General features: G+C 48.2%; 5 protein-coding genes and 1 non-coding gene across 13 annotated transcripts; 5 read left to right on the top strand and 1 right to left on the bottom strand.

Annotated features, from left to right (window-relative positions):
• Window positions 1–3,406: 3,406 nt before the first annotated feature.
• On the top strand, window positions 3,407–15,678 carry HAUS5 (HAUS augmin like complex subunit 5). 3 transcript variants are annotated; one of them, XM_088830722.1, is made up of 19 exons: window positions 3,407–3,552; window positions 4,330–4,392; window positions 4,484–4,516; window positions 4,651–4,675; window positions 5,230–5,335; window positions 5,415–5,574; window positions 6,670–6,739; window positions 6,832–6,914; window positions 7,386–7,443; window positions 7,598–7,722; window positions 7,908–7,971; window positions 8,163–8,209; window positions 8,435–8,597; window positions 8,816–8,896; window positions 8,998–9,143; window positions 9,328–9,439; window positions 9,517–9,649; window positions 11,649–11,781; window positions 11,938–15,678. In XM_088830722.1, the coding sequence occupies exons 1-19, from the start codon at window positions 3,455–3,457 to the stop codon at window positions 12,053–12,055; spliced, it is 1,818 nt and encodes a 605-aa protein (XP_088686848.1). In that variant the 5' UTR covers window positions 3,407–3,454; the 3' UTR covers window positions 12,056–15,678. The 3 variants fall into 3 exon arrangements, with proteins under 3 accessions (XP_088686848.1, XP_055266766.2, XP_088686849.1); XM_055410791.2 differs by having other exon boundaries at window positions 8,079–8,209; window positions 11,938–15,677; XM_088830723.1 differs by having other exon boundaries at window positions 5,230–5,574; window positions 6,674–6,739; window positions 8,079–8,209.
• A 4,174-nt stretch (window positions 15,679–19,852) lies between these two features.
• On the top strand, window positions 19,853–27,354 carry RBM42 (RNA binding motif protein 42). Of its 3 annotated transcripts, none has more exons than XM_055410882.2 (10): window positions 19,853–20,076; window positions 20,318–20,462; window positions 21,739–21,823; window positions 21,925–21,999; window positions 23,543–23,608; window positions 23,708–23,862; window positions 24,326–24,658; window positions 24,968–25,085; window positions 26,836–27,030; window positions 27,111–27,354. In XM_055410882.2, the coding sequence occupies exons 1-10, from the start codon at window positions 19,949–19,951 to the stop codon at window positions 27,221–27,223; spliced, it is 1,413 nt and encodes a 470-aa protein (XP_055266857.1). In that variant the 5' UTR covers window positions 19,853–19,948; the 3' UTR covers window positions 27,224–27,354. The 3 variants fall into 3 exon arrangements, with proteins under 3 accessions (XP_055266857.1, XP_055266856.1, XP_055266858.1); XM_055410881.2 differs by having other exon boundaries at window positions 19,854–20,076; window positions 23,687–23,862; XM_055410883.2 differs by lacking the exon at window positions 23,543–23,608 and having other exon boundaries at window positions 19,855–20,076.
• A 3,843-nt stretch (window positions 27,355–31,197) lies between these two features.
• Window positions 31,198–33,549, top strand: ETV2 (ETS variant transcription factor 2). 3 transcript variants are annotated; one of them, XM_088830748.1, is made up of 6 exons: window positions 31,198–31,267; window positions 31,368–31,481; window positions 31,740–31,796; window positions 32,068–32,529; window positions 32,957–33,069; window positions 33,313–33,549. In XM_088830748.1, exons 1-6 carry the CDS (start codon window positions 31,198–31,200, stop codon window positions 33,511–33,513), a joined length of 1,017 nt encoding a protein of 338 aa, XP_088686874.1. In that variant the 3' UTR covers window positions 33,514–33,549. The 3 variants fall into 3 exon arrangements, with proteins under 3 accessions (XP_088686874.1, XP_055266914.2, XP_088686873.1); XM_055410939.2 differs by having other exon boundaries at window positions 31,365–31,442; window positions 31,719–31,796; XM_088830747.1 differs by having other exon boundaries at window positions 31,365–31,481.
• Window positions 33,550–40,882: 7,333 nt separating this feature from the next.
• On the top strand, window positions 40,883–48,074 carry COX6B1 (cytochrome c oxidase subunit 6B1). Its single transcript, XM_055410999.2, has 4 exons — window positions 40,883–41,026; window positions 42,639–42,755; window positions 44,043–44,143; window positions 47,886–48,074. Exons 2-4 carry the CDS (start codon window positions 42,650–42,652, stop codon window positions 47,937–47,939), a joined length of 261 nt encoding a protein of 86 aa, XP_055266974.1. The 5' UTR covers window positions 40,883–41,026; window positions 42,639–42,649; the 3' UTR covers window positions 47,940–48,074.
• A 404-nt stretch (window positions 48,075–48,478) lies between these two features.
• On the bottom strand, window positions 48,479–48,551 carry TRNAT-UGU (transfer RNA threonine (anticodon UGU)). The gene has a single exon. It is a non-coding gene; the product is annotated as a tRNA-Thr (tRNA).
• Window positions 48,552–57,589: 9,038 nt separating this feature from the next.
• Window positions 57,590–65,520, top strand: UPK1A (uroplakin 1A). 2 transcript variants are annotated; one of them, XM_088830750.1, is made up of 8 exons: window positions 57,667–57,754; window positions 59,203–59,403; window positions 60,370–60,444; window positions 62,024–62,098; window positions 62,235–62,342; window positions 63,301–63,480; window positions 64,775–64,858; window positions 64,937–65,520. In XM_088830750.1, the coding sequence occupies exons 1-8, from the start codon at window positions 57,671–57,673 to the stop codon at window positions 64,979–64,981; spliced, it is 852 nt and encodes a 283-aa protein (XP_088686876.1). In that variant the 5' UTR covers window positions 57,667–57,670; the 3' UTR covers window positions 64,982–65,520. The 2 variants fall into 2 exon arrangements, with proteins under 2 accessions (XP_055266928.2, XP_088686876.1); XM_055410953.2 differs by lacking the exon at window positions 60,370–60,444 and having other exon boundaries at window positions 57,590–57,754.
• Window positions 65,521–67,898: the final 2,378 nt, after the last annotated feature.

The following is a 67,898-nucleotide window of genomic DNA, read 5'->3' as shown; positions in this document are numbered from 1 at the left end:
TAGTTCAGTTCAGTCACTCAGTCATGTTCTGACTCTTTGCGACCCCATGGACTGCAGCACTCCAGGCCTCCCTGTCCATCACCAACTCTCAGAGTTTACTCAAACTCATGTCCATTGAGTCAGTGATGCCATCCAACCATCTCATCCTCTGTTATCCCCTTCTCTTCCCACCTTCAATCTTTCCCAGCATCAGGGTCTTTTCCAGTGAGCAGTTCTTCATATCAGGTGGCCAAAGTACTGGAGTATCAGCTTCAACTTCAGTCCTCCCAATGAATATTCAAGACTGATTTCCTTTCGGATGGACTGGTTGGATCTCCCTGCTGTCCAAGGGACTCTCAAGAGTCTTCTTCAACACCACAGTTCAAAAGTGGTGAACACAGTTCAAAAGTTCAACAGTTCAATTCTTCAGCGCTTTAGAATACCTAAGTTTCTTTAAAAGCCCACCTAATCTGCCTACCAATGCAAGAGACACAAGTTCGATCCCTGGTCTGGGAAGATTTCACAAGTTGCAGAGTGACTAAGCCCATGCATTACAACTATTGAAGCCCGAGTGCTCTAGAGCCCACACAGCTCAACTGCTGAGCCCACTAGCTCTAGAGCCTGTGCACTATAATAAAGAGTAGCCCCTGCTCGCTGCAACTAGAGAAAGCCTGCACAAAGCAACAAAGACCCAGCACAGCCAAAAGTAAAAATAATTAATTAAAGAATGAGGAGGAGGTAGCCTTTGAAGATAAGAAAGAAGGGTAATTGGGTTGGGGGCAGAACAGGAATAAAAGCTCAGATGTGAGCGGGAGGGAGTCTTGACAGGTACTATCCCAAAGAGAACACTGCTTTCCTCTCTGGAAAGGTCTTAATCTTAGAATCAGTTCCCTCCAGTTAGCCCTATCATCACTCTCACCAGTCCCTCACTATGCTTCAGTTCTACCATCCCCTGCCCTAGTTCCCTACCCTGGCCTCAGTCTCCTCCTGATATCAGGGTTCAATTAGAGAGACTGAACCAATAGATAGTCAAACAGACAGACAGGGATTTGACCTTATGCAAGTGGTGGAGACATAGCAGTCCCGAGAGTCCCTTGGACTGCAAGGAGATCCAACAAGTCCATTCTAAAGGAGATCAATCCTGGGTTTTCATTGGAAGGACTGACGCTAAAGCTGAAACTCCAATATTTTGGCCACCTTATGTGACGAGTTGACTCACTGGAAAAGACTCTGATGCTGGGAAGGATTGGGGGCGGGAGGAGAAGGGAACGACAGAGAATGAGATAGCTGGATGGCATCACCGACTCGATGGACATGAGTTTGAGTGAACTCCGGGAGTTGGTGATGGACAGGGAGGCCTGGCGTGCTGTGATTCATGGGGTCGCAAAGAGTCGGACACGACTGAGCGACTGAACTGAACTGAATATTATTGTCTTAGTGTCTGATGCTGCCACTCAAAGTGCAGAGGGCAGGCAGTTGTTAGGAAGGGAAGACAGATGTAAATGGAGGAAAGCTAGCACAAGCTGGAACAAACTTGCCTCTGCCCTTAGTGGTATGAATGCCCACAGGAGAAGCTGGAGCTAAACACACACATGGCCCAGCAGTTGCAGAAGTTGAAGGAAGAGCCAGGAGAAGGTGAAACAGTTGCTGACCTGGCTGCTGCCCTATGCAAACATGATGTTCCAGCAGCCAGCCAGGGACAACCTGCATGACTGGCAAAATGTCAGCTGCCTCACTTCTGGATTTTAGACATTCTAATAGATATGTAGAAGTATTCCATTATTGTTTCAATTTGCAACTCCCTGATGACATTGTGTTGAACAAGTTCTCATATGCTTACTTGCATTTATCTGTATATTTTCTTTGGTGAGAAATATGTTCATAATTTTTGTCCATTTTTAAACTGGATTATTTCCTCACGGTTGAGTTTTAAGAGTTCTTTGTATATTTTGGGTACAAGTCAATAATCAGATATGTGTTTTGCAAATATTTTCTCCCAATCTGTGATTTGTCTCTTTATTCCTTTAACAGTCAATACTTTCTAATACCCCTTGAAAGGCTCAGAGACCCATGGCAAACATGCTGTCTAATTGCTTTTTTTAATAGCAAAACAACCCACAAAAGTTGGAAGGGTGGAGATGTTTGAGAGAAATCAAAACTGTTGAGAAATCAAAATGGTGAAGTAGAAGCTGCTAATCTTTCCTCCAGGAAGCCCATCAGGATTTTACATCAGCCCCAGGCACCCTCTTCTGCATCTCAGCCCATAAGACGCATTTGAAGCTCAATTCAGCTTCTCCCTGAAATCTGCTATCTCAATGGAGACCTTGTAGTCCCCTTGTTCCCGGAGTAGAGACTCAGCTGACCCTTGGACACCTCCTTGACTCCTCACACCCATAGAGCATGTTGATAACATTGTTGTCAGCATCTCGTCCAAAGCTGTCCCTTCTCTCATCTCCCCATATCAAGGTCTGTTCCACCTAATCCCCAGCCTAGAGTGCTGTATTTCACCCCTCCACAGCCAGTCAACTTCACATGAGACCCACTCAGGTACCTCTCTACTCAACAAGCTCTGTCCTCAACACCCTCCTCTCCCTCACCCTGCTCCATTCTTTTCCCGGGGTTCCCAGCTTTTAGTCTCACCCCGCCATCTTTCTCCCCCATTTGTTTATTAAACAACTATTTAGAGATTCAGGCTCTGTATTGAACACTGGAGACAGTGATTAATGACACACTCATACTGAATGAGAGGTACCATTTCTCAGGACCATGTCTGAGGCTGAGTGGGCTCTCCAGGACTCCAGCCCTAGTATTAGCGCTTTCTGGGGGCACTCCACAGACCTCTCACGTTCCTTGACCCCAAAATGACCCGCCCCTGCTGCTTATGTCCTATCCATCCCTAGCTGGTGATGCTTCTACGTCCCTCACTGAACTGTGAGCTCCGTAGCATGGAGACTGGGGCTGTCTCAGCCACCGGGGTGTCCCCAGCACAAGGTCAGCTCACAAATGTTACAGATTGGTAAGGACGAACGAATACCTAGAAGAAAGCATGCCAGGGAAATATTAGGCTCATGCCAACTGCCCCCGTCTCTCACTCAGACCTGACACCCTGTTTCTGAAATCAAAGGGCAGTAATTTTGGCATCCCCTCGCCTGATTGTCATCCTCCTAGGATGTAAGTCCCATTTTGTCAAGAAAATGAAGGGAGGCCTTCGGGAACCTTTAGCCTCTTAGGGAACAGCTGGTAGTAGGAAAGAAGACGCAGAAGGCAAGCGGATCCCACCGTTTCTTCAAGTTCCTTTCATCTTCGCTATCAGGAATCCCGAGGTAAGAGAGTTGTGGGTCGGCTCTGAGACCCCGCAGAGCAGGAAAGCCCCCGTCTTCCTGGAGACCTTGGCGTCACTTCCGGCGCGCGCGTGACGTCATGGAAGGACGCCACTCTCGAAGAAGGGGCGGGAGGCAGCGGCCTGGTGACTGTCATGGAGTTAGCGCAGCAAGCGCGGGAACTGGGTTGCTGGGCGGCGGAAGAGATGGAGGTGCCCGTGGCGGCCCGGGTCCCGGAGTCGACTCTGCGCAGGTGAGAGCCTCTCTGGGCGTGAGGACTCCCCACCCTGGGGATGGAGTCTCCCGGGATCAGACCCACATCTTCATCCAAAACGCGCCGTCCTCCCCTTCCCCCTCTGCACGAGTGAAAATAACCTTTGAGGACGCTCCTGCCACAGTGCAATTAACCCTCGAGGGCGCTCCTGCCCTGCAGGTAGTAAATCCAGACAGAGGATCCTGAATTGAGTGAGGGCGTCCTGGTGGTGGCTCCCACACTCCCACCCCCATCCTCTGAGGCCACCCCCAGTGGGGTCCCTTGCACTAGTGGGGATCCTCCATGAGTTAGTAATAAAGCTCTCTTTTATCGGTGTGAAAATTGGATCTCCAGGATAAAGCTGTCCCTCAGTACATCACCGCCCACCCCAGCTAGTGAGGACACTCAAGTCAGCAAAGACCGCCCCATTCAAGACTGAATGTATAGGAGTAATGACCCACAGCTGGTCATGAGAGGGCCCTTTCTGGCAGTGTAGCCCTCACCCCACCTCTGGAAGTAACTGGAGATAATCCTTTGCCAGGAGAGAGGGAGCACTCCACCAGGGAATGAGAATACCCCTACCCCCAGTGAGACGCCCAACCTCTCAGTGGCTGAGAACTCCCCAGGAGGGAATACCTTACTCCCAAAAGTATGGACCCTTCCTCCCAAACAGATGAGAATTCCCTAGTAAAGGTCTTACCTCCTCACCACTCTGCTAGTGAGGATCCTCCATCCTGTGTGATGTCCCAGGCATACCTTTACATGCTGTTCCCACAGGCTGTGTCTGGGCCAGGGGGCCGACATCTGGGCCTATGTTTTGCGGCACGTGCACAGCCAGAGGTGAGCCTAGCCACAGAAGGGAAGCTGTGGCAGAGGAGGGGCCCCAGGAGAGCCCCACTGTAACTCCCCTTCCTCCTACCTCTCCATTTAGGAATGTCAGGAAGATCCGGGGAAACCTGCTCTGGTAACTGGTCCTCAAAGCTGTCCCTTTCTGCCTTCCCCAGCCCCATCCAGCCATGTCCCTGCCCCCAGCCTCACACCTCCCGTCTCTCCCCTGGAAGTCCCCATCATCCTCTCACTCTGGTCTCATATCCTCAGGTATGGCCACCAGGACAGTCCGGAGGTGAGAAGCATGTGCTGCAAGGTTTTATTTCATCCAAAAAAAGGATTTATAGATCTTCTGCTCTGGGCCCAGCCTTGTGCTGGGTGATGCCAAGGGTCACTGTGTCACAAGATAGCCCGATCCCTGTACTCACTTGCAGTCCGGGGGGAGGAGGCCTGAGCTGTGAGTGGGGGGACATGGATATGAGGCATCAAAGCCAGGGAGGTTGATGGGAGAAGAGACGGGCTTGGGAGAAATGCTGAGGCCAGTATGGGACCCAGCATGTGCATGATGCCCAGGTGATATCTTGGGGGAGGCTTCCAGGAGACCTCAGGACTCCAGGTATGGGACTCAATGGGAAGATGAGGACTGGAACAGAGACAGGAAACAGGTTGGGGGGACAGATGAGGCAATCCCAGAAGGAAGGAGGGGGATAGGATAGTACCCTGGTGCTCTTCTTCAGGCACTGAAACTGCCTAGGGAAAACCCTGTGCCACGTACCTGGCAGGTAAGAGACTGCTGCCCCACAGAGAGCAGTCAGGCCATGCATCTGATCCTGTATCTGATTCCACCAGGCCCGCCGGAAGTTGGAGTTGGAAGCCACTGTTGCCCGCCTGCGGGCAGAGATCCTGGAGTTAGACCAGAGCCTGGAGCTGATGGAGCAAGAGACTGAGGCTCAGGGTGACCCATGGGGCTGGAGAGATGGGCAGCAGAATGGGGTGAGGGAAAGCACTGATGGCCACCCCTGTTCCTCTCACAGACATGGCCATGGAGCAAAACCTACAGAGCATGCGAGACACCCAGCGCCGTGCTCTCCTCCTCCGGGCTCAAGCTGGGGCCATGCGAAGACAGCAGCGTGGGCTCCAGGATCCCATGCAGCGACTGCAGAATCAGCTCAAGCGCTTGCAGGACATAGAGAGGTGGGCCTCAGGTGTCCGGGGAGCATCCCTCACCAGGCTGGGCATACAGACATTCTTAGAGACCCAGTGCTCTGCCCGGACCCATTCTGGGTTCTAGAATTCTAAGCTCCACTCCTTAGGATTTAATGTCCATGGAGTCAGGAAGTTTTGCCCTCTCAGCCACCTGTTTTTTCAGTGCCTAGAATGGTGCCAGCTGTATATCTAGAACCCCAGTGCTGGGGGGAGAAAAAAAAACAGTAAACAGGGGACAGTCCTGCCCTCGTGGAGCTCACACTCTGATGCAAAGGAGACAAGTCGTAAACTAGGACACAGACAAACCCTATAATCATAGGTAGAGATGAGTGCTATGAAGAAAAGGTGATGTAGAAAAGGAGAGGGAGATGCTACTCCAGGTACAATGGTCAGCGAAAACCTCTCTGAGGATGTTAACCTTTGAGTTTGGGGAGAAATTTCCATGGAGAGGAACAGCAGGAGCAGAGCTCCCTGAGCCTGGCATTTGGAAAGAACAGCCAAGAAGCCAGTTCAGCTTAAATTTTGAAGGCAAGAGGCAGAGTAGTAAGGGAGTAGGTTGGAGAGGTGGACAGAGCGCTGTGGAGGCATTGGAGTTTATTCGGAGGCTGGGTTCATGCCCTGGCTCAGCCACTTACAGCTGTGTAACTTTGGGCAAAGTATTTAACTGCTTTGTGCCTCAGTTTCTAAGTTCTGTAGAAGGGGGATATCTACTGTAAAGGGTAGGTATGATAATTGAGGTATATCATGCAGAGTGCCTAGAAGCGTTCTAATTGAAAACCCATCATGTTTTCAAAGGTTTTGAGCAAAACAGGGATATGATCTGTCTGAGGTTTTAACAGGATGGTTGGCTACTGCTGGGTGGAGAACAGACTGCAGAGGGTAAGAGCAGGGAGATGGATGAGGAGATTAATGCAGTCATCCAGCTGGGAGATGACCGTGATCTCATTTGGGAGTCGGCTTCTGAGATCCAGGCTCAGTGATCCCTGTGACTAGCTTTGCTGGCAGCAGGAGGGAATACCAACCTCTGTGCTGCCAGCTGCCTCCTCCCAGGAACCCCAGCTCCAGCTGAACTTCTCCCTCCAGGAAGGCCAAAGTGGATATAAACTTTGGACCCTTGATATCAGCAGCCCTGGGCCTGGAGCCTGCGGTCCTGGTAAGAGTCCTGGGCCAAGGGGGAGGAAGGTGGAGTGTCCGGGGTTAGATGGACCTCTGGGCCCCCCTCATACTACACCCTCTTCTTCACAGCACGATGTCCGAACAGCCTGCAGCCTGCGGACCCAGTTCCTGCAGAGCCTCCTGAGTCCTCAGGCCCAGGAAGGCAGCGTTCCGTGAGTAGCCCTCGACCACCAGAGACCCTGTAAAGAACCTTGTTACAGACACTGTACCTCTGGACTTTGTCAGCCCCAGGCCCTGCCCTGAAGGGGCTCCCAGGCTGGGAAGAGAGGAAGCAGACCTTTACAGATAGTGATGACCCAGGCAGTTAGGGCTCTCAGAGGGTGGGCAAGCCTGGGAGGCTCTGGGTACCCAGGTAAGGAGGCAGAGAGGATGGGTGCTTTGGTGAGGAGGGATAAAAGGTTGAGAGGATGTTCCAGGTAAACAGCATACATGAAAGGGTCCAAGGCCAAGGCGTTGATAGGCTGTTAAGTGGGACACTCAAGTCTAGCTGGTATAGACGAACCTGGTTTCCAATCTTTAACATGGGGACAGTGACAGCCCCTACCTTACAGAGTGGCATTGATCATTAAAGGGTGAATTAATGGTTCTTGTAACATTCTCTGTCCTCTTCCCCAATTCCACAGAACCCTGCAAGATGACCACTTTGGAACTTCCTACCAGCAGTGGCTTAGCTCAGTGGAGGTGAGGGGCACTCTCAAGAAAGGCTATACCCACTGCCCCATGATTAAACCTCGGGGTGCCGGGACCTCACTCATGATCCCTACCACTTCTCCATGGAGTCCCAGCTCGTCGCCCTGCCCCCATCCTGCCCTGACTTCACCCCTCTCCCCACCAGAGCCTACTGACAAACCACCCACCAGGCCACGTCCTAGCTGCCTTGCAGCATCTGGCTGCAGAGCGGGAGGCAGAGATCCAGTCCCTGTGCAGTGTGGATGGGCTCCAGGATACGGAGAGAACCAGGTGGGATGTTGGTACTCCAAGTCAGCGCAGGGCGGGTGGCTGGGTAAGCTGGGACAGGTCAGGACCAGGCAGGGTGACCTGCCAATGGGAACTGAGGCCTAGTAACCAGTCTGGCAGGTAGGCTGACACTGGTTACCTACAAGGGAACAGGGCTCCTCCCACTACAGCTCAGCCCTTATTCTCAGGTCCCAGGCACCCGACCAGTCAGACTCCAGCCAGACCCTGCCATCCATGGCGCATCTCATCCAGGTGACCCTCCAGGACCCTTCCCAGGACTCCATCCCCTTCCCAACCCAAAACACCTCGGTCCCCTCCCTTCCAGGGACCATGTCACCCTGACTTTGTGCTCGCTCCAGGAGGGCTGGCGGTCTGTGGGTGAGCTGGTCACCCAGCGGGGCCCCCTCCTGAAGGAGCATCAAGTCCTGACCCTGCGCCTCCAGGGCCTGATGGAGAAGGCAGATAGATGTATCCTGGGATCCAGTGAGAGGTGAGGAGTCTCCAAAGGTCATGGTCTCTAGGCCATGTCTCTCCCAGGGGTCTCAGAATATGGACTTCTGCACCCTGGCTCCTGTTTCAGCCTCCCTGCTTGCTCTGCTGGGTCGTCTCCCTATGCTTACCGTTCCTTGTGCATCCTTGCACATCTGATCTCCCTCCTCCACTGAGAGTCTTAGTCACCTTCCTTCTCCTTTGCTCTTTTCTACTTGGGCCGCAGGCAGACTTTGGTGCTGGGGCTCCAGGTCTGTGCCCTGTGGGCCGAACTCAAGGCCCTGCATGCCCTGAGCCAGGAGCTGGAGGAGGCCACAGGGCGGCGGCAGATTCTGCTCCAGGAGCTACAGGCCAAACAGCAACGGATCCTGCGCTGGCGCCAGCTAGTGGTGAGAAGTGGGATTGCAGGAGAAGTGGCCGGTCCTGATGGAGGGCCTGACTCAGACTGGGAGCCCTAAGGAGCCAGAACTGGCCTCCTGGTGAGGGAAGGGGGCCTTGGTGAGATTCCCAAGAGGAGTCGGGGCCTGTGCACAGGGGTGAGCCAGGGGCAGAGGCTGGGAGGTAAAACGGAAAATCAGCCCATATCCATGGCCTCTTGGTTGCCTAGGAGGAGACACAGGAGCAGATCCGCCTGCTCATCAAGGGCAACTCAGCCAGCAAGACACGCCTGTGCCGGAGCCCCGGGGAGGTGAGATAGGAGTTGGGGCCAATTCTGGGGAGGGCTGGGCCTCCTCGGGAGGGGACTAAGCAGCCTCACACTGTCCTTCCAATCCCTTTCCTTCCCCACAGGTGCAAGCTTTGGTTCAGCGAAAAGTGGTCCCCACATCTGAGGCGGTGGCTCCACAGAGCCAGGAGCTGGTGCGGTGTCTAGAGCAGGAAGCCCAGCACCTGCCCCATCTTCCTCTGGGCCCCTTGCTGCAGCACAGCCCCGGAGGGTGAGATAGGGGTTGCCACATACCCTGTTGTAGATGACTGCTACTCCCTGGGCCCACTCCTAAAACACAATCCTAGGGTTCCCAGGCTGCCAGACCTCACCCTCAGCCCTACCTCTGAGTTCCTGGGCCTCTGGAAACCAGCTTCCCTCTCAGTGCCCCCCCCAACCTTTACTTCACTCTGCAGATTACAGCCCTTCCCTACGGTCCTGCCATCCATCCACCAGCTGCATCCTGCATCCCCAAGGGGCTCCAGCCTCATAGCACTGAGCCACACGCTGGGGCTGCCCGCAGGGAAGGTGAGTGCCTGTCCCCTCGGACCTGTCTTCCGACCCCAACCTCTGCCCCAGGTGACTGTCCTTCCTCCTCCCTCCAGGCTCCAGAGCTGCTTCTCCCGAAGGCTGCCTCTCTTCGCCAGGACCTTCTGTTCCTTCAGGACCAACAAAGTCTCCGACACTGGTATCTGCTCCACATGAAGACCAGCCTGCCACCAGGACCATCCACCCAGGGTAGGCCTGTCCCACTTCCTTATCCAACATCCCAGCCCCTTCCCAGCACCTTTAGCCTCCAGAAGAAATCACAAATACCCACTGCGTACACTGTGCCCACTGTGCATTGAGGTCTTTGCTTACTAGTGTCATCTGCACAGCATCCCCGGGGGTTCTCTCCATATTACAGAGGAGGGAACTGAGAAGCAGAGGGCCTGCAAGCTGCCCAGACAGCCGAGCTAGATTTGAACCCAGGCCGTCTGACATGGGTCTGTGCTTCTAACCACTCGGTGACACTGCTCATCAAACTGCCGAATATTCATCCATCATCAAACAGCAGTATACTTGAGTAGTTACAAACCAGCCTGTATAGTTAAACTACTGGATTCTTTTCTCAGCAATCCCTCTTCCTTGCTGCCTGGTCGCCCTCTGCCTCAGTTTCCCCTGCAGTGGAATAAGCATAATCATATTAATAATACCTTACAGAATGGCTGGGAAGACTCAGTCAGGTGACCTGAACAGGGTATTGAGCTGTGGCTGGCTGCAGTTAAGCATTCTGTGTCCCTCGAGTGATGCCAGTCCCTGCTGTCTGCACATGCAGTTTCTTCTAGTTCTTACCATGAGGGAAGGGAGTATAAGACTACAGTTTACAGAAAGGAAGCTAATACTCAGAAGTCCTTTATTCCTGGATTCACTAAGCAAGTACTCACTGCGTATATGCCATGTGCTAGCCCCCAAGAATTCAGTGGGGAGAGAGGTGAGAGCTGTCCAGCCCCAGGGTGTCCTAATTGTAGAAGCAAAGAATTCAAAAGAGAAATAGATGGAAGAGATGGCTTGAAGAGAAGTGAATCAGTGTACTATCAGCAAAGCAGGAAGAGACCATTTTCAGGCCTTTGAGTTTTGAGCTCATTACCACCCCCAGTCTTCAGTGGGCAAGGAGCAGTGTGAAGGAACAGCCAAAACAGCCCAAGATGTGGCACAGCATTGTCTTACTTCGTGGGCATCAAGGACTTTTAACATGTCTATAACTGGAACTCACTTCCCTTTAGTCCAGAAAGCAGTTCTGTTTTTTTCCTTCCTGGTTTCCTTCCCTCGATAAATGACCCCCCTGCCCTCATGCAGGTGCTAAAGCCAGAAACCCAGGAGTCATCCGTTATTTTTCCTAGTCCTCTGAACCCCTACCTTCAACCTGTCAGTAAGCCCTGTCGGTCCCCTCTCCAGAGTGCTCCCATCTGCCCCCTGCCTCACTAGCCTGTGGCTCAAATAATTCCATCTGTCCCTCAGAGTGCCCAAAGAAAGGGCACGTGTCATGCCTGAGGTTACAAGGCCAGGAAGTGGTTCAGGCCCGAAGGGTCTGACCACACTGTTGATCTGCACTTATTCTGAGCTGGGCTTATTCTGAGTCTGTGGAGAGAGACTAGACGAGTCACAGTCCCCAGGGAAGACACCAGGGGAATGAAGGACTGCAGCAGTCTGAGGAAGCAGCTGGGGTGAGGAATGCTGGGAAGAGCTGCCAGGAGGAAAGATGGTGTCTCCAGTGGGCCTGGGGGACAGGTGAGGCTTTTGCTCCAGAGTAGTGAGCAGAGGCCATATGGTGCATTCCTCAAATACTAGGCTTAGAGCTTGGGCTCGGTCTTGAGGCGCTGAGGAGCCTTGGAGAGTTCCAAGCAGGAGAGGGAAAGGATCAGGTTTAGGCCGTGAGATCACTCTGGCTGCCACGTGAAGGATGGACCAGTAAGAGGCCAAGGCTTGGAGCCCAGGAGGGAGGCTGGGGCACAAGCAGGGAAGCAGGTAGGACACTGAGGGATAGACCATGACGACTGAGGGGGAGGGAGGAAGGTATTCAGAAGGATACCTGGGGCATGGTGGGCTTGCTTCTGGTAAGGGGACCTGGGAGGAGAGAGGTTTAGGAGAGATGCTGAGGTGAAGACTAGATGATTGGAGACTTGGTGACTCATTAGCTGCAAGGCACCTGGGAGCCCGAGGATTCAGTGCTGCCCCCTGGGTTTCTAACCTCCAGAGCTGCTGCAGATCCAGGAGTCCCAGGAAAAGGAGCAGAAGGAGAGCCTGGGACAGGCTCTGAAGCGGCTGGAGAACCTGCTGAAACAAGCACTGAAGAGAGTCCCCGAGCTTCAGGGAGCTGTGGGGGACTGGTGAGAGGGGAACGCAACGAGTGGGGGCTGAACTGGGCGCAGCAGGCAGAACTTAGGCCGGGGGAGCTGATGACAAGCAGACCATGGTGTTGCGGGTTGGCTAGTGACGGTCTGGAGGTCCTAGACCTTCCCTCTTAACCCCGTCCCCTTCTGCAGGTGGGAGCAGCCAGGACAAGCTGCCCTCTCCAGGGAGCTCTGCCAAGGCCTGTCGCTGTCCCAGTGGCAGCTGCGCTGGGTGCAGGCCCAAGGTGCCCTGCAGCAGTTGTGCAGATGAAGAGGTAGCTCAAAAAGAAGTCCACAGCTTCGCACTTGTTCATCCCAGCACATCATTCCCTTAAGACCTCCGGCAGAAAGCATTGCCTGGACACATCGGCCTGTGGTCTCTGCCACACCTGCCGCCTGCATCCCCGGCTGTTCTCGGCTCTCTCAATTGCCTTGCCCCATCCTGTCATTGCACTAAAGCCAAAATGAACGAGATACTGTGGGCCCCACCCCAGCTGAAACTCTCCTCATCACTTTTACCCTCAGCAAGAAGTAATCAAGTGCCTGCTGTAAACACTGAGGATCCAGCACTGAAAAAATGGACAGAAGTCCCAGCTTTCGGGGAGTTGCCATTCTAGGACAGGAGAACAGACCACGGACGAAATAAGTAAGCAAAATACCTAGTTCATGGAAGAACTGCTATGAGAAAAAGCGAGTGCAGAGGTGCAAAGTTAAACAGAGGACTGCACAGCAAGGTGACACTCTGTAAAGGCAGAGAGAAGGAAGCACCTGGGCATGTGAGGAGGGCCTGCAGAGGGAAGACTGCAGCGCGTGCAGAGGCCCTAGTGCACACGTGCTGGTGTGAGTGCTGAGGAGGCAGCGTCGCTGTTGGAAGAAGGGAGGTTTAAGAGATGGGATTGTCTTTGAGTTTTTATACAGTTTTTTTTTTTTTTTTACATTTAAATCTTTGAGCCATTTGGAATTTATCCAAATGGATTCCATTTTGTCTTATTTTAAGCACTTACTAAAATTCTCATTCAGAGCAGTGGTCACCTCTAAGGGAGGGGTGGGTGGCAAGGAGGAGCCAAACTTTCTAAAGTTAAAAATATATTGTGTGTTGAAGGTGGCGAGGGTTACACAGGTGTATGGATTTGTCAGAACTAATCTGGCTGTACTCGTTAGGTCTGTGTATTTCACTGTGAACTATCTTCAATCTGTAAAGTAAAATTTTACCCACCTAAACTTTATAAAGTAGATTTAGATACTTTTCATACACTAAACTTCCATGGCTAATTGGGTTGTATGTGGGTTGTATCTGTTTTATCTGGCTGTATCCAAGACCACTGTCTGACTCTTGTGTGCCATCCCCACAGTGTTTTGATTTTAAAGGCTGTGTAATATGTCTTAACTGCAATGACTGGTTGCCATCTTGCCCTTACTTGTCAGTGTTTCCCTGTCTCTACTTGCTGTCTTTTTCTCTTAAATGAAGTTAACTTTATACCAAATTTGGCTGGTTCCAGAAGAAATACATAGATAGGAGTTTTACTGGGGTTGCAGTTAGTCTACCAATGAGGGATATTTGACGTCTTTGAGATTTTAAATCTGATTTTCCACCTCCCTTCCCATCGCTCCTCTCTTGACCTCCAGAGCACCCTCACTCCCAGTGCCCCTCCTGTCCCTAGCTGCTCTTTCTCAGTCTTCACACATCTGCTTTCCCATGTGCCTCCTTAGTGTTCCCCTCTCCTTCTTCTTCTCTTCGTCTCACTTCCCAGCCACCTCCCTACTGAACAAGGTGATCCTTACCCTGTCCTTGCTTAATTTTTTTCTTGTAACATAGCTTCTAACATATACTATTTTAGGTTTATCTTTTATTGTCCTCCTCACACAAAATGTGACCTCCACAAAGGCGAATTCCTCTGTAAACTAGAAGCTGGACAAACTTTCTTCAATTTGATTTGAAATCCATATGCAGTAAGGGGAAATAATACTGACAAAAACATAAAACAAATTTTTACCTGATTTTTTTAAAAAAGGCAACATTAATAAGAAATGACTAATTAGGGAGAAAATACAGTTTATACTATAAAAGGGTGTGTGTGTGTGTGTAGTGTCAAAATGGAAAAGTTTCAAGTCCATAGAAAAATGAACAAAATACATGAATGAATAGTTCTCAGAAAATGCTCAAACTCAATGAGAGAAAAGCTAATGAAAACCCCACTTTGATACATTTCCTACCTGTCAGACAGGGAAAAGGAAACCTGTGATTTTGGCATCTCCCTCTGTCGACAAGGCGGAGGGAAACAGCACTCTGATGTATCAGTGGGTGTGCCATATGGAACACCTGTGAGAGAATCTCCAGCAAAACTATATACTCTTTGCCAAAACAATGCTACCTATAGGAATCTACCCCGAAGACATACTAGGCGAAACATAAGTTGTGGGACGTTGTACAAAACTACTAGATGACATCTTCAGAAAGTCAGTGGGGGTACAGAGGGGACTGTTTTAGATTAAAGAGACATGACAGCCAAATGTAATGCAAGATATTGATTGAATCACAGGCTGTTGTGATTTTTAAGTGTTTGGGTTTGAAAGTACATTTTTAAATCAATGGAAATTTTCATAAGAGAAACGGAAAATTGGTATATTGGAAAATGTATCTTTATTACATTTCTTTGGTGTGATAATGGTATTGTGGTCAGGTGAGAGAATGTGTACGAAGTATTAAGGATGATGTCTGCAACTTACTTTCAAGTAGTCTTATTGTTCATAATACTGATTTTTTTATTTTGATAAGTTTAAAATTTTGAGACCCAACATCATATATTTTGAAATTATATATATTAGACTAAAGCATATAAGTATCTATGCTAACATTACTGGGGACCAAGTTTTTAATGCAAGTGAAAAGAAATACAAATATAAGAAGTAATAACCCTGTGATCTTTCATTTGAATTGGAAATACCAGGATGAATTCATGGGTTTTCCTCTTTCTTAAACAAACAACAACAACAACAAAAATATATATATATACATATATAGTTCCCGAGCTAAGTCCACAGAAAAACTCTACATACAACAACCCAGTAACCCTCATGCCCAGGTTGTGGTCTCTAAATACCACTTCTGACTCAGAGGAACCAAGGATCCTTGGGAAAATAACTGATTCTAGTCTGGGGCAAGAAATGTGCAAAATGAGTATGAAGCATTTTGCGCCAGCAGCGAGGAAGTATCTACTGGGATTGAGTCAAAGGACTCAGAAGTCAATATGAAGAGGTTGTTGATGCTTAGTCACTAAGTCATGTCCGACTCTGCGACCCCATGGACTGTAGCCCACCAGGCTCCTCTTGTTCATGGGATTTCCCAAGCAAGAGTACTCAAGTGGGTTGCCAGATCTTCCAGACCCAGGGATGAACCCAAGTCTCCTGCATTGCAGGTGTATTTTTTTACCTCCGAGCCATCAGGCAATCCCATTAACTTTAATAATACTCTATCTTAATAGCAACTTCACTTACCTTGAATCTAAAATTTGTAGTTGGGCCCACATACTCAATGCTGTGCTTTTACAGTACCCAGGAGGATGATAAATTTTGAAGCATTCATTGCAGTAGTTTGCACTACAGTCCATGCAACTTTTTGTGGATTCTTGAGGCGATGGTTTACAAAGGTCACACATACTGGCTGTGGCTGCCCTGGCTGCCTGCCATTATCTTTCAACAATAATTTCCCAAGTGAAATTTCAAAACAGACCACTGATTCCCCACTTTCCAAGATCCACATCATGCTCACAGCCAGGACAAGGAAAAGTAGTTGTCCTAGGGGTCAATGAATTGCACTTCCAGCCTGTGTATTTAGTAAATCTTTGTTTAGTTACATCAGTAGGAAATGAATAGAATGAAAAAGGAGGGGTCATGTTTTGGAAAGATATGTATCTAAATATATGTATTCCAAAACAATACTCAACATGGCTCCGTATTAATCAATTTGTGTACCAAAAAAAAAAAAATGGGTTTTCCTTGGCATATGAAAGATAAGCCAAAGCTGCTGCTGCTGCTGCTGCTAAGTCGCTTCAGTCGTGTCCGACTCTGTGCGACCCCATAGACGGCAGCCCACTAGGCTCCTCTGTCCCTGGGATTCTCCAGGCAGTTATTAAAAAGAAATTATTCTATAAAAAAAATCTCAGAAAAACATTAAATCAAACAGATATGTGAACTAAACATATAATGCAATAGTACACAGGGTCAAGATCTTTTGAAAGCACACAGCTAACCTTTATAGTTATTTTTATATATCATACCCACAGGAATTTGGCTTGCACTTAAATGAAAACATCCTTGACTGATTGATAGGAACTCAGTTTATACATAGAAGAGCAGAAGTCCTTACCCCAGCCATGGTCCATGGATTGACTCCAGGAAGATTCAAATAGTTTAGTAAACCATTTGAAATTGTATGGAAATTTTTGCATCTATGTGTCCATACATATTGGCTAAAGATGGGACATTTTGAGCAGCAATCAGAATGATTTGAAGCACATAAATATGTTAGAAAATGTAAGTTTATATTGATACTCATACACACGTACCGCATTGGTCCTTTGAAGGGTGCTAGTAACCAACTCATTTCTTCCCTCCCTCCCATAAAATAGGGAAAGAATCAGGCATTTTCTGTCTTCTGTTTGGCACTTTCTGTTTTCTGTTTGTGAAAAAGTAACCCAAGTTCTGAAAAGAGGAAGTTTATTAAAGTCACAAATGATTTTAGAGAGAATGATAAAATTTGAAAACCACTATCTTCAATACATTAATGAAGTAATAGATACAGGTGATGATGATCAAGTGCTGCTGAAACTTAATGGAAGGGCTGATTGAGCTTTTTAAAATGGATGAACAGGATGACACTGCTGATCAATCTTGGCATCACTGAGGCAGGACAACCAGACACCACCCGCTGCTGACAGGACAGTGGTGGTTTTAGTCACTAAGTCATGTCCAACTCTTGCGACCCCATGGACTGTAACCTGCCAGGTTCCTCCATGGGATTCTCCAGGCAAGAATACTGGAGTGCGTAGCTATTTCCTTCTCCAGGGGATTTTCCCAATCCAGGGATCGAACCTGCGTCTCCTGCATTGCAGGCAGATTCTTTACCGGACTGAGCTACATGTAGGATTCAATGGCTACTGTATAACAACACTACCTCTTAAGCATTCTTTTACAAAATTAAACCTAAATCTAATCAAGCTTCTGTCAAGAAAGGGAGAGGAGCCAGTGAGGAACAAGTGAAACAATATAATCAGTTAAATCCAAAATGTGAGAAATCCAATAGGACAAGTGATCAGTTTCTCCAACAAATAGGGAAAAAGAGAGAAGATCTGGGGGAGAAAGAAAAGAAAAAATGAGGAAGATACAGAGAAGGACATTTTTCAGGTTAAAAAAAAAAGACTTAAAAGCTGAAACAATTTGAGCAACAAAATAATTATTGAATAATAACCAAAAGTATAAGATATCCATCAGTTCATACTGATACAAATGATTTAATAGTTAAATGAAGGGGGTACACTAGACATCCCCTATGCAAGACAAAGAGCTTGAAAAGGTTTTTTGTTTTTAATTGAAGGAAACTGCTTTACAATTTGTGTTGGTTTCTGCCATACATCAACATGAATCATACACAGTTATACATATGTCCCCTTCCTCTTGAACTTCCCTCCCTCCTTTCACCCCATCCCACTGCTCTAGGTTGTCACAGAGCCCCGGGTTGAGTTCCCTGAGTCATTCAGCAAATTCCCACTGGCTGGCTCTTCTACATAAGGCAGTGTTTATGTTTCCATGCTACTCTCTCCATTCGTCACACTCTCTCCTTCCCCTCCCCCTGCATGTCAGCAAGTCTGTTCTCTAGGTCCAAGTCTATTCTTGCCCAGCAAATAGATTCATCAGTACCATTTTTTTAGATTTCATATATATATATATATGTTAATATATGATATTTGTTTTCCTCTTTTCTTACTTCCCTTTGCATAATAGGCACTGCTGCTGCTAAGTCGCTTCAGTCGTGTCTGACTCTGAGCGACCCCATAGACGGCAGCCCACCAGGCTCCGCCGTCCCTGGGATTCTCCAGGCAAGAACACTGGAGTGGGTTGCCATTTCCTTCTCCAATAATAGGCACTAGATTCATCCAACTCATAGAACTGACTCAAATGTGTTCATTTTTATGGCTGAATAATATTCCATTATATATATATATATACCACAGCTTCTTTATCCATTCATCTATTGCTGGACATCTCGGTTGCTTCCATGTCCTAGCTATTGTAAATAGTGCTACAATGAACATTGGGGTACATGTGTCTTTTTCAATTATGGTTTTCTCAGGATACATGCCAAGTAGTGGGATTGTTGGGTCATATGGTAGTTTTATTCCTAGTTTTCTTAAGGATTCTTCATACTGTCTTCCGTAGTGACTTTATCACCTTACATTGCCATCAGTGGTGCAAGAGGGCTGAAAAGGGAGGTTTCTTTTTTTTAAGTAACTTTACAGTAGAGACCTGACAAGTGCTACCTCAGGAGATTAAAGTTAACAATAATTAATCTTGACAGTATGTACCCTTGATATGATAAAAATTGCACTTTACCTCTGTGGTCTTCCCCCCACCTCAAAAAAATATAACCTCAGCCTAATAATGAGAAAAACATCAGAGAGGTCCCAAATGTGAAATATTCTACATAACACATGACCAGTATTCCTCAAAACTATCAAAGTCATGAAAAAAGAAACTGTCACTGGCAAGAAGAGCTTAAGGAAACATGACAACTATATGTTACGTGTTATCCTGGATGGAATGTTTGAACAGAAAACAGATAAGGTAAACACTAGGAAAACTGAATAAATTACAGACTCTAGTTAATAATTTTTAAGGTATCTTATTCTCTTATTATAATATCTCTGGCACAGAAGCAACCAAACTATTTTAACAAATCACTCATTTATGCTGATTCAAAATGGAACTTCAAGAAACCAAGGCAGGCAGTAAAATTAAGTTTTAAGGGGTGGGATGGGGGGTGAAGGAGACTGACCCACTGACCAAATGAAATGTGGGCCTTACTTGGATCCTGATTTTTACAATACTATTGTAATATAAAGACATTTTGAGGCAGGGAAAGTATAACGCAATCTAGGTGTACGATGATAGGACAGTTTCCTGGATGTGAACATGGTATTTTTTTCTTTTAAATACACCTTATTTAATAGACATCTGTTACACATTATGAAGCAAGTACAGGCGAATTGACAGATGTCTTCAATTTGCTATAATGTAAAGCAAAAAAAGTATAGACAAAACAAGAAGGGTAAAATTTTAGTAAATTCTTGAGAGGCACGTGGATGTTCGTTATATTATTCTCCCTACTACTGTGTAGTTTTGAAAATATCCATAAAACATCTTGAGGACTAAAAAAAGAGAGAGCTGTGTCTCAAGAAAGCACAAACACCAAAACTATACACGTGATCTTCTGAGGTGACATATTTGACTACTATCCCTTGGCCTTTGCATGAACTATTCATCCTACCCAGAGTCTCTATACTCATTTTATCTAGCAGAAGTCTTCAGGTGTCACCTCCTCCTCCAGGAAGCCTGGGTCAGGCGCCTTCTCTGAAATTCCCACATCATGGTCCTGGTTTTTCTGGAACTCACTGGTAGCGTGTCCGAAAGTGGGCGACCACGGCTTCCAGCTGTCTCCAGCCCCATCCTGCCCTGGGGTGACTGGGACGTCACTGTGTTTTAAAACTTCCGGAACGGGTCTCGCGGTGGCAAAGGAGGGACCTCCGAACTTCCCAGAGTTCTCAAAGGTCAAGTTTTCACTTTACGGGCGGGCTGTGTTTCCCCATGAAGGCGTGGCCGTCTCTCTGGGTTGCACGCCCCTAAACGCAGTTTCTTCCGTTGACTCCGACTCTCTGACTGGCTTATATTTCTCCTTGGGGGCGGGCCCTCTGGGTGTGGCCAGGTTTTCATTGGCCCTCACTCCAAAAGCCAGCACTGTTGACGCATGATGTCATGTATCGGCGCCCGTCGCTTTCGCTGATACGTCATCCGCGGGCGCCCACCCTGACGTAGCCAGAGAGTATACAGCGGAACCGGCGGAGGCGACTGAGCTGAGGTGGTAGTACCGGCGACAGAGAAGGCAGCAGCGATGGCCGGAGCGGGGCCAGCCCCGGGCCTCCCGGGAGCAGGAGGACCTGTGGTTCCGGGCCCTGGTGCCGGCATCCCGGGAAAGAGCGGCGAGGAACGCTTGAAGGAGATGGAGGCGGAGATGGCCCTGTAAGGCCCGCAATAGGGAGCGATAAAAGGCGTCCTAGAGTCAGAGTCTCCGAGCCCTGGAGCCTCCAGGCCACGATAGACTCGATATATAGTTCTGTCTTGGGGAAATGGGACTTTTGGAATTGTGGGGACGAGAGTTAAGGAGGAGAGGTTGGCAGGGGTGAAGGCGCTGTCGCGATATACCCACCGTTTCAGAATTGGTGCAAGGTCCTGAGCTGTGGTGTCTGTCCTGCCTTCCCAGGTTTGAGCAGGAAGTTCTGGGGGCTCCCGTAACAGGAATCCCAACTGCCGTGCCTGCGGTGCCCACAGTCCCCACGGTTGAAGCGATGCAAGTCCCAGCAGCTCCTGTGATCCGCCCAATTATCGCGACCAACACATACCAGCAGGTACGGCTGAAGTAAGGCATAGAAGAGAGCACAATGCCTCAGACACACGTTTGTATACAGAGAGCTGTCGACATGCTGGCTTGTTGATTAATTAGCATGACAAATATTTTAAGTGTCAGGCACTGAGGACTCAGTAACGACTGAGGCAGTAATTCTGCCCTTTGCTTGCTTTTATTCTAGATCATGGTGGCCAGTAGAACTTTCTGCAATGATGGAAATGTCCTGTATTTATTTAAAATTTGTATTAGAGTTGCATAGTTCCTCAGTCTCATTAATCACATTCAAGTTCTCCATATTTAACTATACGTGACTAGTGGAGAAAGAGATTACCAAAAAGTGAACAAGTAAATGAAACTTGTTCATTCTCTCCACAAATAATTTTCAGGTGCCTCTTCTGCGCCAGGTGCTAATCTAGGCCCTAGACATATAGCAGAGAATGAAACAGAAACATTCACTACCTTTTTGGAGTTTCTATTTTACTGTGGAGAGACAGATTAAAGTAGATTAAGAAGGGCAGAATTTCGTCAGCATGGTCAGGGAAGACCTTTCTGAGGAGGTGATATCTAAGCAAAGATATAAAGAGCATGATGGAGGGAACTATGCAGATATCTGGGGAAAGAGTATTCCCAGACAACTGTTGATCTGCAAAGGCCATGAGGTAGGTGCATACCTGACATGTTCAAGGACCAGCAGGGAGAACAGGGTGGCTGGAATGGAGTGAGCAAGGGCGAGGATAGGAGGAGACATGGGCAGAGCGGTGATAGAAACAGATCTAGTAGGACCTTGAGGGTCACCAGAAGGACCTTGGTTTTTACTCTGGGATGAGAAGCAGTTGAAGGATTTTGAGCAATGAGGTGATATGGTCCAACTTAGATGTCACCAGGGTCACTTTGGCTGTGTTTAGAAGACATTGTAAGGGTCAAGCAGTCTGAGGAAGAGGCTACCATCATACTCTAGGCAAGAGATAATGGTGGCTTGGAGCAGAGTGGTGGCATGGGAGATGAGGAGGACAAGCTGGACATAGTTTCAGGGAGTGCTGAGTGCTTTGGGGAAGATGAAGCAGGATGATGAAAGAAGTTGCACCAGGGAGGGACTGAGGACACCTTGAGCTAGTGTGATCCCAGAAGCCTCTCTGAAAAGTGATGTTTTAGCTGAGACCTAAAGTTTGAGAGAGAGCCACACAGTGCAAAGAACAAAACCCTTGGTTCCCAGGTGAGCCTGCCAGGCAGCTTGGGGGCACTGAGTCAGACCCCTCACCCCAACCCCCATCCAACAGGTCCAACAGACTCTGGAGGCCCGAGCAGCTGCTGCAGCCACAGTGGTTCCTCCCATGGTGGGTGGCCCACCTTTTGTGGGTCCAGGTAAGTAAGGAGTGGTGGGACGAGGGAAGCAGGGTGGTAAAAAGGGAAGCCTGGGACTCTCCTCCCCACCACCCCCATCCTCATCACTCCCCTCCCAACAGTTGGCTTTGGCCCTGGTGATCGGAGTCACCTGGACAGTCCAGAGGCTCGAGAAGCCATGTTCCTGCGGCGAGCAGGTAGGTCTGAGGCCAGAGAATCCCACATTTCACCAGGCACTCTTGTTTTGACTACTTCACCCTCTCCACTTCATCCCCAAGATATCATTGTCTTTCTAAAGCATAAACCTAATCATGTACCTCGTGATTTGGCCTTAATTACTGGGTCATTGCAAACCAGCCCCTTTATTGTGACTCCTAATCCGTATTCTTTGCTGTTTCATCATAGCATTTCATCATAGCACTTCATGTGCTATAAAGCTATATAGCTTTATAACAAGTTATACGACTTACTTGTTTATTATGATTATCATCTTTTGCTTCCTCTAAAATATAACATCTGTGAGGGTGCCTGCCATCTTGTAAGCATTACATGCTCTCTGTTGATGGAATGAACAAACCAGACCATCAAACAAGCACCTGTGGTCCTCACCTGATAGTCAAGACCTTATATCAGCCAGCCCCTTGCAGAGAGAGATCCCCATTTCCTTCCCTGGAGCCCCAAACATTGCTGGGATGTGCCAGCAAGGCTCTTGTTGAGATCCCTTCCCTCTCCTGCTCATTGTCACCCAACTTTTAACCTTCCAAACCTATCAACTAAACCAAAATCTAGCTAACCAAAATCAACTAAAATATATTGTCTCCACAGGACACTCTTACTTTGTATTGTTGAGATGACATTTATACACACAGCCAATTTTTGTGACATTAACTTCCTTACATGTAGGAAAAGGATATGTGTTCTGTAATGTTCTGATGTCATCTCATTAGATCAAACTTGTTAATTGTGTCGCTTAAATCCTGATAGCCTCTTTTACCTGATATCTGAGGTTTAATATCTCCTATACTTTCATATGGTTTTGATGAAAGTGCACATCTGACCTAGTCACCCTGCCCAGCTTCCAGCCCTGCTGTGGCACCCTAGTACCCTCCAGAGGACAACCACTGAAACAGTCTTTCATCCACCAAGACTATGCTTGGATGCCTACTGACCTCTTGACCATCCTCTTATGATGCTCTCCAACTCCTGACTTCCCCTTTTGGAATTACGCTAAACTAAAGAGGGAAAGATTTTGGTTTATAAGTGTTCTCCTTGCCAGTAATATTTCCAGACTTAACCTTTGCATTACCAGCTCTTCATTATCCTTTGGGTCTCAGCTCACAGGTCCCTTTCTTTCAGAAGCCTTCTCTAGTCCCCCTGGTGTCCCTCTTCTGAGCTCCCTACTGCCAGCCGCGGTCACTGGGTTTCCCCCATCCCAGCCCTGATCACTCTGGCTGTCACTCTGGTGATGAGTATGTTCTTTCCTGCTCTGGACCAGGAGCTCCCCTAGGGCCTATGGTCTTTAGGTGTGCCCCTAGCATTGCCCAGGACAGGGCCGGGCCCAGAGGAGATCATCAGTGGTAAGTGTTTTGCTGAATGAACAAATGAAAAGGACCCTGCATCTCACAGAGGGTTTCCCAGGCTCTTCGGCAGAATTACCTGGGTGCTCAGAGCACCCACAGGCGCATACCTTTCCCTGAGTGCCCCAGTCCCCCTTGACACACAGCCTCATCTCTCCCACAGCTGTGGCCCCCCAGAGTGCCACTATCCTGCGTCCAGCCTTCGTCCCTCACGTGCTGCAGAGAGCAGGTGAGGGGGCCAAGGCCATCATCCCTGCCACGTAACTCCTCCCCAGGTCCTCCAGCTCCCCCACTAACACCCTGACAGATTCTGCTCTTACCTCTGCAGCAGCTGGGCCCCGCCCTATGGCCCTGAGGCCCCCTCACCAGGCCCTCGTGGGCCCCCCACTACCTGGGCCCCCTGGACCACCTATGATGCTGCCACCAATGGCTCGGGCCCCCGGACCGCCCTTGGGCTCCATGGCTGCTCTGAGGCCTCCTCTGGTGAGTTGGTCAGGGAACTGAGGGTCAGGTGCAGTGGACAGAGAGACCCTCATCCTGGCCTGATGAGCTGTGTCCACCCCATCTGCCTTCCCCCGACTTTACATGTCTCTGCCTCTGTCTTTCCCTGTTTCTTCCTGTGGCCATATCATTCTGTTTTTTGCTTTGTTTGAGGGAAGTTTAGAGAGAAAACACAAAATTAGGTGTATTTCTCTTTGTATGTCTATTTTTCCTTTGTCCCTCTTTTTCTGTCTTTATTTATTTATTGGTCCCTGGGTTTGTCTGTCTCTCTGCCTGTTTCTCTGTCCCTGTGTTGGTCTGATAGGAACAGAGACACTGTTCCCTGTCTTGGTGTCTCTTGCCTGCTCTCTGGCTCCGGTGCCCTTGCTCTGCTGTACAGGATAGGGATGAGAGGGAGGTCTGAGCCTGTGATCTGGCCCCCCTCATGCCCTCCTTTTGCCCACAGGAAGAGCCAGCAACACCCCGAGAGCTGGGCCTGGGCCTCGGGTTGGGCCTGAAAGAGAAGGAAGAGGCTGTGGTGGCGGCAGCAGCCGGGCTGGAGGAGGCTAGCGCAGCAGTGGCAGTGGGAGCCGGGGGCGCCCCAGCTGGCCCTGCAGTCATTGGGCCCAGCCTGCCACTGGCCCTGGCCATGCCTCTGCCTGAGCCTGAACCCCTGCCCCTCCCACTGGAAGTTGTGCGAGGCCTACTGCCCCCACTGCGCATTCCTGAGCTCCTGTCCTTGCGTCCGAGACCCCGGCCACCTCGCCCTGAGCCACCCCCTGGCCTCATGGCTCTTGAGGTAAGCAGGGAGCAGAGTAATGGGGGACAGAAAGGGCTGGATGGGCAGACAGCAGCCGATTGTCTTCCCCACACAGAAACACGGGTCATCTGTCCGTGGAGGTAGGAGGGACCCAGGAAATTGGCAGGTTTGGGAGAACATGGGGAAGAGGGAGGCAGACACACACATACACCTGACACCCAGAAGCATATCCTGTGCTTTAACTGTGGAGACAGGAGAACTAGCAGGACCAAATGGGCGAGCCTGAAGGGGGCAGATGGGCCCAAGAGACTCAGATCTAGCCCTTGGCACCCTTCCTTTCCTCTGTAGGTGCCGGAACCTCTGAGTGAGGACAAGAAGAAAGGGAAACCAGAGAAACTGAAGCGCTGCATTCGCACGGCAGCCGGGAGCAGCTGGGAAGACCCCAGCCTGCTAGAGTGGGATGCAGGTGAGTGGGCTCGAGTGCAGGGTTCGTGCTGCTCAGCCAAGGAAGGTGAACCGGGTAGCTCCACACCTCACTGTAGGGCAGCAGTGTTAGCCCACCTCCTGGAGAGCCAGACTGTGGCTCAGGGGGCAGCCCTTACCCAGCCACTGAACAGAACTGGGGAAAGGCGATTGGTGCATAGGACCTCTGGCCCATTTCATTCATGAGGTGCCTGGCTTGTTAAAGGAGAAAGACCATTCTTTTTTTTTTTCCCTAACTTTTTGTCAGAAATTTTAAATTTCTCACAGTTGCACAGTTAACTATATATCAACCACCTAGATTCATCAATTAACATCTTGCTATCTTCACTGTAACCCTCCATGTGTATCTTTTTTTGGTTTTTGCTCAATCATGTGAAGTAATTTATAAATGAGGTTATCACTTCAGTCCTAAATACCTTAATATTCATCTCCTAAGAAAAGTAATATTTTCTTTCATATCATTACTTGGTTAACACATCTAAGAAAATTAACAGTAACTCTATGTTGTCTCATGTTCTGTTTATATTGTGATTTTCTCAGTTGTCTCCAAACTATCTTCTTATAGCTGTTTTTCCCCTAAACCAGGAGGCATGTAGTTTTGTGTCACTAGATTATCTTTTAAAGAGAATTGTCTCCCTCCCGCTGCTTTGTCTTAGGTATAATAGTTTTTTTGAAGTGTTCAGATCAATTGTTTCATGGACGGTCCTACTCTCTTAAGTTTGACATATTAATTCTGCCTTGGGTGACCTAACTTGTTCAAGAGTGCCCTCAGGCACCACCAAAGCTCTGAGGCAACCACAGTTGTAGCCAAGGAAAGGGGCCTAAGTCCCACCCAACTCCTTTACTTCTGCCTCTTTTCCTGGGACCATCTGCCCACCCCAGGCCAGAGCCATACAGCACTGGCCCAGAGGTGGCTAGGTGGTAGACTCTAATTCTGTGACCTTGGACAAGTCACTCAGCCTTTCAAGCCTCATTTTCCAGCAAGGGGATAGTAATAGTACATGCTCATGGGGGAAGGGATTCTTTGAGCTTGAGCACATTTGGTCAAGACCAGGCTCAGCCTAGGAGGTATATCCAAAAATGGCAGCTGAAGTTGACCTTGGAGAAGAATCAGGCAGTGTGTTCAGGTTTCAGGGACTCAAAGGGGATCAGCGTGGGCTTTGCAGAGGAGGCAGAGCTGAGGAATGAAGTCTGCGGTCCCGGGGTGCCATTATGGGAACCAGTGGGTGTCAGGGGCCCAGGGAGTGTCCATGGAGAGGTGTTCAGGAGACCAAAGGATGCTGGGGGCTCAGAGGACAGGCCAGGGGTGTAATGACAAAGGTAGGGGCTTCATCACAGGAGTGGGTGAGGTGGCCCTGGGGTGAGGCAGGGCAGTGCCATTAGTTGAAAGTGAAGGCTCTGGAGTCAGGTAGATGCCTGAGTTCTTGTCCCAGCTCTGCTGCTTGCTGATTAACTTTGGGCAGGTGACTTGACCTCTCTGTGCCTTGGCGTAAAGGGCTGTTGGGAATGCCAAGTATCTGAAAACTTTATGGGTGCTTTGCAGAGAGCCTAGCACAGGGTAAATACTATCCAAGTGTTGGCTGTTATAACTAACAGGACCTCGGGTCAAGACTGCTGGGATACAGAGGGAAAGAGAGCTTGGGGGATGCTCCCAGAGAAGGTGGGATCATTTCAGTAAGACGGACACTGGGCCACACATGTGTATCCTCTGATCTTTCCTCTCCCAACCCCAGATGACTTCCGGATCTTCTGTGGGGACCTAGGCAACGAGGTGAACGATGACATCTTGGCCCGAGCCTTCAGCCGCTTCCCATCCTTCCTTAAGGCTAAGGTGATCCGCGACAAGCGCACGGGCAAGACCAAGGGTTATGGCTTCGTCAGCTTTAAGGACCCCAGTGACTATGTGCGCGCCATGCGTGAGATGAATGGTGAGTGCGGTTTCCCCTAGGTTCAGTGGGCATGGCAGGCATTTGGGCTGAGCCTGACCTTGAGCTCTCTCTTCCCACAGGGAAATATGTGGGCTCACGCCCCATCAAGCTGCGCAAGAGCATGTGGAAGGACCGGAACCTGGACGTGGTGCGCAAGAAGCAGAAGGAGAAGAAGAAACTGGGCCTGAGATAGGGTCTGTGGCCAGGCACCCGCTCCCATCCGGCCGGGCGCTGGTTCCTCCCCACAGTTCTTTGGAAAACCCTCAACTGTCTACCCACCCATCCTCCCCAACACCAGTTTCAATAAATTTACGTTCATTTCCATCCTTGGCTAGGCTTAGAAGCACTCTTTGGAAAGCAGGGCTTAGCATCCCCCACTCTGGAGACAGTGGGGAGCCTTGGAAGTTTACATAAAGATGCAGATGGACGTTTTCAATGCTGCTACTTGCCCGTTAGATCTTCTTGAAACCTCTTTAAGTGTACACTGAGTGCAGCCCATTCCTCCGAGGAGGAAGTAGAGGCTTAGCGCAAGGTCAAAGCCAAGTGGAGGCTCAACACCAGTGGTCTTCTGACTCCACCTTGTGTTCTCAGCACCAAGGTAGTGGGTCTTCTGGGCCCTGCCCTTCTGGATCAGAGCTTTCCAGGCTTTCATTCATTCATCCACTTTCATCAAGGACCTGGACAGTGTGTGGATACAGTGGTAACAGTGTTCCTAGCTAATGGTTCAGTGGCAGAGATAGGGCCATTGCCAGACAATGACAGCCCAGAGTTATCAGGGTTGGGATGCGGAACCATCCCTAGGAGTCCAGGGATGACTGAAGGCACTGGCCATTTCTGAAACTATTTCATTCTCTTCCTATTAATATCATTCTCTCTCCTTGTCTGCCCTTCTTACCCTTTAGGTCTCTGAGACTTTTCCAGTTTCTTCACTCTGCCAAAACCTAGTCGACTTCTGCTGTCTCTTTGAGTGTTTATGCTTCCTTCTGTTTCTCTTGAGTCCCTCTCTGCTTCTTGTCTCTTTCTGAATGTCTCTGAGTTTCTCCTCTCTTTCCATCTGTAAGTCTCTCCCCAGCTCCTGTCTCCCAGCTCCAAGCTTGTCTCTGCCTGTCAGAAGTAAATGTGCATACAGGACCTTGAATGCCAGACTGAGAGCTTAGACTTTACCCTGAAGGCAGCAGCTAGCTGTGAGAAGCTGAGACAAAGCTCAGGCAGGGGACTGGCATCACAGATTTGCACTTTAGAGAAAACTGGGGTTCGGGAAAGAGGTTGGAGCAGTGACCAGCCAAAGGAGGGAGATGGCATGGGGAGGGAACAAGGGTCTCCCAGGGGCATAGCCATCAGAATCCCAGATTGGGAGGGGAGAAACAATACCAAGCCAGTCACCCAGGAGAGGTGTCAGATTTCCTCTGTTCCAGTCTGCCTCCCTTACTGCCCACTCTGACGTCACATTTTCCAGTCTGGTTAGAGGGGTGAGGGCCTCCTTTCAATGACAGGAAGTGCCCTTCAGCCTCCTGCCACCTGGCCGGACCACCCAGCTCCAGAACCCTTAAACCCCATCCCCACATCACTAGCCCTTCCCTTCTAAACTCCTTCTATTCACTGCAAGCAAGGGAGGAGATGCGAATGATTTCAGAAAGGAGGGTTTTAAACATGCATTTAAGTCCCAAGGAGAGAGAAGATCATCAATGGGGGTGAGCGACAGGTGGACAGAGATGGAGGGAATGTAGTGAGCAGAGACTGAGGGGTGGGGAGGGAGACAAAAAGAGGAAGAAAAGAGTGGTGGGTCAGAGGCAGTACAACAGGAAAGGGAGTTGGGGGAAAAGTCCAGAGAGGGAAAGAGATGGAAACACATAAGGAGGTAAGAAGAGAGAGAAGAACACTTAGATGGAGAGGGACTGAGACACCAGAAGAGACTTGGGGGACTTCCCTGGTGGTCCAGTGGTTAGGATTCCACACTTAACTGTCAAGAGCAAGGGTTCAATCCCTGGTTGGGGAACTAAGATCCCACAACCAAGAGTCAGGCCTGGTACAACAGAGGACACCAACCCAGGGCAGGAAGACGTGGAGAGAGACCAGCTTCAGGGAGAGGCGGCCCCAGGCCTGGTGGGGCACAGCAGATACGAGATTCCTTTCAGACCCCTGGGTTGGATGGATGGAAGGACCAATGACTCTTGCGGGCTCTGTGGTTCAACCAACACTGGGGCCAGTCCCAGCACCAGCCACCCACTGTGTGGCCTAGTGAGTAACTCTTCCTCTTGAGGCCCAGTTGCCTTTGTGTGACACAGGCAGTGCCCACACCCCCCAGAATGGCAAGTGGTTAATGATCAAACTGGGTGAATATTGGAAAAAGTCCATATTAAGGAGGTTATTTAAAAAAAAATTTTTTTAACACTCAAAAAAATTTTTGTATTGGAGTATAGTCGATAAACAATTTGTAGTTTCAGGTGAACGGCAAAGGGACTTGGCCATACACATACATATATTCATTTTTCCCCAAACCCCTCTCCCATCCAGGTTGGCACATAACATTGAGCAGAGTTCCATGTGCTGTACAATAGGTCTTTGTTGGTTATCCATTTTAAATACAGCAGTGTGCACATGACCTTTCCAAAGTCCCTAACTATCCCTTCCCCCCAGCAGCCATAGTTCGTTTTCTAAGTCTGTGAGTCTTTTTAAAGCGGTTATTTTTAACGATACATATCTAGTTATCAATATTGCAGGATGGAAACAAGCATAGGTTCTGAAGTCAAGCGACCAGGTTGTAGGGTTGCCAGATTTAGAAAATAAAAATACAAGACACTTAGCTAAATTTGAACTGAAGATAAACAACAAATAATTTTCTAATTGTATGTTCCAAATATTCCATGTGTGTGTGTATATGTTGCAAGTATACATGGTTTGATTTGGTTTTGCTGAATCATTGGAAAAGTTACAGACATAAAACTTCACCCCTAAACAGCTGCGTTCCTTAGAAATAGCATTTCATAATAGCATTATCACATAGAAGAAAATGATTCATTCTATATCTTATATTCAGTTCCTACTCAAATTTTCCCCATTTGTCCTAAACTATTATAGCATGAAAGGGCAGAGATTCTGGAGATGAAGAAAAGTGGAAGTAATCCTCCTCAATTTCCCCTCTCATAAAATCAGGATAAGACTAATACCTACCTCGTAAGGGGATTACACAAAGGCCCACAGTTTGGTGGTATGCAATGAGCCCCCAGTATTACTATCTATTACTAGCTATTACTATCACTGCTGTTATTGTTTACATTGTTGTTACTGTCCTTGGAAGCATCCAGAATGTCCTCTTCAAAGCCCTCGGAAGGGGAGAACTGGGCCTGGTGGAGGATCCCAGGTCTATCTAACCCCACCTATCCCCCACAGGGCCCCTGCTGATTGTGACGTATGTCGACCGAGGGTCTGGCCGGAAATCCCCCTTCCTGTTGTAGATAAGCCTGGCACAGCCCAGCTGACCCCTGGCCCGCTTCCCCCACCACCTCCCGTGTCGCAGGATCAAGTCCCCAATCCCCACCCCCCGCCCGGCTCTTGTCACCCCAGAAACACCCCTTGCACCCTGGTCTCAACCCAGCCTGCTGTTTCCCAAGCTCCCGTTCAAGTCCAGGCCAGCTATGCAGCAGGACAACCAAAGCTGCCTCCCAAAGCTACCCCGGAGGCCGGCGGTCATCCCCGGGGCCAGAGGGGAGTGGGGCGGGGGTGACACGGCTTGGCCACGCCTCAGCCCCTGCAACTCGACCCCTACTGCGACCCCCAGCTCTGACGTCTTGGAAAATCCTCTCCCCCTGCTCAGGCCCCCAGGGGAGGGGTGCATGGTATGAAATGGGGCTGAGACCCCCAGCTAGGGGCAGAAGGACCTGCCAGAGGTGAGCCATGAACTGGGGGCTGGAAGACCGGGTGTCTGGGGGCCTGGTTTCCTGGGTCTGGGTGTCTGGAGGCCCTCACTCCTGGGTCTGAGAGGAAAGGACACTGGAGGCCAAGATTTCAGGGCCCTGGGGAAGAAGGGAGCAGAGGCCTGGACTCCTTGTGAGGGAAGCAAGGGATGGGGCTCAGACTCCAGGGTCCCTAAGTGTCACCGGCTCACCCTGTGCACCACCCCCCCCCCCCCGCTTTTATTCCAACCCAGTACATTCACAACGGACATCCATGGACTTGTGGAACTGGGATGAAGTATCACCACAAGAAGTGCCTCTGGGGCACAGGATGTCAGGGCTGGGTAGGTCCCAGGGGTGTGACGATGTGTGTGGAGTGGGTGCACAGGTGGGGGCCTTCGCTGAACCTGATGGGGCTCTGTCTAACCTCACTGCCTGCAGAAGGAGCTGAACTCAACTTCTATATCCCTGAACTGGCACTCCAAGGGGACACGCTGACAGAGGACACATGCTGGAAAGGTGGCTGTGGGCTGGGACCTCTGGGTGCTGGGGAAGACGGTGAGGCTAGGCAGCTAGGTCTGAGGAAGGGGGCAGCTCGTCCTGCAGTTGAACCCTGAGAGGGGTGTGGGCTTGAACTGCAGAGGCTGAAGGAGGAGGGGGGGGGGGCCAGTGTCCTGAGTCCTAGGTCTAAGAGAGTAGGAGCTGGGGTTGAGAACGCTCAGTTCCTGACAAAGTCCACTGGGCGAGTGGCTAAGGGGAGTCTCCAGTCACTGTGCACACCCTTTCCTAAATCAGCTACATCCTTATTCCTCGCAGGGCTCCCACAGCCAGACTGGAGCTCTACTCCATACCCAGAAGCTCCATGGGGGGCGGGTGAGTGTGTGCGGAGAAGCGCGGGGCGGTGGTGGGGTGGGGAGGAGGGGACTGGGGTCCTCCACTGTGACTAGAGGTTTAGATTCTGCGGTCTATGAAGGGGAAGGGGGTTAGGACGAGGGACACTGTGTCCTTAAGGTGGTATGACCCAGATCCCGGAGCCTGGAGTCCCAGACGCCAGGGCTGAGAGCTTCGTCTCCCAGAACCCCAGAGGGGAGCGGGGATCGGAACACCTGGGCTCCTCTCACTTGGGGTCCATTTGTCCTCGCAGAGCCCGCCCCTCAAGCTCTTCCGTGGCCGAGAGACTATTGGACAGACCTGCCGTGCTCCAGCAACGTCTCTTGCAGCGGTGTTTCCCAGGCCCTGGGCCCCGCCCCCTGGACCGGCTCCGAAGGGGCTGCCGGCCAGAATTACACCACCTCCGCGGGAAGTGCCAACTCGTGGCCGCGCGCCCAGGTGGCCTCCGGCTCCACCAGCTGGGACTATTCTATCGGCCCCGACGGCGCCACCTGCTGGGGCAGGAGCCTCGGCGGGGAGCCCCGCGCCGACTCGACCCTTCCTTGGGCCGGGCCTGCGGCCTCGGACTGTACCACCTCCTGGGATTCAGGGCTGCATACGGATTGCACCACCTCTTCCAAGGAGTACCAGGGTTCAGATCTCACCACTTCCTCTGAACCCACCCAGCAGTCGGACCGCGTAACCTTGGCTCGTTACCCCAAAACTAACCACAGAGGTGAGGTCCGCGAGATTTTGTCCGGACGTCTAATGAGGCGCTAAGGGGGCGGGACCCAGGAAATTGGCGGGGCTCCAGAGAGGAGGGGGAGGGGTCCTCACTGCCGGGTACCTAGGGAGGAGAGGAGTAAGACACCAGTAGTTTCTAGTGTTTCTAGGGAGCAAGGGTCTAGGACCTAGGCTCCTGGGTGAGAAGAAAGAGATGAGGACCTGAATGCCTGGATCCCCGAGACGGGGCAGCCAAAATCCTAAATCCCCGACATGGGGGCTCCGGACGACTGGGTCCCCAGGCCAATTCTTAGGTCCCTTAGATGGAGGAATCTGGATTTGCTGGTCTCCGAGGAGAAGCAGATCCGGATTCCTGGGTCATTGAAGCGACATCATCTGGGGCCAGGAAACCTGAGTGTACACTTGTCCCCACCCCACAGGTCCCATTCAGCTGTGGCAGTTCCTCCTGGAGCTGCTCCACGACGGAGCTCGTAGAAGCTGCATCCGCTGGACCGGCAATAGCCGAGAGTTCCAACTGTGCGACCCCAAAGAGGTAAGGCAGTTTCCCAGACCCGCCAAGTTCCGCCCAGGTCTCCCAGTGTTCACCTTAGCCCCACCAGCACTTTGCCTAGAGCTAGGCCCCGCCCCCAGCCTCGCCTTCATCTTCCTGCTGCGCCCCGCCTAACCCCTCTGCAGACAGACCGGAACCCCGCCCCCGCCCCACCCATCCACCGTCTAGCCCCGCCCTCCCCAACCCTCTCCCGCCCTTTCGGACTAAGCCTGGACTCCTCCCTAGGTGGCGCGGCTGTGGGGCGAGCGCAAGAGGAAGCCAGGCATGAACTACGAGAAGCTGAGCCGAGGTCTGCGCTACTACTACCGCCGCGACATCGTGCGCAAGAGCGGGGGGCGCAAGTACACGTACCGCTTCGGGGGCCGCGTGCCTAGTCTAGTCTATCCCGACCTTGTGGGAAGCGGGCTAGAAGCAACGACCCAATAAAAATACCCCATTAAGCCTCGTTGTGCTGTTTGCATCCTTCCCACATAAAAACTATTTCTGCTTGGGAGCCTGTGCGCACCACCACATCCACATCCCCTCCCCCCGCCCCCAACAAACCCCATGTGATCCCAGGAAACACGATGACCAAAACAGACCCAGTACCCTGGGGAACTACTGTGTGCTCGCTGTGTAATGGGACATGCAGAGGTTTCAAACTCAGTCCCCACTGTGCCTGCCTTGTGCTGGGACCCGCACAGGAATCAGACCCTATCACTAACTTTCCAGTTTACCTAGTGTTCCCCTCTTGAAGAGAAGGCTTATATTCCAAAAAAGGGCCTCCTCTGTGCCTTCCCCGTGCTAGGGACCATCAAGGAATTGGACCTAGTGCTTGCCCCCTAAAAGCGTCTATTCCAACCCACGGGACACAGAACTCATACTCCAAGGAGAGCCTACCCAGATTGGGGAACTGCTGAGCCTGAAACAGAGCCTATTAAGTGGTCCTCCTGCGGGCCATGCTGGGGACTTAGCAGTGACAAAGGCAACTCTAGACCTTGCCCATAGGAGGTTCACAGTCCAGTGAGGAGACAGACCCCCCACTAGACAGGGACAGCCCAGTGTGGGCAGGACTGGGATGGGAGAACTCTGCAGGGGTAGAGGTGGCCCCCAAAGAGGGACCTGCCCTAGCCTGAGGCGGGAAGTTGGGAGTTGGTCAGGGAAAACTTACTGGAGGAGAAAAATAGCTGATTTAAGAAGTCAGGTAGGAAAAGAAAAAAAAACAAGTCAGGTAGGCAACGAATGTTCCTGTCAGAAGAAATCAAAGGCCTGGAGGCAGATCTCACAGCACTGCTCCATGAATTAAAATAATGTGACTGGAGAGGGGACCATGAGTCAGCTCACAAAGCTCCAAGACAAAGTGCCCATGTCGGCCGAGGCAAGGGGCCTGGACTATGTCCTGAGGGCACAGGGGAGCCAGGGAGTTTAAGCGGGGAAGGGATTTGGGCTTCAGGAAGATCTCATCGAAGGGGTAATGCAGGCACATAAACAGGCAGCTCCACAAAAAAATTACAGCATTGATGAACACAGAGCATAAGAAGCCGCCAACCCAGTTAGGCCTCAACACTGCACTCCGCACGCACATGAGAAGCTTTGGCGGCCAGACTGAGGCAAGAGGCAATAACAGTTCTCTTTTTTTTAAGGTCGAGCCACAGTCTTTCATGGGCTTCCCTGGTGGCTCAGAGGTTAAAGCGTCTGCCTCCAATGCGGGAGACCCGGGTTCGATCCCTGGGTCGGGAAGATCCCCTGGAGAAGGAAATGGTAACCCACTCCAGTATTCTTGCCTGGAGAATCCCATGGACGGAGAAGCCTGGTAGGCTACAGTCCACGGGGTCGCAAAGAGTCGGACACGACTGAGCGACTGAACGGAACGGAACGGACAGTCTTTCATGGCTTCCTCTTCCAGTCCCCAGAAGCCCACTTTATTCACACAAAAAATTCACTCATTCCACCAATATTTGTAGAGTAATCATACTATGTACCAGAAATTAAGTCATAGAGCTACAGCAGTGAGTAACAGACAAAAATTGCTCCTTTATGATGCTTCTATTATACTGAGGGAAACAAAGAGAGAGAGATAAACAATAAAAGGAAGGATATAGTATGTTAGAAGATAAGTGCTTTGGAGAAATAAAGTAGGGAAGAAACTGACAAGATAGCAATTTTAAATATTTGGACTGAGAAGAACTCACTGATAAGGTGACATTTTAACAAAGACCTGCAGGTCATGATGGAGGGAGCCAGCTGAAGGAAAAGCATTCCAGGCCAAGGGGACAGCAAGACCCTTGAGGGAAGCCAGCTTGCAGGTTAAAGGAACTGCTAGAAGGCCAGAGCAGCAGTTAAGAGGAGATAAGGGTCTGGTCCCATCACTTCATGGAAAATAGAAGGAGAAAAGTGGAAGCAGTGACAGATTTTATTTTCTTAGGCTTCAAAATCACTGCAGATAGTGACTTCAGCCATGAAATTAAAAGACACTTTCTCCTTGGAAGGAAAGCAATGACAAACCTAGACATCATATTAGAAAGTAGAGACTTGGCAGACAAAGGTCTGTATAGTCAAAATATGGTTTTTCTAGTAGTCATTTATGGATGTGAGTGTGTACGTGTTAGTTGCTCAGTTGTGTCTGACTCTTTGTGACCCTGTGAACTGTAGCCCACCAGGCTCCTCTGTCCATGGGATTCTTCAGGCAAGAATACTGGAGTGGGTTGCCATTCCCTTCTCCAGGGATCAAACCCAGGTCTCCCACATTGGAGGGAGATTCTTTACCATCTGAGTCACCAGATGGATGTGAGAGTTGGACCATAAAGAAGGCTGAGTGCCAAAGAATTGATGCTTTCAAGTTGTGGTGCTGGAGGTGACTCTCGAAGAGTCCCTTGGACAGCAAGATCAAACTAGCCAATCTTAAAGGAAATCAACTCTGAATATTCATTGGAAGGACTGATGTCGAAGCTGAAATTCCAATACTTTGGCCACCTGATGCAAAGAGCCGACTCACTGGAAAAGACCCTGATGCTGGAAAAGACTGAAGGCAAAAGAAGAAGAGGGGGCGGCAGAAGATGAGATGGTTAGATAGAATCACAGACTGAATGGACATGAATCTGAGCATACTCCCAGAGACAGTGAAGGAAAGGGGAGCCTGGCATGCTGCAGTCCATGGGGTTGCAAAGAGTCAGACATGACTTAGAGACTGAACAATAACAAGGGTATAAAGGGAGCCAAACTGTGTAGGTCATTTGTAAGGACTCTGGGTTTCGACTAAAAGAGTCAGACCAGACACATGGGGAGGTTTCCAGGCCAAAGAAGAGAAGTGATCTGACTGAGGAGTTCACAGGGTCCCTCTGGCTGAGTGACCTGATTGTGGAGGGCAGCATGGAAGCTTAGGGGTCAGGGAGAGGGCCACTGCAATAATCCAGGCTGGAAGTGCCTGTGACTTGAATCAGAATATTCTGGATATATTTTTAGGGCAAAGGCAACAGCATTTCTTGATTGATCAGCTATGGGGTGTGAGAGAAAGGAGTTAAGGACATGTCTGTGACCAGAAGTTGTCATTTGCAAAGATGGGTCAATTTCTGCCAGACCCTTCATGGACCCAAGCTTTAACTCTTAACCCCTCCTCTCTGTGAGGCAGGAATTTGGTTTCTGAGCTCTCAGTCACTCAAATCTTTGTTAATTTGTGCCTTCTAAGGTTTGGGGAAAGATGGTAATGAACAGGGAGGTGGGGTCTTGGATTCCTCATAGTGTGACAAACGACCTTGGGAGGAAAAAATGATTTGTTTTCAATCCCCTAACAATTCAGTTCAGTTCAGTCACTCAGTCATGTCCAAGTCTTGCAACCCAATGGACTGCAGCACACCAGGCCTCTCTGTCCATCACCAACTACCAGAGTTTACTCAAACTCATGTCCATGGAGTTGGTGATGCCATCCAACCATCTCATCCTCTGTCGTCCCCTTCTCCTCCTGCCTTTAGTCTTTCCCAGCATCAAGGTCTTTTCAAATGAGTCAATTCTTCGCATCAGGTGGCCAAAGTATTGGAGTTTCAGCTTCAACATCAGTCCTTCCAATGAATATTCAGGACTGAATTCCTATAGGATGGACTGGTTGGATCTCCTTACAGTCCAAGGGACTCTCAAGAGTCTTTTCCAACACCACAGTTCAAAAGCATCAATTCTTCAGCGCTCAGCTTTCTTTATAGTCCGACTCTCACATCCATAAAAGACTACTGGAAAAACCATAGCCTTGACTAGACAGACCTTTGTTGGCAATGTCCCTGCTTTTAAAATGCTGTCTAGGTTGTTCATAACTTTCCCTCCAAGCAATAAGTGTCTTTCAATTTCATGGCTGCAGTCATCATGTGCAGTGATTTTGGAGCCCCCAAAATAAAGTCTGTCACTGTTTCCACTGTTTCCCCATCTATTTGCCATGAAGTGATGGGACTGGATGCCATGATCTTCATTTTCTGAATGTTGAGCTTTAAGCCAACTTTTCCACTCTCCTCTTTCACTTTCATCAAGAGACTCTTTGTTTCTTCTTCACTTTCTGCCATAAGGGTAGTGTCATCTGCATATCTGAGGTTATTGATATTTCTCCTGGCAATCTTGATCCCAGCTTGTGCTTCATCCAGCCCATCGTTCCTCATGATGTACTCTGCATATAAGTTAAATAAGCAGGTTGGCAATATACAGCCTTGATGTACTCCTTTCCCAATTTGGAACCAGTCTGTTGTTCCATGTCCAGTTCTAACTGTTGCTTCTTGACCTGCATACAGATTTCTCAGGAGGCAGGTCAGACAGTCTGGTATTCCCATTTCTTGAAGAATTTTCCAGTTTGTTGTGATCCACACAGTCAAAGGCTTTGGCATAGTCAATAAAGCAGAAATAGATGTTTTTCTGGAACTCTCTTGCTATTTTGATAATCCAATGGATATTGGCAATTTGATCATTTGTTCCTCTGCCTTTTCTAAAACCAGCTTGAACATCTGGAAGTTCTCAGTTCACGTACTGTTGAAGCCTGGCTTGAAGAATTTTGAGCATCACTTTACTAGCATGTGAGATGAGTGCAATTGTGTGGTAGTTTGAGCATTCTTTGTCATTGCCTTTCTTTGAGATTGGAATGAAAACTAACATTTTCCAGTCCTGTGGCCACTGCTGAGTTTTCCAAATTTGCTGGCATATTGAGTGCAGCACTTTCACAGCATCATCTTTCAGGATTTGAAATAGCTCAACTGGAATTCCATCACCTTCACTAGCTTTGTTCATAGCGATTCTTCCTAAGGCCCACTTGACTTCGCATTCCAGAATGTCTGGCTCTAGGTGAGTAATCACACCATCGTGGTTATCTGGGTCGTGAAGATCATTTTATCATTCTTGCCACCTCTTCTTAATATCTTCTGCTTCTGTTAGGTCCATACCATTTCTGTCCTTTATTGTGTCCATCTTTGCATGAAATGGTCCCTTGGTATCTCTGATTTTCTTGAAGAGATCTCTAGTCTTTCCCATTCTATTGTTTCCCTCTATTTCTTTGCACTGATCACTGAGGAAGGCTTTCTTATCTCTCCTTGCTATTCTTTGGAACTCTGCATTCAAATGGGTATATCTTTCCTTTGCTCCTTTGCTTTTTGCTTCTCTTCTTTTCACAGCTATTTGTAAGGCCTCCTCAGACAGCCATTTTGCTTTTTTGCATTTTTTTTTTTCTTGTCGATGGTCTTGATGCCTGCCTCCTGTACAATGTCACAAACCTCTGCCCAAAGTTCTTCAGGCACTCGATATGATCTAATCCCTTGAATCTAGTTGTCACTTCCACTGTATAATCATAAGGTTTTGATTTAGGTCATACCTGAATGGTCTAGTGGTTTTCCCTACTTTCTTCAATTTAAGTCTGAATTTGGTGATAAAGAGTTCACGATCTGAGCCACAGTCAGCTCCCAGTCTTGTTTTTGCTGACTGTATAGAACTTCTCCATCTTTGGCTGCAAAGACTATAATCTATCTGATTTTGGTATTGACCATCTGGTGATGTCCACGTGTAGAGTCTTCTCTTGTGTTGTTGGAAGAGGGTGTTTGCTATGACCAGTGCATTCTCTTGGCAAAATTGTTAGCCTTTGCTCTGCTTCATTCTGTACTCCAAGGCCAAATTTGCCTGTTACTCCAGGTGTTTCTTGACTTCCTACTTTTGCATTGCAGTTCCTGTAATGAAAAGGACATCTTCTTTGGATGTTAGTTCTAGAAGGTCTTGTAGATCTTCATAGAACCGTTCAACTTCAGCTTCTTCACCATTACTGGTTGGGGTATAGACTTGAATTACCATGATATTGAATGGTTTGCTTTGGAAACGAAGAGAGATCATTCTGTCGTTTTTCAGATGGCATCCAAGTACTGCATTTCAGACTCTTTTGTTGACTATTATGGCTATTCCATTTCTTCTAAGGGATTCCTGCCCACAGTAGTAGATATAATGGTCATCTGAGTTAAATTAACCCATTCCAGTCCAGTTTAGTTCACTGATTCCTAAAATGTTGACGTTCACTCTTGCCATCTCCTGTTTGACCACTTCCAATTTGCCTTGATTCATGGACCTAACATTCCAGGTTCCTAGGCGATATTGCTCTTTACAGCATAGAACTTTGCTTTTGTCACCAGTCACATCCACAGCTGGGTGCTGTTTTTGCTTTGGCTCTGTCTCTTCATTGTTTCTGTTTATTTCTCCACTGATCTCCAATAGCATATTGGGCACCTACCAACCTGGGAGTTCATCTTTCAGTGTCTTATTGGTTTGCCTTTTCATACTGTTCATGGGGTTCTCAGGGCAAGAATACTGAAGTGGTTTGTCATACCCTTCTCCAGTGGACCACATTTTGTCAGAACTCTCCACCATGACCCGGCTGTCTTGGGTGGCCCTACACGGCATGGCTCATAGTTTCACTGAGTTAGACAAGGCTGTGGTCCATGTGATCAGATTGGTTAGTTTTCTGTGATTGTGGTTTTCAGTCTGTCTGCCCTCTGATGGAGGGTAAGAGGCTTGTGGAAGCTTCCTGATGGGAGGAGACTGATCAGGAAACTGGGTCTTGTTCTGATGGGCGGGGCCATGCTCAGTAATTCTAATCCAATTTTCTGTTGATGGGTGGAGCTGTGTTCTAGCCCTTCTATTTACTAACAATTGGCCAAACTAACAATTGGCCCCATAATCACAGAGATTTTTGTGTTTAGTTCAACTATGCTTCCTCAACCATTAAAAGAAGTACCTGCTTGCTGCTGCTGCTAAGTCACTTCAGTCATGTCCGACTCAGTGTGACCCCACAGACAGAAGCCCACCAGGCTCCCCCATCCCTGGGATTCTCCAGGCAAGAACACTGGAGTGGGTTGCCATTTCCTTCTCCAATGTGTGAAAGTGAAAAGTGAAAGTGAAGTCGCTCAGTCATGTCCGACCCTTAGCGACCCCACGGACTGCAGCATACCAGGCTCCTCCACCCATGGGATTTTCTAGGTAAGAGTACTGGAGTGGCTTGCTATTGCCTTCTCCGAAAGAAGTACCTGGCACTGAGTAAATATTCAATAAATAATTCTTGCACGAATAAAAGCATTTCTGCTGGAATATTTTCCGCAGGACCACTCTGCAGCCAACGCCAGGACCCAGAACCCCTTTCTCCTATTAAAGACAGAGAGCTGACCAGGCCGCGTTAATACCTTGGAACAGAGTCCACAGCTTGGACCAGCTCGGAAAGGTACCAACCAAAGTGCCACGCAAGCTTACGATTGGGCCGAGAATGAAGATGAACAGGCATTTGGCCCAATAGGAGGTTGAAATTCGCAAGTATGGGCGTGGCCCGAACTGCTGCCGTGCGGAAGACTCCTCTGTGCGCTGTTCCGTCCCGCTTCCGGCCGACCTTTTTTCCGCTTCCGGTCCGGTACTGGCGTCTTTGCTGAGGGTCACATTGAGCTTCCAGCGACTTCAGGGGCATCTTTAGGTGAGTGTTGTGGGCTCGGGACCCTGGAACCCCATCTTGGAGGACTGAGGATCCCAATTGGAAAATGAAATGAGGTTTCCAGCCTCATCGGTGGCCGACCTCCCGGAGCCCTGGGATCGTTTCAGTTATTAATCGTAGCTGACGATTATTTGGTTCTTCTCGGATGCCTAGAACGTTCAAAGCGATTTATATTGATTCATTTAAGCTTCCCTCCAACTCTATGAGATAGAGCCTGTGAGTATCTCTTTTAGTTAGGAGGCTTAGAGACTACGCAGTTTAGCTAGCGATCAGGATTTGAAAGCATTAGGACTGCATTGCTCTTAATCACCAGGCCGCAGGCTTTTCTCTGCCCGGCCCCTGACCCTCGAGGCTTTACTGGGCTGCAGCCTGGCTTCCTGGTGACTCTCCACCCCCACCCCCCCGCCCCTTGCACGTTCGAGGAGCTGCAGCGATCCCCAGTCCACCCTTACTCTGGAAATCAGGTGGAGATGGCTTTCAAAACAACTCTTCCGACCGTGTCTGTGTCACCGCGTCTAGTGTTCCACATTCTCTGCTCCCGGAAAGACACTACTCCGGTGCCCCAAATCCTTACCACTACCCTGGGTCACTTGAATTTGTTACTGGTCTGTTTAACTTCTATGTAATACCACGACTCCTCGAATAATCTGGAATAGAGGCAGTGTCAGATTCCCTAATGAAAACCGTGTGTCACCTCATAAAAAAATTATGGTACAGGTTTTTAACCCTAGGTCCACAGAATGGGTGGAACTCAAGGGATGCTGGTACGTGAATGGAGAGAAATTTACATGTCTTTTTTGCTAGTACGTGAATGGAGAGAAATTTACATCTGTCTTTATGCCAGTTTCTCATTGATATGTAGCATTTCCTTCGCTTGGGAATGGAGGCAGTAGCGGTAGTGTTTGGCATCACCTGTGACTTTATCAGCAGTGAAAATCACAGGTCATCATATCATATATCCCATTATGTTTGCAGATTTCACAGCATAACCCTTTTCAGGCATGATTAGTTTCCAATTGTGGTAGTTCATAAATCCTCAGCTACATGTAATTGGTTTTCTTTGTGATCCTGTGCAATTTTTAAGTGCACTGAAACATATTTGGAGAAAGTGTTCATTAGACTCCTGAGGACTTCATGGCACCAACAGAGATTAAGAACCTTTGCAGTGTAGGTTGTTAGTGATGGAGTGCACCTCCACCCCATGTGTGCTGTATGACCTTGGGAAGTTGCTTTAACACCCTGTCTCCTGTCTGTGAAGCAGTGATAGTAATAGTGCCTGTCTTTTAGAGTATCTTTAGAAGTAAAGCTTCCTTGCCTAAAGTAAGCACTCAGTGAATATCAACTACTGTTATTTTGGCCTGGTTTTTTTTTACCAAGGAGTTTTCTACCCCCACACATCCTGCTGTGACTTCCATACCTGATGTGTCCTTGTCCAGCCCTTCACCTTTATCTGTATGTTGAAAGGGAGAGGGTATTGCCTTGTTCACACCCAGCCCATTCTTCGCTGTCAGGCCTCCACTGGGCCTGGGTGGGCTGACAGCCCCCTGTCCAGGCCCCCAGGACCTCTGCCAGAATCCACTCTCTTTCCCTCCAGGAGTCAGCACTATGGCAGAAGACATCAAGACCAAAATCAAGAACTACCAAACTGCTCCTTTTGACAGCCGCTTCCCCAACCAGAACCAGACCAGGAACTGCTGGCAGAACTACCTAGGTGAGCAGGACTTGGGGAGGAGGGGGGCAGTGTTGACCTTCTTCTGATCCCACACCTCATATCACTTACATCTTGCCTCCTCATAGCCTCTTCTCTTTTGATTCTGAACATCCTACTTCACCAGGCCCATGCCACCCATCACCACCTGTGTTCAAGATCTGACCTAGGGTCACAAACTTTGGATCCCATAGTGATTTCTGCCCCCCAGGATGTGTATATGTCTGTCTGTAAGGAATGTAACATACTTATAGGAAGTACATAAACCATAATGTACAGCTAAATGAATAAATTGAATCTTCCATGTTATAATCTGGATAGAAAACTGGATACTGCCGGCCCTCTGAGCTCCCCTGCCTGCTGCATGCCGTCTCTTGAAAGCAACACTCTGCTCTCCCCACTAGAGTAGTAAGCCCACAGACTTAGGGTAGTTGTATTTTGGTTTTATCACCGCTTTCAGGTCTGCCTCTTTGTGAACTTAATAATAAATATTGTGTGTTGTCTTATGCTTGGATTTCTTCATTCAATAGTTATGAAAATTCTTTCATGCTGTGGCATATATTTTGCTTATTTTTATTGCATACAGTTTTCCAACATTTCAATTCATGAACACTGGTGTGAATTCCAGTTTGGGGCTCGTATGAATAATGCTGCTATAATTGATGTAATATGATGTCTTTGTGAATGCTTTCTCTCTTAGGGAGTGTGCCCAGGAGTGTAATACTTGGAGTAATCTTTGAATTAATTTTCTACTATTAAAAACCAGATTATCCCCCTCTCTCCTTTCCTGGATGCCAGCATCTTAGCATCAAGACCATCTTCCCCTTCCCTTGTCCTGGTTCTGGACTTCCATAATCCCCACACACATCTCTCAGGTTGCCCTGTTGTTCCTGACCCAGAAGTTCCAAGTTGAACAGTAGTTCTTTTTTCTTTTTTTTCTTGGCTACTCTGGGTCTCCTTTGTGGTGCACAGGCTACGCTTCGTTGCCCTGTGGGATCTTAGTTCCTCCAACAGGGCACGAACCCAGGTCCTCTGTAATGAATGGAAAGTGGATTCTTAACCCCAGGGAAGTCCCAGACAGTAGTTCTTTATGGATTGCAAAATAAGCTTAGTGTGGTATGTCTGGCCCTTTTCAGTACTACACTTGTAAGGATATACTTTCTTTGTGAAACTTGAGAGTGGGGGGGATTCGTGTAACTGGTTGTGAAGTATAAAGTATTTCTGTGAGTTTTGATCAGAAATGTGTTCCAGCCCTTGGTCTGGGCTGACTCTGATTCCTTTTCTTCACAGACTTCCACCGCTGTGAGAAGGCAATGACCGCTAAAGGGGGTGACATCTCTGTGTGCGAATGGTACCGGCGTGTGTACAAGTCCCTCTGCCCCATATCCTGGGTAGGTGCCGCCTCCTGGGGCCCTTGGGATGCTGGTGTGGGGTGGTTTTTTTGCCAAGGGGCGTATAGTGACTTGGTGGGAGCTTATCTGTGAGGGGCAGACGAGGACAAGGCTTCACACCAGCCATGGATGCACCTTTGCTTCTTCCTAGAATCGCCCGCCTTTCCTCCTTTCACCAGGACTCTCAGCCAAGGCAACCAGATCCATAATTAAGTGACCCCAAATATACCCATCACCCAAACTGAGTAGTTAGTTCAAGATTTCTCCACACCTCCTCCATCTCCCCACCCCCACCCTGCTTTCTCTGGGTCTATGTTGCAGCACATGGGCTTTTCGTTGTGGCATGCAAGGGGGCTTTTCTAGTTACAGGGCACAGGCTTAGTTGTCCAACCAAGGATTGAACCTGAGTCCCCTGCACTGGAAGGCAGATTTTCAACCACGGGACCACTAGGGAAGTCCCATCTGTCCTTTTTGTTTCTTTCCTTGGCTGGAGTATTCTGAGGCAAATCCCAGATATGTCATTTCACCCCTGCCTACTTCATTGTGCATCTCTAAAACTAGGGATGCAGGGAGGCAGTCTTCTAGGCCTGATCCAACCAGACCTGTTGTTGCTATTTGATACTTGAGATGTTAAAATGAAAAAATGTGTCTTAAAATCAGAATATGATATTATTACAAAAGTGACAGTGCTCATTTTTAAAAACAAAACAAATATGAGCAATACAGTAAAGTAAAAATTAGATCTACTTGCATTCCTCAGTCCCCCTGTCCCCTTAGGTAGCTACTGTTCGCAGATTCCTTTTTCTCTGTGTACATTTATCATTCATAAGCCTGTGGAACTTCTGTGTAAGGATGGGTCGTACTGTATAGTCTGTCCTATGTCTTGCTTTGACTTATCAACATGTTTTGAGCTTTTTTTTTTTATGACATTGCATTTTTGCACCTCATTTTTGTTTATTTCTTTCCTTTTTTAAAATTTTTTGGCCATGCTGCATGGCATGTGGAATTTTAGTTTCCCAACCAGGGATCGAACCCTCACCCCCTGTAGTAGAAGCACAGAGTCTTAACCACTTGACTGCCAAGGAAGTTCTTAATATACAGATGCTTTTATTCAATTGGTCCCCTTTGATTGAGACTATTTTCCCATTTCTGAGTATTTTAAACATCCTTGATGTGCATCTTTGGGGCCTGTTTGTTGAGAACAGATTGCCTTAATGCACTCTTCCTTAACTTGTTTGGTACCTCACACCTCTCCAGCCACACACTCTTAAGTGCCTTTGCATACCCACTCCCCTGTCAGAATTTCTCCTTGTCCCTACGTGATCTTGAGTAGCATCCATCCTCCAGCCTCTGGGCCTGCATTGGATGGGTGCACTCTGGCCCAGGTGCTAGGAAGTGTGCTCCTGGACCCAGTGCTGCCCCGTACCCCAGTCCCTGGCACCAGGGCCTACCCTTACCTGGGGATCATCAGATTATGTGGTCCCTCCCCTAAAGCACTCACTGTATCTGCCTTCTTAGCCCTTCTTAGGGCTGGATATGAACACATTTTTTTTTTTTTTTAACACACTCTTTATACCCAGCAACCCTGACTTCTTTGTTCCAGAAATTGGTGACACAAAAATAACTGTTTTGTTAATGCTGTTAGTTTTTGGTTTTTATAAGAATGAAACCACTTCATAAAAACTTTAAATAAATAGAAGTAGGGGAAAAAATTGTTGCTCATCTTCCTGATCTTGCCAATCATAATGTAACATCTTCCAGGTGTTTCCTGTGTGTTTTTAAAAATCAGTCTCTAACCCCAAAATGTGTATTTGGAGAAGAATGGGGGTGAGAGTCCAGCACTTTTCTTGTATGAGCATTTAAAACATTTTGCTAATCAGCTTTTCTCTTTTTCTTTTTTGCCACATCTTGAGGCTTTCAGGATCTTAGTTCCTCCATCAGGGATTGAACCTCGGCCCCCACAGCAGTGAAAGCCCGGAATCCTTACCACTAGGCCACCAGGGAACTGCCTTTTATTTTCCAGTGTTAAAACATCTGTAGTTTCTCCATGAAAAATTCAGTGGCTTTTTGAAAGCTTCGAAACAAGTTTTTATGGTGTAGAAAGTGGAAATCTCCTAAGTCATCCCCTTTCTGAATCCAAAGTTAACTTCCCTTCGAAATTTGGTATAAATTTTCCACTTCCTTTTCTGTGGCTAATGTTTGTATAGACGTGGGTGTATGTTTATGTGCTTTTAAAATACAGTTATGGGTCATACTTTAGATAGTGTTTTATCTTTGGTCTTTTTACTTTGTTTTATTTTCGTGTCAGTACAACCTGCTCAGTTATTGGGTAGCCATTGTCTTTCATAGTTAAAAAAATAGTTCCTTCCCCTTTAACTGGACTCAGTCTTTTTTCACTATTTTAAATGATACTGCGGTGTACAGTTCCACTACAGGAAATATTTTGCATCTCCTTTCCATGAAGTGAGATTATTGAGCAAAGACTAATTTGCCAAAGAATCAGATCAGCCTGGTCCTTCAATATAGAAGAAAATGGGCAATGGGCTCAGTGTTGGTGGTTCTGTAGACTGGTCCAGTCACTCGTAAGGTCCATCCTGAGGCAGGATCTTTCAAAATGAAAAAAGTCATACTGCAGATATGGTGTTTTCACCTCTACACATCCTGTAAAAATGTGTACGAGGACATCCACTGCAGAGTGGTTTGTAATGGGGAACATTCAGAAACACTCTAAATAAATGGATATTCATCTTGATCTATATGACAGAATACAGAAAGAGCTCTAAGACTCATGAAAAAAGCAAGTTGCAGGACAGTTTAAGTACAGAGTATTTGTGATGTACGGTGTATGTGTGTGTAAATAAAACAGGCACTTACTGAAGGCACTTAAATGTTGTAAGTATTTTCTGTCATAAAAGGGCAAACATGCTAAAAACAAAGAGGTCCTTTTATCAGGATCGTCATTTTACAGAATTGGAAACTGGAGCCCTGAAAGGTTGAGTGATTTGCCTGAGGAGATCACAGCTGGGAAGTGATGGAGTGGGGGTTCGGATTGTCTTCCTTGTCCATGCACGTATCCATTGCCTCTACTGCGTGCATGTGAGTGTGCATGTGTGTATAAAAATGTGCTTCTGCCTGCCTGTAGGAGGGTCCACACGTTGCAGAGCATTAGTTCTAGGTAGTGTTAACAGTTAGCCGTGGGCCTTTCTGTTAGGTTTCATAGGTGTGCGCACGTACATGAGCAATAGTGGGATCACGCTGTATATCCAGTTTGGACCTTTTTGCACTTGATTGTATATCTTGGAGATGCATTCCTGCTCAAGTATAGATAGCCTCTTTTTTTTTTTTTTCCCCCACAGCTGCCCAGTATTCCTTCTTTCCTCTGTTCTGTCAAATATCATTGAGTGTTGACTTTGGGGTTCCTGAAGCAGGGCACAGTCACACTCCTGAAGCTCTGTACACACGTCTCCCCAGGGACAGCTCTGCTATGCGTCTGCCTGATATTCCTCTCCACCCACCCTCCACCTCCTCTCCCCTCAGTGCGTCAGCTCATTCAGGGCATTGATTTTTGTCCTTCTGGTTCACTATTGGTCCCTGGCTCCTGGAACAGCTGCCAGTATTGGCACATAGCAGGTACTGGGGTTACTTGTTGACTGAACAGGTGGGCAGACTAAGGAAGGCAAAGAAGTCTGCCCATCTGGTTTCCCTGTGGAGGAAGGGAATAACACTGGCTGTCTATCTTCAGGTGTCAACTTGGGACGACCGCCGGGCTGAAGGCACGTTTCCTGGGAAGATCTGAACTGGCTCCATCCCACCTCCTCTGCCCTCCGTCCTCCCCAGGGTGGTGAAGGGGGACCTGGGTACATGGTGATCCCCACCCTGGGATCCTGAATCATGGTTTAACTAATAATAAATGCTCGTTGGAAACATGTAAGGCTGTGTATGTGTAAAAGAGCTGGACGATGGGGCCAGAAGCTGGGGCAGAATTAGTACCGTGATCAGTAAAGGGGACTGAATTCAGGGTGGGGTTTTTTGGTTTTTATTTCAGTTTTTCTTTGAATAAACTTTGACCACCTCTTCTTTACCAGACAATAGAGTGAATGATTATACAAAATAACTTCAAGTTCCTGTATGTGCTAAAATTTATCCATATGTTCTGCTTTGTTATCTGAACAATTTTTAAAAACTTACATTTTGAATCACATGAAAATTGTATAATAAAAACTATCACCTAGCTTCAACAGTGATCAGCAAATGACCAATTAGTTTTATCTCAGCTGCCCCTCTTTACTAGGTTATTTTAGTTATTCCCATCCCATCCAGGTTGTGGGATCTTAGTTCCCCAACCAGGGATTGAACCTAGACCCTTGGCAATACAAGTGCCAAGTCCTAACCACTAGACCACCAGGAAATTTCCTACCTAGATAATTTTAAAGCAAATACTGGAGATCATATTTTATCTAGAAATAAGTAAGGTACAGATTTATTTTAAACAATCATAATTACATCTAAAAACTAAGAAGTTCTTAATATTGTCTAATAAGCAGTCTAATGTGCAATGTGTAATTTCTCCCAGTTTTCTAGGCCTCCTCTATTGTGTTGATGATAGTGACGACTGGAAGTCATTTAAGTAGACCAAGTTAAGAAATGTCATTTCTTGACATCCCCAAAGGAATTGTCACACAACAGTACAAAATATCATCCACTGCAAACTTGTCAATAGGGAATTCTTCAGACAGCGTGACAACTAGCGTACCATGTTATGTTTAGACTGGTGTTTTCTCAGTCGGTCAGTTCAGTTGCTCAGTCGTGTGCAGCTCTTTACGACCCCACGGACTGCAGCATGCCAGGCTTCTCTGTCCCTCACCAACTTCCGGAGCTTGCTCAAACTCATGTCCATCGAATTGGTGATACCATCCAACCATCTCATCCTCTGTCGTCCCCTTCTCCTCCTGTCTTCAGTCTCCCAGCATCAGGGTCTTCTCCAATGAGTCAGTTCTTCACATCAGGTGGCTAAAGTATTGGAGTTTCAGCTTCAGCATCAGTCCTTCCAATTCAGGACTGATTTCCTTTAGGATGGACTGGTTGGATCTCTTTGCAGTCCAAGGGACTGAAGAGTCTTCTCCAATACTACAGTTCAAAAGCATCAATTCTTCCATGTTCACGTTTCTTTATAGTTCCAACTCTCACATCCATACATGACTACTGGAAAAACCATAGCTTTGACTAGATGGACCTTTGTCAGCAAAGTAATGTCTCTGCTTTTTAATATGCTGTCTAGGTTGGTCATAGCTTTTCTTCCAGAGAGCAAAAGTCTTAATTTCATGGCTGCAGTCACCATTTGCAGTGATTTTGGAGCCCAAGAAAAACTCTGTTTCCGTTGTTTCCCCATCTATTTGCCATGAAGTGATGGGACCAACTGCCATGATCTTAGTTTTTTTGAATGTTGAGTTTTAAGCCAACTTTTTAACTCTCCTCTTTCATCAAGAGCTTAGTTCTTCACTTTCTGCCATAAGGGTGGTGTCATCTGCACATCTGAGGTTATTGATATTTCTCCCAGCAGTCTTAATTCCAGCTTGTGCTTCATCCAGCCCAGCATTTTGTTTGATGTATTCTGAATGTAAGTTAAATAAGGAGGGTGACAATAAATGGTTGTTTTACAAACTTATGTTCAAAAAAGCAGAGAGATGATTCTCATATTGAGGAACAATGGCCCTGTGAGAGTGCTCCAGAAATGGCCACCCATGAGGAGGAGGGGCTGTAAACCAATGGGCCTAGTGCACACAGAGAAACTAGAAGCTTCTGGCATGTGTTGGGAATAGGAAAGAATGTAAACATGGTGAAATTTCAAATGAATACAGTCCAGTGAAAAACCAAGATATAGGACTTACCTTGACCCCACTCACCCAATTCTGCCCAGAGGCTGCCACCATGAGCAGTTTCAGAGATTGCCCAGAGAAGCATCTAGAAACATAAATACTGATTCTGTCTATAGTTGATTTGATAAGGATTGATACAGCTCTCCATTTCCTCTTTGATCTCCCACTGCTCATGTGCTCTTGCAGTTCCTACTGCATTGCTCTTCATTGTGACAACTGTGAGGTAATGAGAAGGTCAACGCACTAGGCTGGTTCCAACCTCAAGGTCTGTGCACCTGTCCCTTGCTCTTTCTGCAGTGCTTTCCCGTGAGCTATCCACTTGGCTTGCTCCCTCCTGCATTCAGCTCTTCCCCAAGTACCATGAAGTGAGCTCTTCCCTGAGCAGTCAACCTACCAATTCACCTCCACACACCTCCCTAGCAGTCCAGTGGTTAGGACTCCACACAAATTGCCAAGAGAATTGGGATCCCGCAAGAAGGGCCAAGAAAACCAAAACACACACTTTGTAGCCCTCACCCTTTTCGTTTCTTAAGCACTGAGCACTAATATTCCCTACATTTTACCCCTTGATAATCATCTCCCCACCACTAAAACATAATTTCCACAAAGGCAAGGAATATATATATTCCATCTTCATTTTATTGCCCTGTTAGTGGGGGCCACTATTTGTCTCCTCTGGAAAGATCTGGCAGGTGACCTGTGGGATGATACTATGGAGAACAGTTCCACCACAACAGCCTTGCACAGTACAGTATTGATAACTTGTAAGCACAGTGTTGGACAGCAGACCTTTAGAATTTATTCATCTTGTATAACTGAAACTTTATATCCATTGATTAGTAATTCCCCCATTTTCCTCATCACTCACCAGCCCCTGGCAACCACCATTCTACTTTCTGCTTTAATGAGTCTATTTTCCTCTTTTTTTAAAAAAATATTTTCATTTACTTGGCGGTGCCAGGTCTTAGTGATAGCATGTGGGATCTACTTCCCTGACCAGGAATCGAACCCAGGCCCCCTGCATTGGGAGCATGGAGTCTTAGCTGTTAGACCACCAGAGAAGTCCCTTCATTACCTGTGATAAGTGGAATTATGCACTATTTGTTGTTCTCTGACTGGTTTATTTCATGTAGCACCAGGTCCTCTAGGGTCATCCATGTTGTGTATTGCAGGATTTCCTGCCTTTCTAAGGCTGAAGGATATTCCATTGTATATATAGATCATGCTCCCTCTGTCAGGACTATTCTTTTCTGCCTTTTACCTGCCAGCCCCAGTCTCCTCCTCTAATGTCCCTTCCTCCAGGAAGCCTTCCTCTACACCCTCAGCTGGGTTGGACGCTTCCTTTGGGTTCACACATTCCCTTTTATTTTCCCCATGGCGGCCCTGACCTCTTGGCCTGAGCTTCCTCCCTTGGTCACTCCGGCATCCCCTTGACCATGCTGAGCTGTCACTCTCTGGTGACTGTCTGTCCACACAACTCCCTCCACCCCCCACCCTGCCGCCAGCCCCTTCTTCCATGAGCTTGTGAGGACAGGGACAGAGCCATCTTGATCACCACTGTGTTCCCAGCCTTGCCTCCCACAGAACTGGGAGAAAATTCAATATGTGCATCAGATTCTTAATGCTTAGTTCAGGCCTGATCACATACTTGGTGCTCAATAAACTTGAGGAATAAAGGTCTTCCCTGGTGGTCCAGTGGCTAAGACTCTGAGCTCCCAATGCAGAGGGCCTGGGTTTGATCCCTGATCAAGGAACTAGATCCCACATGCCGCAACTAAGACCTTGCACAGTCAAATAAATAAAATTTTTTTTTAAACAAAGGCCTTTTGACCACCCTGCCCTCCTGCTTTCCTCCTTGCTTCACTACATCACAGCATGTACTAGTCTTCCCTGACTCCTCTCTCTACCCTTGCTTCCCTTTCTCTCTGCCATCAAGCCACCCTTCACGCTGGCCCCATTCAGCTCTGAAACTTCACTTTCTTGGGCGTAATGCTCACCTTTCACACCCCTACCCATGAATTTCAGGACTTCCCTTGCTCAGCTGACCCAAAGGAGCACCTGAGATTTCAGCCTCTCTTTATCACCTTGGCACCCAAACTTCAGGTTTCAGAATGTTGCTAAGTCTGTGTACCTCTGTTCTGCCATTGATGGCGTTTTTCTATATCCTCTTTGATAAGCTCATTTGGAAAGGAAATTTTAACCTATGACATATTCTTGCAAAAAAATGGATGTAGAGTCACATAGGTGATGTATAAATCTCAAAAGCGTAATGCTGAGGTGCAAAAAAAAATCAATTGCCTGTAGCACAAGACACAATTTATGTAAAGTTTGCCCCCAAATCTAAAACTGTTCTATACACAGACATAGAGAACACAAGCATGGACACCAAAGGGGGGAAGGGGGTTGGGGTGAATTGGCCGATTGGTATTGATTTATATACACTTAAATACACTACTTGGAGAAGAAAGTGGCAACCCACTCCAGTACTCTTGTCTGGAAAATTCCATGGATGAAGGAGCCTGGTAGGCTATATAGTCCATGGGGTCGCAAAGAGTTGGACACGACTGAGAAACTTCACTCACTCATATATACTACTGTGTATAAAATAACTAATGAGGAACTACTGTATAGCTCAGACAACTCTACTCAAGAGATCTGTGGTAAGCTAAATGGGAAGGAAATCCAAAACAGAGGGGATATATGCATACATATAGCTGATTCACTTTGCTCTACAGCAGAAACTAACACATTGTAAAGTAACTATACTCCCATAAAAATAAAGCTATTCTATACATCGTTGATGAATATATGCCTATATATTAAAAATGTGAAAGCATGTATAGGCGTAGAAACCCCAAACACTAACAAACATTTGAAAAGATGCTCAAAATCCTCAGTCATAAAATGGAGTGAGAATGGAAATAACGGCATGTATCACTTTATACCAAATTACTCTTGTCAAAAACTAGAAAGCCGAGTAATGTCAAGCGTGGATGATGAAGGAAGGATACAAGAACCCTCATGAACTGTTGGTTGGAGTGTTAAAGGGGACAGCCATTGTGGAAAGCAAACTGCCACATACATACCCAAGAGCCAGAAATTCTGCTCCCTAAGAAGGAGACGCAAGCATCTGTCTACAGGGCCACACATGAGGGTGCTCATTGCAGCATTATTTACAGTGGGAATGGTGGAGGTGGCGGAGTTGGAAGTAGCCTGACTGTCCTCTCTGGGGAGGAGACAGTAAACTGTGAGAGATGCACCAGAGGTGTCCCAAACAACCATCGGAAGCCACGGACTCAATGAGCCCAGAGTAACAATGATGGACCTTAATAAAACTAGTGCTCAGCAAGAAAAATAAGACTCAGATAAGCTATTAACATGATCATGGGGAGAGAAATTAGAACAGACATGCGCGGGACACAATGGTACTCATTTTACAAGAACTCACTCAATAACAACAAAAAATACTATATGAACATATTAAAATGTTTTTCAGTAGCAGGTGGGGCACCAAAAGAGACTGGGATATGGAGACTGAGGGAATACATACAAATTTTTTGAACTTTTGTCATTGGTCAGTTACATGTGTGGTCCGTTCATGTAGCCTGTTCTTAGTTCAGCTGAAGTGGTAGTGGTGGTTTAGTCAGTAAGTCATGTCCAACTCTTTGTGAACCCATGGGCTGTAGCCCACCAGGCTCCTCTGTCAATGGGATTCTCCAGGCAAGAATACTGGAGTGGGTTGACTTTCCTCCTCCAAGGGATCTTCTTGACCCAGGGATGGAACCCCCATCTGCTGCAGAGCAGACAGATTCTTTACCATCTGAGCCACTGGTGAAGGCCAGAATACATTAAATTTAAATCAATAGATGTCTTGTGGGGGATAATGAACGATAAACTGAGGGTGTGGGATTAACACAATCCATGACACCTGCGATCTAAAAAGGAAGACAAGGGAAGGGATGTCAAGGAGGAGGAGTCCCAAATTTAGTAGTGAAGTTGTCTCTGGGCAGGAGGTGACTTCAAATGCCATCTGCGATGTGAGTACCTTAAAAAACCATTTGCAGTGAATACAGTAAAATAGACTTGATGAAGCTGGGAGGTGAGGATGTTGGTGTCAGTTACATGATCTCTACATTTTCTTGTATACTGAAATATTTTATAATTATTTTATAATAAATTTGAGAAAGCTTTCCTTTCACTACTGACCAGGGAAAACAAAACACATCAGAAAGACTGGTTAGAAGTGGCTCATATTCATATGACTTTTATGTCATTTCATGCCATTTCATTTTCTGTTCAGGGAACACCTAAAACTATCTTGTGTGCCTTCTTTGGAAAACACCACTTTTAACACATCAAATATGTTTCTTTTGAAAGAATCTACCCTCTTTTATTTATTTATTTTTGTCTGTGTTGAGTCTTCATTGCTACGAGTGGGTTTTCTCTAGTTGTGGCGAGCAGGGGCTGCTCTTCACTGCGGTGTAGGGGCTTCTCATTGTAGGTGGCTCCTCTTGCTCCAGAGCACAGGATCGAGGCACACAGGCTTCAGTAGTTGTGTCTCGCGGGCTCTAGAGCACAGGCTCTAACAGGCTCTGGAGCACTAGCTTCGTTGCCTCAAGGCATGTGGAATCTTCCCAGAACAGGTATCAAACCTGTGTCCCCTGCATTGGCAGGCAGATTCTTAACCACTGGACCACTAGGGAATTCTTGATCTACCCTCTTTCAAAGACATTGGAATTAAAAAAAAAAAAAAAACAGAAAAGTGCACGTATCTTGAGGGTACTGCTTGATGAATTTTCAGTCTGAACACACTTGTGTAACTGGTGTCCAGATTCAGAAAGAGAAGTCCCTGTCCTGTCCCCTACAGTCACATCCCAAGGGTAGCCACTCCCTGACTTTTATCACTCTATTGCTTTTGTCTGTTCTAGAACTTCCAATCTAGAATCATATAGTGGTGTCTTTCCAGTGTGGCTTCTTTCATTTAGAGTAATGCTTTTGAGATTTATCCCTGTGGTGGCATGTATCGATAATTCATTCCCTCTTGCTGTTAAATAATATCTGGTGTATGCATGTACCATCGTGGACTTATCCAGCCTCCTGTTAAGGGGCATTTGGGTGGTTTCTATTATTATTATTTTTTTTTTTGGGTGGTTTCTAATGTGGAATACATTCACAGCATCCAGTAGATGGAAGTGGGGGAATTCCCACGGACAAATGGCTGGATCATGTGTAGGTGTATGTCATCTTAAGAAGATCTTGGCATTGTGGTTTTTATCATCAGCATTCTGAACATCTGAGTCATTAGCACTTTAAATCTTGCTTTGAAGACTAGCTTATATAAGAATAAGAAAGAATAGTGAAAATTCAAGCTTGACATCAAAATACACTGGGTTCTTGTTTCAGAAGAAAATAGATCCCTTTTATGACAGGTGACATATTAATGCCCCCACTGACAGCAACTTTTTGCTTTTATTAGACTTTTTATATAACATCCAATTACTTATAGTTATGAACTATTTGAAAATAAAATATTTCATATTATCAGTATGGCCCTATTATTTTGCAAGTTATTTTAGCTAAAACTTATAAAATGTATTTGACAGGTTATATACATTATTATTTTAATGTTCTCCTTAGTTCTTAATATAGATGTAAGTCATCAGAGAAAAACCATTTAAAATGTGAAGTGGATTGACTAAAAATCACGTTATCCATTTTAGCTGGAAAACATCTCTTGTGTCTTATTACCAAGCTAGTATCTTTTTTTTGGCCGCCACGCTTGTGGGATCTTAGTTCCGTGCGCACGCGTGCTAAGTCGCTTCAGTCCTTTCCGACTTTGCGACCTCATGGACTGTAGACCGCCAGGTTCCTCTGTCCATGGCATGCATTTTCCAGGCAAGAACACTGGAATAGGTTACCATGACCTCCTGCGGGGGGGGGTCTTCCTAACGCAGGAATCGAACCAGCGTTTCTTACATCTCCTGCATTGGCAGGCGGATTCTTTACCACTAGCGCCACCCCGAGATGCAAGCTGAACCCCCTGCATTGGAAGCCGTGGATTCTTAACCACCAGGGCAGCCCCACCAAGCCAGTATCTATCTTGACGATGGAATTTTAAATCGCGTTTGTTTGCCCATTTCTCACACACTGGGGGAGCCAAAACCCAGAGAGAAAATCCAGCAAACGCGCCTGCTCTCGGGGTTGAGAAGTTCTGGGGGACAGAGTCCAGGCCACCATTTTCGCCTGCGGAATGGGCCCGTGTGCCACTGGAGGGCGCCATCGGAGGGCCCGCGGGCCTCTCTGGAACGCGGCTGGGGAGGCGCCTTCGCCCGCTGCACACCTGGCGGGAAGACTTCCTTTGCAGACATCCCAGCCCTCAGTTCCCAGAGCCGCCCAGGAAAGCGATATGATGGTACCCATTCTGCAGATGGGCAAATGCACGCGCCAGGTCGCGCGGCACGGAGCAGGCGGAACCTGGATCAGAACCTAGGTCTTTGATTCCGCAGACTGAAGACATTTCCAACCATGGCTCCTCCTCGCTGTGACCTTGCTTTGTCAGCGCGTGTGTGATGATGGGGCGTGGGGGCGGGGGGGGGGGGGAGTGCTCCGACGAAGTCCATTCAGTATGCCTTCCCTTTTTCTTGCACACTCCTCTCCCCGCCTGCTCGTGGAACACTCATCTCAAAATCCCGTCACACACACACATCTTCCAAACTCTCCCTCGGCCCCAGAGGGGAGCATCCCTCCCACTTGCCTCATCTCCTCCCTCCTCCCGGCCTCGTCCAGCGGCCCTGGCAGGCCGGGGTCCCTGCCCTGGAGAGGTGGAGCCAACAGCCGCGGAGTCTGTTCTGGGATTCCGGACTCGCGTGTGGATTTCATTTGACTCTCTTCCCCTCCCAGGGAGGCTCTAGTCCCGCGGAGAGAAGTCGGGCGGTATACTCGCTCTCCCCACCCTGTCCCCATCCCCACCCCCACAACGGACTGAGAACCGGAGGCCACCACATGTCACCCTGCCCATGTGGCCAGCATAATCTGGAATTTCAGGTCTATAAATCACTAGCAGGGGGCGGCGTGGGGGAGGGGGTTCATAAAGCTCCTTCTCCCATACTGGTCTGCCCGCTTGACTTCTTGTCCCCTCCTCCAGATACCCTCCCCCCTCCAGGAAACTGGCCTAAGGAGAGGCCTGGGCGTATATAGGGAGCCACTGTGGGAGGGGCTGACCAGAGAGGCTACAGGCAGAGAAGGTGAGGAGGGGGCCCTGGGGGTCTGGATGGGGAGAGGGAGCTGCCAAGGCCAGCCCTGAGCTCTGATCAGTGAATGCCCCATCCCAGCCTTGGTTTCTTTTTTTTGGGGGGGGTGGCCACGCTCCACGGCTTGCAGAATCTTAGATCCCCAACCAGGGATTGAACCCACATCGCCTGTAGTGGGGGTGCAGAGTCCTCACCACTGGACTACCAAGGAAGTCCCTCTTCTTCTGTAAAACGGCCCACTGCCAGGGTTGTGGGCACACTGGATACCATCCTGGGCCCAGCAGAGAGGTGGGAGCAGAACCTGACAGCTGGGGTGTGGAATGGAGGCAGTGGGTCCTGTCCAGCAAGGTCCGCCCGCCTCTACCAGGCCTTATCCCTGCTCGTGTGTCCCAGGCAGGACTATGGCTTCTGCAGCAGCAGCAGCGACAGAGAAGGGCTCTCCAGTCGTGGCGGGTCTGCTGGTCGTGGGCAACATCATTATTCTGGTAAGACATCCACTGGGAGCCCAGTGGGCAGGTGAGGAGGAGGGAGTCGTCCTGAACCTGGGAGCAGGGCGGCTGAGAGCCCAGGACCCACTTAATGGCCCATGTCACCTGGCTTCTCAAGTCAGAATGGTCCCCATTTGGATCCCAGCTCTGCCTCTCCCCAGCTGTGTGAACTTAGGCAAACAACTTGACTTCTCTGTGCCTGTTTCCCCATCTATAGATTACGTCTTCACTCTGGGCACTGTTGAGTGGATTAATCCTTAGATTAATGGTCCTCAGATCAGAAAAAGTGCTTGACAAGAGCCAGCTGTCATCATTAACATGATTATGGACATAAAGTGCCTGCTGGGTGCACGAGAGGCCCAGAGTAATGAATAATAGCAATGTCTTTTAGTTATCTGATACCTTTACTTGGAGCCAGACAGCCTGGGTTCAAACCTCCGCTTGCTCACCTTCTACTCTGGGACCTGGGGCCAGTGATGTAATCTCTCCAGGCCTCAGTGTTCTCATCTGTAAGATGGAGATAAAATAGGAATGCTGAGAGGATCAAATGAGTTACTGGATCTATGCTCAGGCCAGAGCCTGGTACACATGTTGCGATCAGTACGGGCCATCACAACAGTAGTACAGGACAGCTGGTAACGATGATTATCACATGGGAAGCAGTTTTGGGGATCAGTTCACACAGTAAATACTCTGTGAACCTTGGTCTGATTGTTGGCAAAGGTACCACCGAGCAGTCTTCCTCTTGCCTGTTTCCCCATCCCAAGAGGTAACCAGATTTGTATTTCTGCCAGTATTTCTTGAAGCAGATACAGGCAGATAGGAAACTCTGTACCTGTTTTCTCCCTTTCTTGCTCATTCCGCACCCTGCCCTGTGCCTCCCCCATCCTCCTGCTCCCATTGTGTGTGGGCCCCTCCACACCAGGCCTCAGCCAGCCGCCCCACCCCTTCCCACAGCTGCAGAGCCCTCCGCTGTGTGGCACGCTGGCTCCTGTATTCCCTACAGTGCTGCAGGGAATAACCTGGTGGGTGTGTGATTTTCCTGCGTGGGCAGGTATATCCCGAGGATCGATTCCTGTGAGTGGAACGGCTGGACCGAAGGGTCTATGCCTTTGTCATTTGTTCTGGCCACAGCCAGGCTCCTCTCCTCAGGAAACAGCAACTCTCTCCAGGAGACCCAGCATCTCCTTGAGGGCCAGTCATGAGCTCCAGGCTTTGCATGTAGTGTATCCTTGAAGTCTTTAGCAGCTGGGGTGGGTCCTCCCTTCCCTCTCGGTCCCCTGCCCAGCTTCATCCCTGCTCGTGGAAGGGGACATCTTTGTCACTCTTACTACTTTTCCAAGAGGGCAGTAGAGGCTCAGAGTGGGGAAGGCGCTTGCTCAGAGACTCATGCGGGTGAGCCAACTGCCCCCACCCAGCCCCTGCCGACCGGCTGTTCTGTCCAGCTGTCAGGCCTGGCCCTGTTTGCTGAAACGGTATGGGTGACCGCCGACCAGTACCGCGTGTACCCGCTGATGGGCATCTCAGGCAAGGATGATGTCTTCGCCGGCGCCTGGATTGCCATCTTCTGCGGCTTCTCCTTCTTCGTGGTGGCCAGCTTTGGTGTGGGCGCAGCACTCTGCCGCCGCCGCTCCATGATCCTTACGGTGAGGCCCTGGAGGAAGGGATGGGCATGGCTGGCCATAGAGGTCATCCTCGCAGAGCCATAATACCAACTGCACAGAAGCCACTAGTGTGCCTTCCCTGTGGCACCACAATGGGGCCTCCTGGCAATCATGTCATCTCATCTGTCCATAGAGAATAACCTAGGCTCAGCTGTTACTCTCATCTTACTGGGGAAACTAGGGCCCAGGGGAGGCAAGGAAAAAGGCGCTTCACAGGAAGATGGCTCTTGAGTAGCAGGCCTGGGACTTGAACCTCAGCTAGTTGGTCTCCAGGGTCTGCGCTTGTGAGCTCTGTTGATAACAATGACAGTAAGAATAGCACAGCTACCATTTAATGAGTGCTCACTGTAGTCTCCATATTTCACATGGATTCATAGTTCATTTGTGCCTCACCACCCATCCTGAGGTACCATAATCATCTCTATCTTCCTCCTCATGAGCCCATTTGACAGAGTTGATACTGAGGCTCAGAGAAGTGAATCCACTTCTCCAGGGTGGCACAGCAAGTGAGTGCCAGAGCCAGATTTAAACCTGAGCCCATCAGCGCTTGAGCCTAGGCTCTTAGTCTCTGCCCACAGCAATAACCCACACTCTCCCAAGTACCTCTCATGTGCCTGACATGAGGCTAAGCAGTTTAGAAAATGAACGCCTTCAAGCCAACCAGCAGCCCTCTGAAGTGAGTGCTTCTCTACCCATTTACAGATGAAGAAACTGAGATTCAAAGAGGCCCACAGACCAGATAATAGGGGAAGCAGGAATTCCAATCCCAGCCCCACTGACCGAGAGCCAACATGGGGCTTCCTCCCCATCTGAGGGCTTTTTGGGTTCCCAGGAGCAGCTACTTACCTAATCCACAAATGTGTATTGAGCAAGAACCATGTGCCAAGCCCTGTGCTAGGCCCTGGGTTATTTAGTGAGCAAACCATAAAAGCCCTGGCTATGGAGCAGGATACTGTGATGGGGGAGACAGTGACCAGCGAAGGAAGAGCTGGAGCTGCGGAAGGGAGAGTGAAGAACTTGCAGGTAAAGCAAAGCAGAGGTGAGGTTGTGGGGTGTGGGGTGGGGTGCAGTGAAGGGGGCTGTGAACCACGTGTGTGTTGGCTGGAGCCAATTGTGGGGAGGTTGTGAGGGGAACTGAGGCGGACAGGGGAAGAGAACACTGGGGGATGGGCATGGCAAAAAGGGGAGAGAGGGGAGGTGGGCCTGGCAGGTGGACCTGCAGGCCTTGGTAAGGACTTTGGCTTCGCTATGTGGAAGATGGAGCCATGGAAAACACTCTTTTCCGTGCCTTTCCTTTTATTCTTTTTTCTTTCCTGCATTTAGTTCTCCGGCACAACAATTTTCCAGTCCTAAAAGTCCACCCAACTAGTAAAAAGTCTGTGTCTATCTCTCCTGTGAGTTTGTCATTAATTGAGACACAGAATTTTTCTTTAATTATTACGAGAAATTTCAAACAGACTAGAGTGAATGGCACCATGAACCTTGTGGACCCGTCACCTGGTTTCAACAATATCACCCACACATCATCCCCCCTACCCCACCCTCTGCCTGCCCGCATTTTTCTTTCCTGGGGTATTTTGAAGCGCTTTCCAGACACAAAGCCATTTCCCTGTAAATACTTGAGTGCACATTTCTCTGAGCTATAAGGATACGGTTTTAAAGCAGCCAGGTGTGCTGGGCCACAGCATCTCGTCTGGGCAGTGAAGTTGGCATGACCACACCCCACCCTCTGTTGCTTTAACGGTAAGGGGAGGGGACAGCTGAGGGTCAGAGAAATAATTTTCATTAAACACCAAAGGGTTTTTTTTGGGGGGGTTGTTTTTTTGCACAACCACTGTACCGTGGGCTCACCCTGTAAATTTACCCCACTCCCTTCCTATCTATCTTCCATTAACCAGTCTGTGTTCAGATGTCCCTGCTTGTCTCAGGAATGTCTTTATTTTTTTCTTTTCTATAGTAGACATTCATTTGACTTCATCCAAGCTAACAGTTAACTTCAGGGAATACCTTACATACTTTTAAATTTCATTTTCTCCTAACATTTTATTATAAAAAATTTTCAAACACGGAAAGGGTGAAAGATTTGCACAGACAGCACCTATGATTCCATCATGTAGATGTTTCCATTCACATTGTGCATGCTTAGTCAGTCATGTCAGACTCTGGGACCCCTGTGGATGTAGCCCCCCAGGCTCCACTGTCCATGAGGATTCTCCAGGTGAGAATACTGGAGTGGGTTGCCATGGCCTTCTCCAGGGGATCTTCCCAACCCAGGGATTGAACCCAGGTCTCCCACATTGCAGGTATTTTCTTTACCATCTGAGCCACCAGGAAAGACCTCATTTCACATTGTCCTATACTCTTTTAAACAACTGCATTTCTGGGAATTCCCTGGCAGTCCAGTGGTTAGGAAGTGGTGCTTTCACTGCTGGCCCCTGGTTCGATCCCTGGTCAGGGAACTAACATCCTGCAAGCTGTCGGACTCAGCCAAAAAAAAAAAAAATTGCATTTCTATCCATGGACCCATCCCGTGAGGGGTGTGACCTCACAGGCCTTGCCCTGATGGCACTGGCCCTCCGTCCCTCCCTCCGTCTCTCCGCAGTACCTGGTACTCATGCTCATCATCTACATCTTTGAGTGCGCCTCCTGCATCACGTCCTACACCCACCGAGACTACGTGAGTCCAGCAGAGGCCAGGGGAGGGATGTGACTTCCGGTTGGGGGGAGTTTGGTGAGGGTCTCCGGTAGAAGTGGAGGTCGAGCTCTCTCCCCACCCAGCCTGGCTGGACCCTGTTCTTCCCGGCCCTCTGCAGATGGTGTCCAACCCGTCCCTGATCACCAAGCAGATGCTGACCTTCTACAGCGCAAACTCGGACCAGGGCCGGGAACTGACCCGCCTCTGGGATCGCATCATGATTGAGGTGGGCAAGGGTCCACAGTGTTGAGGGGTTGGGGGGGATCTGAGGCTCTGACCACGGAGGTAGTTAGGGCTCCCATGATGCCCACTGGTGGATGATATCTACTCAGGTGGTTTTTATGAGGAAGGGACTCTGGTCGTTGCCATTTTCCAGATGAAAAACCGCCAAAAAGAGAGAACAGCACTTGCCAATATGGTTGGTAAGGGACAGAGTTGGGACTCAAACCTGGCAGCCCAGATCCACAGCCCCTGCTCTGAACCATCGCACGCACCATCTTAATAATAACAATAGTCATAATAATAACAGCAAACATCAACCAGCACTACCTTTTGTTTAGCACTGTTCAAAGCACTTTCAAGCTTCTTTAATCCTCACAGCCAGCCCATAAGGGAGATCAGCTCTTAGCGATGAGGAAAGGGAGGCAGGAGGTTGAGGGTTTACACAAGGTCACAGAACCAGATGGACTCAAACCCGGGCTGCCAGGTTCTTAAAAATACATGTTAATTAAACTCAGTGTGATACAGGAGCACAAAGAGAGAATGTTGAGGACCTCTCGGAAACTGAGGTCCCCGTTTGCTTCAAGCTAGCCAGGACTGGAGGCCACATTTGAAGGAGCCTATGTTTTCATCATTTGGGAGCCACAAATTAAACACCCACAAGGACCAGGAGAAGCCAGAAATCAGCCCTTTGGTGCCATTTAACTCTTTTTGTTGACAGCTAATTTAAAAAAATTTTTTTTCCAATGAATTTTTTTTCAAAAAATTTAAAAAATAAACCATGAGTGTGGGTTTGATCCAAATCCCCCGTCAGCCTCGGGGTGCTGGGACAAATATTGCCTGCTCCTTGCTCACACACAGACACTGGAATGCAGGCCCACCTCGGCCTTCCTTGCTGTGTGACTGCAGGGGAGCGTCTGTCCTCTCTGAGTTGGAGCCCGCCTGACCCCAGCCTATCCCTCCAGCAAGAGTGCTGTGGCACGTCAGGCCCCATGGACTGGGTGAACTTCACATCTGCCTTCCGGGCCACCACCCCAGAGGTGGTGTTCCCCTGGCCCCCGCTATGCTGTCGACGGACTGGGAACTTCATCCCAGTCAATGAAGAAGGCTGCCGCCTGGGCCACCTGGACTACCTGTTCACCAAGGTGTGTCTCCTCCTGCTGTGTCTGTCAGTCTGTCTGGTCCCCTCTGGTTCTTCCGTCTCTTTCTCCCTCCCATTGTCTCTCTGTCATCTCCTCCCCAACCTCCATCTGATTTTCTCAACTCTCCATCTGTCCGCCCCCCACCTCCCCCAACCCCGCCACCTCCCTGTGCAAGTCAGTGGGATGCATACCGCAGGTTTGGTCTGATCCAGACGTGGCGACACCTGAAACTTTTCTCAGGTTGTCTGGGGATCAGAGCAACAAGAACAATACTGACAGCACACCACCAATAACCACTAACATTTCTTGAGCCTTTACTTTGTACCAGGCATCCTTTTAGGTGCTTTACATTTTCCTTTTTTACTTATTTAATTCTCACAGCAGCTTAATGAGGTAAGGTTGTAATGTTTTCATTTTACAGATGATGAACCTCGCTAGTGAGGGATGGAGCTGGGATGTGATTTCAGGCAGTGAGGCCCCAACCAGGTGCTTTAACTCCCGCAAGGGGAGTGCAGAGGCAGAGAGAGAAGCCAGAGGAGGGGAACCAGTCCCAGTGGGCTAGGGGGGCCCTTCAGCAGCATCAAGTATCGTGGAGAGAGGAGCCTGATACAAACCCCTCTAGAGTCAGACAGCTGTTCCTTGAGCCTTGGCTCTGTGCAGAGCACTTACACACCTCATCTCACAGAATCATCACAGCTGCTTTTTGGAGGGTAGTGCTGTCAATATTGCTATTTCCCAGATGGGAAAACTGAGGCTCAGAGGTTCAGAATTGTAGCTAGGCCCCATAGCCAACAAACGACAGAGCTGGCCCTCAGCTCTGTCTTGCTGACTCCAGGGCACACACCCTGAACCTTTGTTCTTGGCCACTTCTAAGTCAGATCGAGCAGGGGTCTACATGAAGGCAAGTGGTGTGGGGCTCTGGCCCTGCTCAGCCTCACCTCTAAACGAGAAGCTTTTAGAACTGGTCTAATCCTAAAGATACATTTCAAACCTTTGGAACTTGGGGGCAGCATGGAAAGCCAGCTCCATACAGAATCGCCCTCAGACTGCACCATCGGAGGCAGCACCTGCTTGTGCAGTCTGGGTTACTGTCACAGCCCTGACTCCCTAAAATCACCCTGGGAGGGAGACACTGCTGTGATCCCCAGGGTGAGAAACCCCCACCCTCGGTGAGCCCACAGGTAAGAAAAGCAAGACTGGAAACAGGAAGTGACTCTCCCAAGGGTGCCCAGTGACTCCTGCTTTCAGCAGCCAGCCTCCCTGGGCATTCTCACACTCCCACTTTCCCCTTGCCCAGGGCTGTTTTGAACATATCGGCCACGCCATCGACAGCTACACATGGGGCATCTCGTGGTTTGGGTTTGCCATCCTGATGTGGACGGTGAGAGGCGGAGCCTTTGAGCTGGGTGGGATGGGGGTGTGAGGCTGGAGTGCCCCTCACCTGACGCCTCCTCTTCAGCTCCCTGTGATGCTGATAGCCATGTATTTCTACACCACATTGTGAGAATGAGAAGTGAAGGCCACGTGCACACCCAGCTTCCTCCTCCTCCTGCTCTGGCTTCCTCCGGCTGATTTGGCTGACTCGCCTCTCCCTGTTCCACCTCCCTGGCCCAGCCCTCCCTCCACTCCAAAGATGTTTTACCAGGTTTCTGAGTCCTGCTGAGAGGTGGGGTGCCATGAAGCCCCTGGACATCCTCCTACTAAGGACTAAGCTTCCAGCAAATTCTCTAAGGGGTGTGTAGCATGTGTGTACAGACCCTTAGTCCGTAACCTCCTTTCACTAGACTGATTCTTGGCCCATCTTTCAGGGTCAACTTCAAGTCCTGTCCTCGGGGAGCCCTTTCCTGATCTCACCACCCCATTCACAGATGCCTTTCTTATAGTTCCCAGAGCTCCTCCTCCATGGTGGATGTTGTCATCATCACTGAATAGTTTGTGATTGTCTGTTTAAATTCTGGTAGAACTGGAACTGCCATGAGAAGAGGGACAAGTTCTGTTATGGTAACTTTAACATCCCCCACATCACCTGGCATGGCACTGAGCATGGATATTCAATAAATACTACTTGAATGAGTTTGTTTGTTTTCTTCTAAAGCGAAGGTAAATGAATAAGAACTATTCAAGTGGAAGTAGCAGAAACCCAACCAGCACTGACCGAAACAAAAAATGGAATGTACAGGCTCATGTAATGAAGTCAGTAGTGCTGGCTTCAGGCATGTCTGGATCCAGGGGCTCAATCTAGGTTTCCAGGAAACCTGCTTCATTCTCTGGCAGGATTTCTCTGGTAACACCAGACTGACATCCTTATAGCTAAGCAACACAGCAATGAGAAAAGGCCTCTTTCCCAAAAGCTTTCACCAAGGTCAGGAATTAAATCTCACTGCCTTGGTTTAGGTTTTAGCCCCACTCTTCAGTCTGGGAAGGGAGAGCAATGTGGATTAACATTCCTGCTAAGGATGCATCCAGGGGTGGTGTTAGGAAGGGGACTGGTTATCAAAAGAAAATCAGAGTGCAGGGCTGCTGGGCCAGTACAGGTGACAGACATTCTCCTTTATTGTCATTATCTAGTCGCCAAGTCCTGTCCAACTCTTTGCAACCCCATGGACTGTAGCCAACCAGGCTCCTCTGTCCATGGAATTTCCCAGGCAAGAATACTAGAGTGGGTTGTCATTTCCTTCTCCAGGGGATCTTCCCTGACACCAAGATTGAACCTGTGTCTCCTGCATTGGCAGGAGTATTCTTTACCACTGAACCACCTGGGAAGCCTCAGACATCCTCCTACTAGGGACTAAAGCTTCCAGTAAGTTCTCTAAGGGGTGCGTGAGAGCAAACAGTTTAAGAATCGCATCATTGTTCTTTTGCTGTCTCTGAAGTAGGCCCATGCTCTGGCCATTTGACAATGGTTAGGCCGTATGAGGAGAGCTCTTCCTTATCCATTAAATGAGGTTTGTCAGGGTCCTCGTTTCCTCCACTGGTCTGCAAATGGCCTGCAAATGCTGGAATCAGATGTCAGCTTTTGAAAACATACTTTAATGGTCAAATCTATTACAGTGAAAAATTGGAAACAACAGAACATCCATCAGCAGAGGGTGGGTTGTACAACTCATGTTATATCCTTGGACTGGGATTTTCCGTGGCTGTCATAAAGAAGGTAAATCTATGTAAGCTGATATTAAAAGATGCCATAATGGTATAAATAATTGAAAAGCATATATAAGGGTGTTCATTATAGTAACGTAAATGAACATCAGTGGTGGACTGGTTAAATTAGCTATGTTTTGTCTGTACTCTAGAATACCACAAACAATAGTAAAAAATAATGTTTTAACATGAAAAAAATCTCCAAGGAATGCAAGTAGAAATACTGGCAAAGCACATACAGTGCTTTTATTCCTGTAGATCTCTACGCAGGGTAGGTATTTTCTTTTTAAAGAAATAGATCAAGGTTTTAAAATAATGTTAAAGGAATATGGAAAATATTTTTTAGGAAGCAAAAATAATTTATAATGCTTCCATTTAAAAAATTATAAAAATTTACAAATGGGAAGTGTCCCATGTTCCATTCCCCAGTAAACATCCCCCCTAGATTTTCTCCAACCCTGTAGGTAATGCTATTAATACATGATAAATGTCCTCTTTGGCTTTTCAAAAGTTTTTATCAATGTATTGATATATGCTTATATAAGCACATATATACACATGTTTGATAGAATCATGCTTTGGATTAGATTCCTTAGTGGTCCACTGGTCAAGAATCTGCCTTCCAATGCAGGGGATGTGGGTTCAATCCCTGATCAGGGAATGAGGATCCCACATGCCACAGAGCAACTAAGCCCATACCACAGTTAGAGAGAAGCCTGCCCATCACTATGAAAGATACCATATGCTGCAGATAAGACCTGATGCCACCAAGAACAAATAAGTAAATATGAAAAAATAGAAACATGCTCGAAATATGTGTTGGAACTTGTTTCCTTCAGTTAAGTGTATATTTTGGTCATCTTCTCATGTCAGCATATGTGAATTCACTTCTTTTTTTGACACTGTGGCCGTGTATTCCAGAATACAGATACGTCACAGATCATCATACTCTTTTATAAGTAAACAAGGCAAGGAGCAGAACCACATGCATAAGTGATTTCTTTCTTATAAAAATGATATATACATATTTCCCATAAAGATTTTTTTTGAGAAACAGTTGAGATGGAGGGCCAAGAGGAGGAGAATCTCCACACCATATATATCTTTATGATGTCTGGGAAAAAATGCTTTGTAAAGATAATTTGTTACTTTTCAAAAACAAAATCTAATAAAGGGATTTCCGAAATACTCAGCAATGTACAACTTTGCTTTTCGAGACAGAATTTTTTTAAACACCATGTACATGTAGATGTTATATGTACCATATTTTTAACACATAA

The sequence above is a fragment of the Moschus berezovskii genome, chromosome 22 (genome assembly GCF_049115385.1).
Source record: "Moschus berezovskii isolate FMDL1 chromosome 22, NW_MosBer_1.0, whole genome shotgun sequence".
NCBI lineage: Eukaryota > Metazoa > Chordata > Mammalia > Artiodactyla > Moschidae > Moschus > Moschus berezovskii.
This window is presented reverse-complemented; position numbering and strand designations above follow the sequence as displayed.

Bases quoted from the DNA above. Each gene is read 5' to 3' on its own strand.
- RBM42 (XM_055410881.2), top strand. From the start codon at position 19,949: ATGGCCGGAGCGGGGCCAGCCCCGGGCCTCCCGGGAGCAGGAGGACCT. The intron at 24,659-24,967 runs GTAAGCAGGGAG...TTTCCTCTGTAG, and splicing joins CTGGCCTCATGGCTCTTGAG to GTGCCGGAACCTCTGAGTGA. The intron at 27,031-27,110 runs GTGAGTGCGGTT...CTCTTCCCACAG, and splicing joins CGCCATGCGTGAGATGAATG to GGAAATATGTGGGCTCACGC.
- ETV2 (XM_088830747.1), top strand. From the start codon at position 31,198: ATGGACTTGTGGAACTGGGATGAAGTATCACCACAAGAAGTGCCTCTG. The intron at 31,268-31,364 runs GTAGGTCCCAGG...CACTGCCTGCAG, and splicing joins GCACAGGATGTCAGGGCTGG to AAGGAGCTGAACTCAACTTC. The intron at 32,530-32,956 runs GTGAGGTCCGCG...CCCACCCCACAG, and splicing joins CCCCAAAACTAACCACAGAG to GTCCCATTCAGCTGTGGCAG.
- COX6B1 (XM_055410999.2), top strand. From the start codon at position 42,650: ATGGCAGAAGACATCAAGACCAAAATCAAGAACTACCAAACTGCTCCT. The intron at 42,756-44,042 runs GTGAGCAGGACT...TTTTCTTCACAG, and splicing joins CTGCTGGCAGAACTACCTAG to ACTTCCACCGCTGTGAGAAG. The intron at 44,144-47,885 runs GTAGGTGCCGCC...GTCTATCTTCAG, and splicing joins CCCTCTGCCCCATATCCTGG to GTGTCAACTTGGGACGACCG.
- HAUS5 (XM_088830723.1), top strand. From the start codon at position 3,455: ATGGAGTTAGCGCAGCAAGCGCGGGAACTGGGTTGCTGGGCGGCGGAA. The intron at 7,723-7,907 runs GTGGGATGTTGG...CCTTATTCTCAG, and splicing joins CAGGATACGGAGAGAACCAG to GTCCCAGGCACCCGACCAGT. The intron at 8,598-8,815 runs GTGAGAAGTGGG...TTGGTTGCCTAG, and splicing joins TGCGCTGGCGCCAGCTAGTG to GAGGAGACACAGGAGCAGAT.
- UPK1A (XM_055410953.2), top strand. From the start codon at position 57,590: ATGGAGGCAGTGGGTCCTGTCCAGCAAGGTCCGCCCGCCTCTACCAGG. The intron at 57,755-59,202 runs GTAAGACATCCA...TGTTCTGTCCAG, and splicing joins TGGGCAACATCATTATTCTG to CTGTCAGGCCTGGCCCTGTT. The intron at 64,859-64,936 runs GTGAGAGGCGGA...CCTCCTCTTCAG, and splicing joins TTGCCATCCTGATGTGGACG to CTCCCTGTGATGCTGATAGC.